The sequence below is a fragment of the Ciconia boyciana genome, chromosome 1, assembly GCF_034638445.1.
Source record: "Ciconia boyciana chromosome 1, ASM3463844v1, whole genome shotgun sequence".
Classification (NCBI taxonomy): Eukaryota; Metazoa; Chordata; class Aves; order Ciconiiformes; family Ciconiidae; genus Ciconia; species Ciconia boyciana.
In genome coordinates this window covers 77,903,452-77,954,296 of record NC_132934.1, presented here as the reverse complement: position 1 = coordinate 77,954,296, position 50,845 = coordinate 77,903,452, and the positions used below count along the sequence as shown (strand labels likewise).

The 50,845-nt window shown below is 40.7% G+C and overlaps 1 protein-coding gene across 2 annotated transcripts; it reads left to right on the top strand.

The window, feature by feature from the left end:
* The first annotated feature begins 19,506 nt into the window (after positions 1-19,506).
* Positions 19,507-49,907, top strand: SULT4A1 (sulfotransferase family 4A member 1). Of its 2 annotated transcripts, XR_012044578.1 has the most exons (8): positions 19,507-19,769; positions 36,726-36,856; positions 38,280-38,360; positions 38,485-38,611; positions 41,995-42,089; positions 43,574-43,712; positions 46,499-46,628; positions 48,258-49,907. XR_012044578.1 is itself a non-coding variant. In XM_072875956.1 (7 exons), the coding sequence occupies exons 1-7, from the start codon at positions 19,601-19,603 to the stop codon at positions 48,368-48,370; spliced, it is 855 nt and encodes a 284-aa protein (XP_072732057.1). In that variant the 5' UTR covers positions 19,507-19,600; the 3' UTR covers positions 48,371-49,907. The 2 variants fall into 2 exon arrangements, 1 of the variants encoding a protein (XP_072732057.1); XM_072875956.1 differs by lacking the exon at positions 46,499-46,628.
* Positions 49,908-50,845: the final 938 nt, after the last annotated feature.

The following is a 50,845-nucleotide window of genomic DNA, read 5'->3' as shown; positions in this document are numbered from 1 at the left end:
CTGCTGTGACAAAAGAGCGACAACAGGGTGGGGGGTTTTTTGCTCCATCCCATCCTCTCCCCCCTCCTCCCCCAAATCTGCTCTCTCTATACCCCAGGTACATATAGATGCCCCCGATGTACTTCCGACATCTGTATGTGTGCCTTCTGAGACCACACTGTTTACATTTTAAACCATCTTAAGTAGTGTACAAAACAGTAATTGTCACCTTCTCATGCCTTAAGTTCTTGTCCATGTGCTGGGAAAGCACGAAATCCCTTCCTTCCCCTCCCTTCCCTAATCCATTCTCATTTACTAATCTAGGCCACTGTGTCACACCACCACCCCATACTCACCACTCCTCCCCTTCTTTCCCAGCTGCCCAATGTTGGCTTGCTGTAGGGAATTTGGCTGTGGAGTGGTATGTCAGTTATGTTATGAAACAACCAGACTGATATTAATTCCCAGCTGGTACATTCAGAGAAACTCAACTTCAACTTTAGCCACAGTGATAGATCTGGCCCTGACTTGTCACATGGAATGAATTATATTACTCCCAAAACAGGAGTAAATACAACGATTGTCCTTTCGCTAACTAAATATTGACTTTGGTCAACCCAAGAAACAAGGTTTGTTTGCTTCAGTCAATTTCAAAAGCAAAGAATAAAGTTTAATCTCACTGGAGTCAAGTTCTGAATAAGAAAATTCCCTATTTCTATCCACCCCTCTTCCAGGGAATGCTGTTGCTGTCTGCCAGCCTGCTGCCCACTGATTTCCCACTCAGCCCTCCTCGGTGTGCACACACACCTGGGCAAAGCACAGTCCCAAAACCCTTATATCTAGCTGAACTGTGCTCCTCGTTTCAGCAAAAGATGATGTTCGGAGTAAGACATTGCAGTCCTGATAGCTAGCAGATCAACCCCTTCTTTGCCACCTCTAAAAGGGGATAATATGTATCTTAGTGCACAAGAGATGAGATTATTCCCAGGAAATACAGCAAGGTCACAGGAAGGACTTAAAGACTGCAACATGTGCCAAGCAAAGGATTCACTCTTCTATAGCAAACTCTTACATTTTTTCTCTGAACACAACAACAGTTTTTTTCCTACCACAGCAAAAGTGTTCCATCATTTCTGGATGCTCCATGGAAGGGGGGAGATAATTCTAGACTAGCTCAGAAGAAACACCACTGCTTTTTTTCCCCCATCCCAGGCATGCAGCAGTATAATAAGTGAAGATTAACTGGAAGACTAGGAGGAAGAAAGAGTACAGGTAGTTGGGATAAGCAATCTTATCTTTAGATGACCTCTTTTAATCTCATTTGTTGCCAAGATCAACATAAGCACAAGTTCTGCATATTCAGAAAACAAAGACAACGCACTTGGTAGCTTTAATCTTTATCTTGCATAAAACTTGCCAAGCAGAACTAGAAGCTTAGCATGATTTCATGGGGGCATTTCAAAGTTCAGCTAGATAATTATGCCTTATGCACAGGAACTTTCAGTGTATCATCAGGGTGAGCTGTTTTTCTGGGATAATATTTTGATATCTCTCTACTCAGAGAAGACTTCCATGTGGCTTTGCCTACCTCCACTGTACCACGAAAAATAATATATATATCTACAGAACAACTAACAGCATAAGCACTGAAATACAATTTTAGGTCTTTCTCTGCATCATAGGTTTATAAACTGAGGTGTTACTCTATGAGAAACTATTAGCATAAATGATTTAACTACATAGATGCATATATGGTTATAGACACACTTTCGAACCTTGGTGTCGGCTTACATTTTTCAGCCTTTTTATGAGTACCAAGAGAATGCTGTTCTGTGTGGGGCCATGGAAATCCTGGCCCCTAAATGCAGGATGCAGTCTCTGGAAATACCAAGATTCCTGTCATGATTAGCTGCCACAAAGGTGAATATAATTTGTCTCAGTCCATGCCCATTGGCTATTACTGGGCTGTTCATTCAATTTTGGCAAATCTCAGACCACAACCTTTGCTGTAGACAAGCATATAGGAGACCACACGGCAGCCTACAGCAAGTGTTTCCATATTCAAAGCTCTATAGGCATCCATGTAATGGCTGCATTTCACAACTAATAGTTACTGAGGTTGAGGTATGTTTAGTAACATAATTAAGATTATAATAGGGAACAACTGAAGTAAAGGTTCCCCTTTCTATTTGCTATCCAGACATGATGAGAGGTTATTTCTTAAAGAGGTACTTGACAACTGTGTGCTCTGAAGTCAGAATGTTAAGACATACTGGTGCGTGTAGGGAGCAAGGAAGCTGGCCTAGGGGCATGTCTAGGTAGACAAAGCTAGACAAGGGACAGGGGGAAGGTCAGAGAGAAAGACAAAAAGATCAGTCTTGGGAGCACTGTTTTGTAGACACTTGGCTCTGCCCTCTAGGCTTAGGAAGCCTGTTGCAACAAAGCAGGGTGACGGCCAGGTAGCTGTACAAGCTTTAGCACCTGCTCAGAAGTCATCAGCTGCTCTTTTTGGTGAGTCATTACAATAACTGCTAGAAGAGAAGGTGATGCCAGCTGGGTTTACATTACCAGGACTACCATCTTCCTGGAATTAGAACTGCTACCACTTGTGCTTCTGCCTGGCCTTGAATGCCCCTCTTCCTTGCCCTTTTCCTTTGCTGGCAGCAGACTCCTTGCTCTGTTGCCGTAACACCAGGCAGCACTCCAGCCTTCCTCCAGCAGGTGCTGCAGCTCTGTCCCCATTAATCTGGCCAAAAGGCTTTTCAAAGTGAAACACTGATAAACATGGGACTTCCTCCTGTTGTCAGGTGCAAGCAATCTATTCTCTTCATAGGAAATATCTACTAGCAATGGGTAAGCTGTGAAAGCCAGCCGTTGACATCAATAACCCAAGGGCTGTCTGCCCCATGGAAAATTAAAAACACAGGAAAAAAAGCTTTTAATGGATGCCTTCTTAAAGAGGCCTTAAGAGGTTTATTGAGTCTACAGCTAAAAATATTTTCATGTAGGTCACCACTGATGGGTCAACTGAGATTAGTTATAATTCTGTAATTCTTTCAGGGAGCATGTAGAGACAAACCACTCTTCCTGGATCAGTTTCTAAGTTGGTGGGGTAGGGGTGTAGCTAGTTTGAAAGGGCCTTTAGACAAGTCTAAGTTACCAGTCACTTTGTAAAACACAATTTCATATAATCTACATTCAAATCCAATGTCCAACAGAAAGAGCATGTGGGAATTTTTTTCCCCCCATGGCTTCATGGGAAGGTCCAGCTAGAAGCTCTTGGCTGTCCAGCTGTTAATCGCTCACTGATGAATCCTAGAAGGACAAAAGGTCCAATGTCAGATGGAGGGTTATTGTACACAGCTTGCCCAGTACATATCCCAAACTGCTCACAAGCACTTTATTCATCCTGAGATGTAGAGACCTCAGTCAGCTCTCAGCCCGACACCTCAAAAAGCCTTTCAAAATGCAACCAACACTGATAAAACACATTCCTACAACTCTTGATCTTGTGAGTTGGCTGTGATGTCCCCTACTGAGGGGATGCATCCATTCCCTTCCTTGTTATCTATTGCTACCTTTAGTGAATCCAAAACTTCTGTCTCAGTCTTCTGCTTACACCACCACCATTATTCCTTTTCCCTTCCTGAGAAATCAAACCAGACCAAAGCTGTCCTCAAAATTTACCAAGTCTCCTGACTGAAGCCATAATATACTGCTTCCTAGCTTTGAAGAAAGTGTGCGTACTTCCAGTTCAGATGCCTAAGAAACATCCACAGAAAATGTGGAAAAAAGAAAGTTGTCCCCACATCTCATTGTGATCTTCCAGTTGCAGCTAAGCAACTAATTCTTCAGATCCCTACATCACCTTTAAAAAGAGCAAGAGATAACTGAATGACCACTTAAGTGTTTTCCAAATAAACCTAAAGAAATTTGTTCAGTATTGCCATCCTGGTCACCATGTACTACCAATTAAATATTAGATTATAAAATCTTTTTGTTTTCCCAGAATGGAATGGACATGAGACTGTTTCCATTTCTGCCAAGATTTCTCTGTTCTCTTTCATGTACTGTGGCCCATCAGTAATGCATAGACTCTAGGTCAAAGAAACAGTGCCCTGCAGTACCAATAGGGAATAGTTCTATGTTGTATTGTTCCTAATACATATATATTTCTGTTTTTCTTTTAAAGAAGAATCTTATTCTGTATGACTCATTCACTGATATTCTGCCAAACAGAAGCCCAACTCCCTAACAGAAAATCATTCTCAGTTAAGCACTTACTGTCAACACCCTCACACCTTTTATTTTCTCCTCCCAATAAAAACTCTGAACTTACAGAAGACTGCAGCTTATCCTCTCTCTCATCATGGTCTATTTTGCAAGGTGAACAAGCAGCCACAGAAGCAGTCAAAATAACACAACTGATAAGCTGGCACAGAAGCAAATCAGCAAGAATGAACAGCTGAGGTTGGGGAAAAGAAGGAGATGGGGAAGTAACTGATCAAGAAAAAGTATGGTGGAAGAGCAGTCTGAAAATGTTCTTTAATACACTAAGCTTTTTGTGGGATCAGGGATATGTGCTGTCATTGCTTCACAACAGGAATGGTTAAATTTAATGCAGAGAAAATAGCTGCTTTGAGTTTAAGAGACAGTCCTAATTCTATTTAAAGATTTTATCTTTTGTTTAAAAACATTCCTGATGTCAAGTAAGCTTGATTAATTTGTAGTTTCCTGGAATGACAAAATAAGTTAGATCCTCAGAGCAATGCTGCAAAGCGTGACAATGCAACCAAGCTTGCCGAATGTTAATTTCACAATTAGAAAAGACTACAAGATAGAGAAAGACTGTATAAAACAACCTTTAAATCTTGAAACAACTCTTAAAACAAAAATATCAGAAAAGAGATTGTAGAGCAGAGGAGAACATTGCATTGCAGTAATGTCATTTTCATAAGTTCTTTGAGGCATATATCTCTAGCATATATCAATCTGCAAGTACAATCTACATAGTAAAAAAAAATAATCCTTGCTGCAGCTCATAAGATCCAGTTAAAATCTCTGAATGTTGTTTGACTTTTAGTCCATTTTTCTGTATTTCAGTAGTTTGATTTTTTTCTATGTAAGAGCAGACTCAAAGGATCACAGAATGTTACCTCCATATTCATTATTATTAGTGCAACATCATGTGTAGAAAATAGAACTCATTTTTCTCATTCTAACTTTTTTGCCTCCCTTTACAGAGAAAGAACAAAAAGCAGATCTAAGACCTAACTGCTCACCCAGTTCTTGCAAACCACAAGGAATCATATATACAAACAGACCTTTTTTGGTTGAGGCTTTGCACTTAAAACTAAGATTTGTTATGATCTAATGGGTAATGTATCACTAGACATTTACAGGAGTAAAAACATAGTGCTCAAGTATTTAGCTGATACAAATTGACATAGAGCAAAAAGTGAATGGTGTCACCGTATTTACAAGTAAATATGTGACAAGTAGTCCAGTAACAATTGTTTTACTTAATCCTACAGCTTTTCCTTTGTAATGCCAACAGCCGTAATCTAGAAAGCAGGTCTAGCACAGATTAGTGCAGTCCTAGTCCCAACACAGATTTTACAGTCTCAGTAGCTGGAAGGCACATACACAGGCAATAGACATCCTGCTTTCTCAGTTCCAAAGCCAGACCTGTTAAGCCAAATTTTCCTTTCTTATTGTTTTCCCCATTTTATTTGTATGTAACAGCATGGAATGTAATGCTGATATAAATGAAGTGAAAGAAAAGCCAGGTACAAGACAAATAGAAATGGATTTAGTCTGTTGTGCAAGAAGGAACACTCCCTTTCAGGTCAGATTTTCATAATCTGGCAGGATTAATTTCTTGCTAAATTCTCACAGCCCCATTTGACACGTGCCTGGCTTTTGCAACTGCAACACTGTAATTAAAGGATAGTTTAAACAAGAGTTACAAAGGTTAGGTCATGCAGTACATAGAACTGGGGAGGAAAACAGACTCCCTATTAGAGCTAAAGTGCCATTCTTTTCTTCTGTTTATTTGCTTTCTCTTTGCATATATTATTTACTTAGGCTATGAGGTGTCCTTTTTTAGCCAAAATCCATTGAAATCCATATTTAAAGCCAACACTGCTTCATACCTGTGACAGAGGAGAGGTGAAAAGCAATGCAGTTTATGCTCAATGTGTCCCTAGCGTTGAGGGATGACATCTGGTAGTCACAGCTGTAGCCCGCAATTGGAAACCACCCCCTTGAAAGAGAAGGAAGCCTCTGAAGGTGCATCAGTCACTGCAGTTTCAGTCTGTGAATGCAAATTGCACTGTCTGAAATTGCAGTGTAGGAAATTGTACACTTTAAAAAAATTTCCTGGAGTTATACTGCTATTAAGTTTATTCTCTAGCACCTTATTAATTTTTACAATAAAAAAGTATTCATTTTGAAACACAGCAATTCTGACCCTGGTAATGACTATTGCAGTGCAAACCAAAAGCAATGGGATCACTGAAGACCAAGAACACACTATTTAATTTGTAAAACATGAGCCTGGCCACAAGTTCATGCTGTAAATCTATGGAGCAGTTGTGTCTTGTTCGTCTCCCTGCTACCCCTTTCTGGTGATCACTGCTCCCACAGCAAAGTTGGTAAAAGCAATGGGAGCATACATTATCCGCTTCAATGTGGAGTCACACATTTTAGTTTAATTTGCTATAGAAATGCAAGGGTGACTGAGCTAGCCTGAATGACCTAGTAGTAAAGCAGATCAGAGGAGTGCTCACACAATGAGCATACATTGCTACCGCAGGACTCTGGCTGAGGAAGCAGGGACACCCATCCAAAACATGGCAACTTCCCATCGCTTGAAAACGAATGCTCTTTCTTCAGGTGATGGTCACATCAGGAATGAGTAAACAGCAGTTCTGGTCAAAGATAGTACTCCATTTGAAAACTAAATTTGACAAGAATAATGCAGGCTACTTGTTCAGCACAGCCTGCAGTGAAAGTAGAGTGGTGCTTTGGAGAACCTCTACAGGCTATCTACAGTTTCAGTGCAATTCACAGTGTAAATACCCAAGTAGTTTAGGAAACACTAATGTTTTTTGAACATATGGCCCTCCATTATGAATAAGAAGTTGAAGCTCAATAATGGATTTGGGCCTATGTGTGAAAGGCAGAGCAGACCTACCCAAAGAGCATTTCCTGCCCAAATATACCACCATAGCTGAAGACTTTACATCCCTTGTTACCAAGGAAAGCCTTACCTTCAGCAGCAACCCAGAATGTCACTCTCAGCTTGAGCTTCTGAGAGGGGGGAGGGGGGGAAATCAAGCTGTACTTTGGAAGACTATAGCTGAGCAAGAGAATAGTAAGGACTTGAACAATTTCACTGTTGTTAAAGTTTGGAGAGTGCCCCTGTGCATTTTCATTTTCCTAGTGACTGTTTCAAAAATCAAACAAACTGTTGTAAAGCATAAGATGCTTGGTACATCAGTGCCAGTTCCACCTCATTACCTAATAGCAAAGTGAAGTTCACAGCTGCAATATGAAAAATTAAGGCACTCTGGCTTGGCATTTAGAGACTTACAGAACACATTTCTCCATAGCATACCAGCTTGAATAGCTGGGATTGAGAAGCTCATTTTATATTCTCCTGTTTCTCGGACAGATTCCTAAGACCACAGGACCCTTTTGCAATTGGACTAAACCTCCCTACAAATCACCTCCACGATGAAAGTACTCCTCCTGCCACAGCCTTTCAGAACACCCATCACTGATTTAGTAACTACTGGCTTGGAGTTAAATTGTCTAGGAGGCTTTTATCTGTACTAATAACAGTTGAAAGCCTTTCATGTTCATCTGCACATAGCTCCTTTAAGGACTGGCTTCTGCCTTACTTCATGTTGATTTCTCATGCATCCAAATAAATCTCCTTGACTACCCATCTTAAAGTAGTGGCAAAGCAATTCAGTGACAGCTGAATTTATCCTGATTTCTATCTGTTATTTAATACTTTGCTGATTACAGCATCTTCAGTTATGTGTAGAACACCTTCAGACATGACCTGAGCTATATTTATTATGACTATTCAGTGCAATTCAAGACAGTTGGTTTGAGGAACTCTCTACCGTGATTTTTAAGAACAAATAGGAGAATGAAAAAATAATACAAATTTAATAAAAAAAAGCATTACCTGTAGGGCCCTAGAGCTGCGTACTAAATCGCAGCCTGCTCACAACTGCATCACTAAGCCAGCCAATGCCCCCAGCACTCTGTTTGCCCAGTACCAGGGGAAAGAGGCCAAAGACTCCGGGGATGCACTGCTGAAGTTTTCCCTCCTCCTGGCCCCAAGACTTTTCTAGTCTGAAGCATCCACAGGAAGCACAGGAGGGAGGAGGACCCTTCATTCTCACCCAGTGTATAACTTGATGGCTAGGCCACAGTCCAAGGAGATGGATGATGGGGATTTGAAGCTTTCTCACATGTGTGTTTTCAGTCTTTGTTTACCCAGGCCCTCATTCACGGTCCTTCAATGTAAACACAAGAAAGGCTCATCTGTGAGAAAATGAGACTTATTTCTGAGGCTTAATGTAGTCAGTTCAGATGGCATCTGAACACAGGCAGACTCCTGTGTTAACAGAAGTTGACAGAAGTTGACTCCTGAGTTAACAGAAGACACCTTGCCTTCTGCTCCTGGAACGGCTTCCTGCACAAGCCACACAAGGTACTGGACATAACCAGAAGAGCTTGCATACTAGGTCAGAAACTCCCAAGCCTGTCAGTGCAGAACTTCTTGGGCAATAGCTCCTTTTTAACCGCCTCTTTCCCTAGCAATTGTCTTCTCTGTGTCAGTGCTTGATACAAACAAATTTCGTTAAACTATTCCCACAGAAGATTTTAATTACGGGCTCATTGCAGCTGCCTCTCAACTAAAAGTAAGTTTCTGCTCAGTTTTCCTAAGTCATAAAGGTAGCTCCCCTGTGCCATAATTTCTCCTATTACTCTGATGCCCCCTTCCTGTCTTATACAAAAGATATTGAATGTGTGGGCATCAGGTGTTCCCTGAGTGGATTTGTACTGTTCATCTCACTAGGTGGTCACACATATGTGTCCTGGTGGCAGAGTTACTAACCTTGCAACAGAAGACAAATAAGAGGAATAAGTTATAATAGTCCTGCAAAGTCATTGTTGCTCTGCTGCGTAACTTAGGGTTGAACAAATATGAAGTATTGTGAGTTGGAGTTTGTGGTGGAAAGAACACAGCAGTGGACATGCAGTAAACACTCTCACATTTAGTTCAGAAGGGGCTGCTATAAGAGAGGAGGCTTTAGTAAATCCATCATAAAGACTCCAAGGCACTAAGACATTCTCTACATTTCATAAGTATGGAAAAAGGAGGTTTAAGAACTTGAGTGGGGACATCAAGTAAATTAGAGCAAAATTGACTTCTGTTTCCCATCTACATGCTTAAACTTCAGAACAATACTATCTCTCCTAGGGTACATCTCATTTCTATTGTTTCTCATTTTAGAGGCTAAGCCTACATCCCTAAATTCATATGATCAGTCCCATAGCAACTAGTGAGAAAAGAGTCAGGATTGAGTATTAAATTGAAGTCTTATGTTTTTGTTGGCTTTTTTTTTAACCCAGCACCTGTACTTTCTTAGCACTCAGTACCTAAACTATGATAATAAAGGTAATTAGGAATAATATCAGGTTACTGTATTCCAAAGGCTCCAAATTATATTTAGCAAATAGGTAGGCTTGCTACTGCAGGTATAACATACAGTGTAAGAAAAACATACAGAGCTATTTGCCAGCCTAATTAATGAGTCTGGTTAACATAAGTCATATTACACCTGAACATATGACATACTCTTGAAAGACTGTGACCTCTATTCTCATTACAGGTCCACCCACAGGAGATGACTGCAGCCATTTGCAGAAGACATGTTACATCTGAACTATTCATGGGTGCTTTCATGATGCAGCTGATGATACATCCAGAATCATCATGATACTGCCATATGCCAGCAGATACTGTACCATAGTCCTTGTGACTGTTTGTCTGAAGAACCGTATTGCTAGCTATATGTATTAGGATCAGCATGGAGCTGGAGGTGGTCTGGAACCAAAAATCTCTTAATTTTGCAATAGTCAACATGTGATTTGGCAGCTGAAAGATGAACTGCTTCATTTCCAAATACTGCAAGTGCCACTAAAAGAGCCTGCTCTTCCATTTGCATATCACTTCAGAACTTGCAGGGCAGAGCGGCCTTGAAGCCTGGCATGTAGTAATGCACAGTAGTAATGTAGTTTGTTAATCTCCATTACAGACACCTGGGCACAATCAGACCACTATGAATTAATACTGCTGTTCTCACAGAACCAGTCACAGTGTCTTACACACAGGGAAGGTTCAGTCAGTTTTGTGTAGTCACTCTTGTGTACCTGAGGGTTGTTCTCCCTGTGTCTTATGCAATCCATGCAGGCGATGCTGTAGGCATTGCTCACATCTCTTCCTGCTCTCTGCTGAACAGACTTTTTGTGGTAAGAATAGAGGAAGAGCCTGGCTCCTCCCTTCCTGCGCCACACAAGCCTTCAGGGAGCGCACTTTGCATGATGAGCAACAGCCAGGATCAGAAAGAAATGTTCTCAAGATTACTACAGTGGCTGCCACCACTCACACAAGAAGCCTTAGCAAAACATGGGGAAAGTCTAGGCTGCAATTTCTCAAGTGCTAACAGCTATTCTGTCTGCACTCCATTTACATAATAAGAAATGTTATTCAAACACTTGTATGAGAAAGTATTTCCCTCCCTTTCAGCAATATATGCCTGCTACTACACCAGTGTCTGGAATAATTGTGAGGGGGATTTACTTTGCCCTGTGTTCACCAAGCAGCAAGATCATGGTCCACACCTACAACTTGTACTCTCTACACTGTGAGCTGTAGGAATGACATTTTGATGCTTTGAGTAATTATCCTCCTCAAGGCATCTGTCACCACACTTCCTTTCACCTTTTCAAGTTCTTTCCAACCACTATGCTTTCCCACTGATGAATATTCTGCTAGAATCTAGCAGCCCCTTTTCCTCAGAGTAGCTGCAGCAGCAGCAATTGGTAGGTTTCCAGGATATTTATCCCACAGAGGCTGTCATCCTGGACTGCCTACAATTACAGAAGAGGAAAGTAACTTAAAATTCCTCTTGCTCTACCACACACCTAGGAATCAAATGAGTGACTAGGAAACAGCTCAGAGGACAAAATTCTGATTCAGACAACAAAAAACACAAAGGTTCCTCTGAAGATTGAAAAGAAGCACTCCAGTTGTATGATAAATCATATATGCTACTACCTACTTTGTCTTGAGAATGTGAGAGATGTTCAGCTGAAGACAGTGTTGGATGGCAGTACTGTTGTAGCTCAAGTTCACAGGTAACATGTATCAGGCACCACCTGCTCTAAAGATGCTGAGCAAAGAGAAGGAAGGAGGATTTTGCACTGATTCTAGTCTGTAAGAATTATGTTCTTATAAATGGGCTGTCTACATGATAGACATTTTGTTGCTATTTAGTGTCTCATATAGAATGAAGGTAGTCCTTCAGTCCAAGAGCTAAAAATAAGAAGCAGGCATATTTGTGAGAACCATGTGAGCCAGTTGCTTAGTGTCCTAGATAAAGGTTTTCTCATCACACTCCTGAGGTGTATGTTTTGAGGCTCAGGTGATGTAACTCACAATACTGGACTGTCTGGGAATGCCTTTGAGAATGAGTCTAACCTTGACAACCGTCATGGGGTATGTGCTCACATGCAGTCAGAATATAAAGTAGAACAACTTGACAGAGGAACTGTCAGCACTGAGATCAACAGCAACTATTTTCTTGATCATCATAGCTTGACTCAAATCTGTTCTGAAGTAGTAGATGACTAGTTAAGTGCATATGCATGTGATACATACATGTGTGAACATACAGAACATTATGTCAGTTGTGTCACTAATGACACTACTACTCTCAGTTCCCACTCCAAGTTTGCACAATTTAACACCTTTATTATTGACACGTGAATGCAATAACGTATTAATGCACATGGTCATTTTATGTTTGTGAATAGCCACATTCATGTTGATGGGTCTCATGTAATTCAAGCCACGTATTCTTCAATGTCTGCATCTTAAGTCCTGGTCAACACTTAGAGTAGTTTAGTATGGATCACATTACTATATAAATCTGCTCTTACCTTCTTTCAGGCCCCTTGTGTGGTCTTCCATTTCCCACCCCCCTCAATTTCTGTGTCTTATGTTTCTGGGACCTTTAATGCTCCTGACTGAAGCAGGCTCAGTGCCAAGGCATCACCCACTCTTGCAAGCAACCTGGCACATTCATTTCAGCATCCAGATCCTTCCACCTCTGTCTGGTAAGCGCTTCTACTCTTCCTAGACTGACTACCTTTACACTGCCTTTCTGTGATCATCCTGCCTCTTCCCTGATATTCTAGCTTGCTCACCTCAGTAGCAGGGATATGTTTCTTTTTTTAATGGTTTCCCCTCAGTCTGTCTAATCCCTTCCTTCTGGCCTTTCCACTCCCAGAAATTCATTAGTAAATGAGGCAGAAAGCTGCCTCACAGCTCTGTGTATCCATTTGGTTTTCTGTGTTGATGCGAGGCAATTTTTGTAGTGAATATGTAGCAGAGACTGTTGTTCTGTACCTTTCTGAAATCATTTAAGAGATTGTCTAGGATGGCATATTTACTACCTTCTGAGGTAAGTAGTCTAGAACCATAATCAACACCTGTTGATGATTAAAGCAACTCTAGACACTCCTCAGAAGCCCAGCTGAGCAGCTCCTTTCTTTGCTATGACCTTTATTGCTGTCTACATCCTCATTGTGAAAATTTCCCTTAACACTTTTTTTTTTTCTCAGATTTCAAGCCTAGAGGCCAGATTTATAGAGCTGTAATTGCCAGGGGATGCTGATCAGGTATCTGAGTGGTTTTACAAAAGTGCCTGAAAGGCAGGCATTGCAAAGCACAGCGCAGCAGAGTCCCTAATCCAATACCATCACAAACCTTTAAATCCACACACAGTTGCTCGGCCTCACACAGAAGGCTGAGCTGCTGTCTGGAAGCAGTGAAGCCTCCCTACATCACTACGCAAACCTGGCCACACCACAGCCTGACTTGTGCAGAGTCAGCTGAGAGTTGTCTTTTCATGTATACATACTCCCAGTTAACTGGACATGACATTCTGCAGCTGTTTGAAAAACAGAAAACTGATACAAAAGCATGTACTTTAAAGTCCATTCAGGAACTCATAGTGTCTTGTGTGGTTTTAAGGCCCATGACTTGAAGATTTATCCATCCTCATACCTCTATGCCCATGTTTAGATAAAAAAATTCTAATATACTTTTAGAAGCATAATATAAATGAAAATTTTCTCACTGCTTCTCATCAGGGACAACTGTATCCGTGCCATTTCTACAGCAACTTGCTTCGAGATAGATAAATTCAGAGGCATTTAGAAGGGAAAATAACTCTCAGCCCATAGCACTAAAGCAGCCACATCCAATTCACTTCCTATTAGGCTTCAGTTTCTATGGTGTTGCAACCATATCACAAAAACTCCTGTAGAACTGATTCAGTTTTGTTGTACCAAATCATCAAGATGTTCAAATCAGGTCCCTCAAAAATAAACCAGTTTTATATGAGATAGCTGCACAACCTGTATTATGCAGAGATAATGAAACTAGCATATCCAAAGGCCACTCAGTTGTCTGCCTCTCCTAACACACTGAAAATTAACAAATAGTTACTGTAAGAATACAGTGAAAGCCACACTAGTTACTGCCTTGAAATGATCATTTGCCTTCAGTGCCCTGATCTTACTCAAGTGACTATTTAAGTTATCCCCAAACCATTTGTCTTCAACTTTAACACAAATAATGAACATAAGACTAATAATTAATAAGCATAATTAATTGATAGCATTGTTATATATCAACATTGAATTGTACTTTCTCCCATGAACACATAAATATGATCAACTGTCTCTGTCCCCCTTTAAAATGAAGGGTGACTGAAGCGAAGGGTGGCAAAGTAACTCACCCAGCTTCACCTATGGAAGCGGCAAGACCTTGCAATGGAATCCAGATACCCTATGTCTCGGGCCAGCACTGTGCCTACAAGGCCACATTGTGAACATTTCCAACAAAACCTAGGGCAGACTAATTTAGAAATTTTCTTTCCTTATGGCTCAGTCCCAGCCATAAACAGTCATGCTACAAAAATTATCCCCAGTTAAAAATTAGCCCTTTTTTTGAATAAAAGTTGCTGTTAAAAATAGCCACAAATTCAAAAGGGAGGATGGAATGGAGACAGAAATGTGCAGATAGGTAAAGCCATCTACAACCCACTGGGAAAATATTTACAGCGTAGCTAGCCGAGTTATGCAAGGTATCCCATACTGTCTTGTCTGGTGGAATTATCATTGAACAATTTGTGGTGGAGGTTTACAAAATTGCAGTTCTGACCTTTCAGGAAAGCAAAGCCATTAATCCACAGTGCTCACTAATTTGCTGCTCATCTTCCTCTCATGTGATCTTCACTTTGGCTCACTGAAAATATTGGTGCACCTCTTGAGTTTTTCCCTTGAAGTGATACCACAGCTTGCTGATTATTTTTGGTTACTTGCCTTTTTATGTTCCTGCCCTCACTTCACGCGTAATGTATATGATGCATCAGCAAAGTGACCACAGGTTTCCTTATGCTGCTTAGGCTGGTGGTAAGGCAAGCTCATCTTGCCTCAAAGTCTCTCCCTACGTGGCCTGCTGGGAAATGTAGTGCTAAGGATAAAGGTGATACGTGACATCTACATGTACTCATGATCCCTGTCTGCTGAATTTGAAATGCTGTAGGGTATAATTTTAGAAGCACTGTAAATTTGTGAAAAATATTATATGGTAAGGACCTGCCTCAGAGTTGACATACTGAGTGATTTGCATTTTTACTGAATTTAAGGTTGAGTGGTCTTCTGCAGCCTGTGACACTGAGCAACTGGCTCTTTTAAGTACCAGTTATGAACGCTTTAGAGAGAATACAAACCCTTGCATTCTGACTGTATTGATCAGGATCACATCAAAGAAATCGTGATTTGCATCAATCTTGCCTCCTAGAAAGACCTTGAATCTTGTGCTTGGGTAATGAGAAGCAAGAGATTTATCTTCAGATAGCCTTGTGAGGTGGATTATAGTACTTGCACTGTTTTGACAGGTGGAAATTAAAGCACAGGGAGACTGAGTTAGTTAAGGTTGCATAGAAATCCTAGCAGAAAAGCAATCAAGATTCCTTAACATCCTGGCTATGAGGCCAGGGCACTCATTCGTGGTTACAAGTACCAGAAACAAAAAACCGATGGTGGGTGCCAAATAACAGCTTGATCCTCAGCCACATTCATTAGAGTTAAATGCTGTGTTAGGATCATGTGCTCAAACCTCTCAGCTATGGCTCATATTTGGGCTGAGTCAGTAAGAAACATTCCTGAAAGTTCATGTGTACTCGCTGAACAAATGTAAACAACTAGCAGACAGCAGTGTTTTATAAACACCAATTTACTGCACAGCTGTTTACTGCATTAATGCAATATCACGTGCTGTTATTGGGGTATCACTACATCGGCTTCATGTAATACTTGTGGTAGCATTTACAGATTTCATGTCTAAAACTAGACTGCATTTGGCACCCCAACATGTGCAGTCTATCTTCCTCTGAACATGCCCCTCCAACCTTGACACAGGTTGCTGTTACAATGATCTAATAAATGGTAAGACAAAACATTGCCAGATTTATCTTTTTTCATCAGATGGATTTTGAAAGCTGAAATTCCATTTTTGTGTGTGCAACAGTATGCACACATATCAAGACAGGGACATTCTTTACAGTATCTTCAGCTAATAAGTAGGCACATCTGACAGCAAAGACAAGCAGACACCATCTGACTCAAAGGTATAGGAGTGCTTTTTGCAGTGACGGACACCAGAAATACAGACATACCAGAACAGCATAGGAACAGACAGTCTGTTTCCAGGGTTAAATCCTACTTTTGCAGATCTTCAAATGACAACATTTTCCTAAGATCAGCATTTCATTCTTTTTTCTAAGATCCTCCTCTTTTCCCAGGTTTTATACAGAGGGGAGTCTAGTGACTTCTGTGAAGTTGGTCCCAGTTTACATCATTGTGAGCGAATCCAACCTGTTTCACCTACATTTCCTCCTGCTACTGAATAGCTATACATTCTGGGATCAGTTACATTACAGAATGGTCTAAGTGTTATAGAAAAGGTTGGGAACACATTCAAATAGACCGAGATACTGTTATTTTTTTTCTTTTAAACAGAAAAAAGCAATCTCCTGAAAATTACTTTGCAGGCTACATATTCTGATTCCCTCCACAACTCCTCTCTAGCTTGAGGGTAAGTGAAACACCCCAGCATGGTTCCTCTGTTACAGCATATTTGATTTTTATTTAGCTCTAATAGTGGATCATCCTCAGCAGCATATACCCTTTGGTAACTGAATGTTGTTCTACCAGCTTCACCATTTTTGTTCTAGACTACCCTGTTTGTGAATGATGCACTGCCTCTGAGCACAATGTACTGACTGTAGTCTTTTTTTACAGGTAATTCCTAAACAAATGGCTTTCATGCATTTTGTAGTTCAGCTGTGTTTGAATTCCCAGCAAATCTGATGTGTCTCAGATATGTTAGATCTGAGTAAGCACTAGGCTGGTGATCTGCACGCATGCAGTAAATCCTGTCTGTTTCATATCCACATGCATACATCAGCTGTGCAATTTATGCACTATAGGTCCAACATCCCTATATTAGGATTTACTGCACCTGTAACACAGGGATGATCTTTCCAAGTGCAATTAATCCAGGGCACCTGGTTTCTCAGCCACATTGGGCTCCAATTGCTCTTTCATTTGAAACATTATAAAGTAAGTGAAAGCATCCATTGCTAAAGAGATAGCTCCAATTATTGTTGTGTCCCTTGTGGTAATGCCTGCCTGGCTTTTTGCTCTACAGAAGCTGATATTCCACCCTGAGATACATTTGTACAACTCCTGTTAACTTAAAGAGAAAACAGAGTTTTTCTATTGTCAATATGGCTCCCTCCACTTGATGTATTGAGCAAAGGCCATATCCATGCCTGAGGACTAAGTTAGGAATTTAAAAAACTAAATTTAAAAAATAGTAATAGAGACTAGAATTCAAGTCTGTCTGTTTTGTTGGACTTTAAAGTTATTTATTACTAGTATAGCTTAATACTTTTAATCATCAGAAAAGCCTAATAAATTTTGCCTCAAAGGTTGGCTAGAAAACCCCACAACTCTACTTTCCACAGAAAATTGCAGTTTTGAATTATTTTGTTAAGCAAGGGAAAGAAGAACTCAGACCATCTAAAACACCATAAGAAAGAAAAGAACAGGCACCAATGCCAGAATGCCAGTTGCTTCCAAGTTTACAATATTATCTTAAAATACAGAATACCAACTACCCAGCTGCCTGTTATTCTTGTCAACCCACTTTTTATCAAAATTTTTTTTTTTAAATTTGAAAAGTTCTTTTAGACCTCAACAGATAATTCTGATTTCAGTGTCTTGAAGAAACAGGCTCAAAACTAAACTTAGTATCACAGGGACTTGAACCTGCATTATCAACTTCTAGGGCAAGTCTTACTAGTCAGCCACTGACTCTGGGATGAATTTTTCTCTCTAAGTTTTTTTTTTTTTTTACCTAACACATTCCTGCAAACCATTTTTATTCAATGAAACAATACTTTTGATGTTAGTTTTTGGTGGACTTTTCCTATCTGCTCTAACCATAGTTTTAATGTCTGCACTTTATTATTAATATGAACAAATGTAAGTAAACTACAGCAAAAGCATTGATTTATGCATGCTGGTAGATGGAACTATAAAGGCCGAAAGCAGTTACTGCCCTCAGCTGTGTTTACACTGTTGCTTTTCCTCAGGTTGCTCCTGTAGAAGGGACAGTTTGACAGGACACACAACCAGCTGGTTGCTGTTCACAATTCAGTAAACTCAATTGAAATTAGCTATAATTTACTCTCCAGTGCTTAGAGACATATTTTCCAAGTCATTGTACCCTCTTCCCTTGATTTACTGCTTCTTTACTTGCTCATTTCGTTTCTTTCAAATGCATGTCTGCTACAGACACTCTGTATCTGAAGCTTTCAAAGAACTTCTATTATATTTTAGCACCATTACAAAAGCATACATAATTAAACACAAAATAAAGCAGCTGTTACAAGGCTAATAAGAGTAAACTAAACCAAAACTCTTCACTGATTTTTCTGGAACTAACAAGAGTCTTAATTTTGTTGAACTACTGCTAGCTTTTCATTAATACCAGACTCAAACAGCCAAAAAATCTTAATTCCTGTAGTACAAACAGAGCTTAATGGAGGTTAGAGTTTTTTATACCTTCCCATCAGGCACCAATAGGCCTTAAATACCCTGAGCAGCAGCACCTGGCCTATCTTGCCCATAAGCCCCACTAGGAGTGCTATTTGAGATCTGCCCTAGGCTTCATTTGTGCTGCCAGGAGCAGTGAGCTGCTGTAATAGGAAGAATGAGGGATGAGCAGACAGTAGCTATGGTGCAGACAGGGCTGTGTTCTCACTAACTAGTCCTCAGTGCTGTTGAGTAGGGTTGGTTTCTGCTGCCTAATGACTGCCAAACAAGGTAAGTTAATAAGTCAGTTCTGATACCAGCCTGGGAAGTCCAGGGAGCAAGTCAGAATTGGCAGGGGATCTGCTGCCTGAGCCCACCTGTAAGATGCCCCATGCTGTAATGAAAGCTGTTACCCTACCTGATACAGGGGTGGCATCCAAGAGATTGGGAAGAGGGAAGCAGGATGAAGGGCTTATTGTGTAAAAAAAACCAGGTATGGGTTTAAATCTGAGCAGTGCAAGGAGCAACTGATCCGTGTTGCTGAAGAAGGTGGGTGCGTGCCCCCTTCCTCACTCTCTTACCCTCCCTACGCATTGTGCTTGGGTTCAGCGCAAGGACAGCCACGAGTCCCTGGTGCACCTGTCTGCTGCTGCCCCTCTTCCGCACCTGTCCCCCGCTGCTATCTGCCCTCTCTGAGGCCGGGCCTTGGCGCTGCCGCAGCACCGCGGAGCCCCGCGCTGAGGGCTGAGCTCTGCGGTGACAGCGAGGGAGGCAGGTCCTCCCTCCGTCCCCTGCCTCTGCGGCCCCCAGGGCGAGTGCGTGAGGCGGCCCGCCGGCAGAGGAGAGGGGCTGAGGGGCGGCAGACCTGCTGGGCAGGGCCGGCCGTTAGCGCCGCGCGCTGCGGCTACCGCGCATGACATCACCGCGCGCGGAGCCCATGCGCCGCCGGGCGGCGCGGCCCCGCCAGCCCTGCGCCCCCTCCCCGTGCGTGCGTGGGGGCGTGCCGGGGGCCGGGGCTGCCGCGCCGCGCCGCGCCGCGCCGTGCCGTGCCGTGCCGTGCCGCGCCCGCCGCCGTTCGCCCGCCGGAGCGCCCGCGGCCCCCGCACCTCGTCCCCCGCGGCCGGCAGGGAAGAGGATGGCGGAGAGCGAGGCCGAGACCCCCAGCACGCCCGGGGAGTTCGAGAGCAAGTACTTCGAGTACAATGGGGTGCGGCTGCCGCCCTTCTGCCGGGGGAAGATGGAGGAGATCGCCAATTTCCCGGTGAGGGACAGCGACGTCTGGATTGTCACCTACCCCAAATCAGGTAGGCGGGCGGGCCCTCCCTCCCCCGCCCGGGCCGGGGCTGCGCCTGAGGGGGTGGTGGGCTGGGTGGTGGGGGCGGCTGCTCCTCCGCCCCCGCTCGCAGGGTAGCCGGCCCTGGGAGGGGCGGGAGGCGCCGCCTCGGCCCCGGGCCCGCGGCGGCCGTCCCCGCCTGGCGGGCGGTGCGCAGCGGCGGCGCCGTGCCCCCGCGGGAGGCCGGGGCGAGGCCTGTGCCCTGCCGGCAGACGCGTGTGCGGAGAGGGGCTGCCCTTCAGGCCGGCGGCCCCTGAAGCCCCTCAGAGTTGAGGGGACTGCCCGCCCCGGGTCCCGGGCACGGGTGGGGCGTCCCCGCCCGCGGGCGTACCCACCGCGTTTAGATACGCGCCAGCGCCAGGTGCCACCGCTGGTGGTCCTCGCCTCGGTGGTCCCGGTGCCTGGCAGCTGAACTGCTCGGGGATAAAGATGCTGCCCCAGGCAAGGGAAATCTCACTCAGCATAGATGTAGCAAAGCGGGAGCGTATATAGCGTGCATACAGATTTCTGATGTGGCATATAGGTTTGCTGTCTGCTCTACAGTCTTCCGTATTGTGCTCCCGAGGCGGCCTGCCGGATCGTTCTGGGAGAACATGTGCTCAAAGTACGTTCTTGCTGCACTGTCTGAATTACCAGAAATATCTCCTGTTAGCAGTATAAGTGTGCATTTCTCCAGTAAACGCATCCTTTAGCTGCTTTATACCGTTCAGGTGTCTGCTTTTAATATTGTATTTCTTGATTTCTTACTCTCTCCATTTCAAAGGAAAAATGTTTAAACAGAATTAGCATGGATATAGTGCTGCCTGCAAAGAGGCAGACAATATGGTAGCTTTGTCACCCACCTGATAAAACCAGATAGACTCTTTCTTATTAAGCGCATTCTTGAGTGACTTTTTTCGTGACAATAAGATGATTTCTTTCTAGAAAATTCAAAGTCCACTGGAGATAACAGATGTTAGTTCTGCAAATACCCATGTAAAATGATGTTTCAGTATTGTAGGTTTCTGGTTTATTTCATTGTTTGTTGTATGAATGGCTAATGCTTTTCAGTTTCTTGGTGTGCTGCTTCAAACATATACACATTTTCTACAATGCAGCATCTATTATATTCTCATTTCTCAAGCAGTTTCAAATATTTGTATTAACATTTTTCTGATATTTCGTTACTAATGATGCTGTTAAAGACTGGCTAGAGCTTGATAGGTGCATACGTTGGATAAGGGATAGTATGTAGACGGATGGCCCCCAAAATGCTAGGATTAGGAGCAGACAGCGACATCTTTATTGTTCTCTTAAACTGTCTTCTTAAAGATTTATAGCATGGAGCAAGAACACTATTTAATTCTTTCAGTTTTAAGATTTCAGTTTTGCAAATCTGGTTTTACAATGTTGCTGTGTTAGTATTACAGCCCAACTTCATGCTGGCGGATCGTTAAATATCCTCAGCTAACCTCAGTTTCCAGCAGCCAGGCACAATATAGCTAAAACATCAGCTGGCAGTAGCTTAGTTTTGATGGCTATACAGTTGGCCGTGGAAAGCCAGCTTGCATAATCGTATTTAATTTGCTATTTTGTGAATATAGCGACATCATAGTAGGTCTCTTGGGGGCCCCAGCAGAGGCCAGTGACAGGGAGCTGTCCACTTACAAAGTTAGTGGCAGTGCTTCCCACAAGAGGATTTACTAACAGTTGCTGTGGAAGAAGGAAAAGGAAGATTGAGAACTGGGGCACCAAAACTGAAGGTACAGTGTTGTGTGGAGGAGCTGGGGGAACAGCCTTGGGATCAAAATAGGTGCCATAGTATTTTACTTGCCAGGAAAGAGAATACATAGGTCTTGAGGAATCTGATGCCCTTGTGATGGGAATAGGCTCCAGACAATAGCAATGTCTGCAAGCTTCACCTTTAGGTAGCCTGAAGCCTGCTGAGACCCTTGGAACTTGTTGTGTCAGCTGATCCTACGTGGCTTACAGCTCGGTGCCTTATTTAGGGCTTCTGAATCAATTATCAAAGGGTCTGCTGACTAGGGACAGGCATGTCAGTAGAAATTAGGCTGCCCTAATATAGTTCCTATTGATTTAGCCAAGGTCATGCAGGAAGTCTACAGCAAAGCCAGAAATGAAATCCAGAACCCCAAGCTCCTCTGCATTACCTTAACTACAACTTCATCTTCCTGTCTGTCAGTAGCATTGACAAAGATTTTTCTGTTTACTGGAGCTAATCAGAATTTTCATAATGTTGCTGTAATCAAAAAAGTAGGTTTACAAAACAGGTTTCATGCACAAAATATAATTACTTGGGGTGAAATACTTTGGCTTTTTTTGGTAATCTTTAAAGGTAAAACATGGTTGGGACCACTTACCTAGTTTCTGTTAATAAATTACATTTGAACAAAATTTCAAGAATATTTTTGACAACAGAATTTTAGGGAAAGAACAATGCACCATGTCAGGTTCAATGGAAAACTTTCTTGTTGTTCTTAAGGAAATCAGTTTTGTTCAGTGTTTCACCAGCTCTCCATCTGCTCAAACTGTGGAAAAGAGACAAACAAGTCTGCTAGATGTGTGAGGGGCCAGAGCTTCTATCTCTTACTAAGCCCTATGCAACAGTCTAACAGCAGAAGGCTCTATCAGTAGCTGTTGACCATATGTTGGTTTATCTGGCAAAGAAAATACACAAGTGGCTTATAGGGTCAGGACAGCTTCAGTAGTCCTAGGGACTGATGAAACAGTATGTATGCCATTTTGAAGACATATTCTGCAAGACTAGATGATACAGCTCTAAATATGTGAGATGGAGCTGGAGCTTGGGAATAGTTACAGATATTGGTAAATTGGGAGTGACCCAGGAAAAAGCTGGTCCAGTAAAGGTAGAAAATTGAATGTACCAGTGGCCTTACTGGGAATAATGTAATAAGCCTAATGGAAAATGACTCTGCTTTAATGTGATTTCCACTGATGGATGGCTAAATAATGATACTCCTTATATTTTTAATTATTCTTAACACCTGTGTCCAATGGTAACAGCTTTTGCGAGCTGCTGGACTAGGAGAAGCTTATGCCTAAAACCCAGAGACTCATTTAGACATGTAAATATGTGAATGTGCATATATGCTTATACATATGCATATGGTAGAACTGTAATTACAGAAAACCTTTTTATCATGATGCATAATTTAAAATCAGGTGTGCTACTGCTCTTGAAGAAATTAAGTCACAAGTTTCATTTTTCATGTAACTTTGTAGCATAGAATGGGCAGGCTGAATGGGATGCACTGAGATTTACAGTAGCTGTGAATGTAAAATGGAATACCATTCTCTATAGTATTAAATAATTGGAGCTCACAACAGATTGCTTCACAGATAAGATACAGATGCAATGTTCATAGGAAACACTGTGCCTCTGTCACAGCTCTCCTTGAACCCTCTGGCTTTTGTACCCTACTTGAAAATTAAAATTCTCCTCTATGAACTTAAACTACAAAATTAATGAATAAGCAAATTCTTTACCATGCCAAGAGCTAGATTAGCTGTCTGTTAAGGTCAATGATTTCTGTGGAATTAAATCAGTCCCTAAAGTATAGTACTGAGTGTGGGTTCACTTAGTATTTTGCTGTGTCTTACAATGCTAACCCCTGACTGTACACGATCTGTCCATTTGCTTTACTCGTAAGTGGTGTACAATATTTCTCTTAATACCATCTTGTATCTGTTCTGAATACATGTGCATTTTGCATTCTTGGGTCAAAGCCCACAAATTAATGCCTTTTGCAAAACTGGTAATTTGAGAAAGTGAGCTATTTACGTTAATAATGAAGCTGTCTCTCCCATGTTGATTATTTTGCCAAATAATTTTCTGGAGTTCTGTGTGGGAAAATGTCAGTTGTTGGGCAAACATCAGCTTCAAGTCCAGCTAGTTCATGAGAACTCTTGCGTTTAGCACCAGACAACAGGTCAGAAGAGCAAGTGCTGGATATGGCCTTTACCTGTCTGGAGGTGGTTTTTTATAGATAGCATTTTGATTTTTTCCTTGCAGCACTGGATTTTTATAACTACCCATTAGCTCGTAGGGAATATTATGGCTGACTCTAGGCCTTTGGCTTAATCAAGTGCCAACAGTGAATTTGCAGATCATTTCAAGGACAGCTTTCCTGTGTGTACATTAATTGAGTTCTCCTCTTTCAAATTCTTTAACACTTACCTCCAGTGTTATATGAAATCAACCAGAGAAAGGTAAATTGACTTGTCCATTATTTTATTGGCTTAAGACATTCTGTATGTACAGAAGAAGGTCATGCTTCTCATTGCATCTGTTGGTAAAGTGCATTGCACACATTGTGGGTTTTCTGTTTCTTCCTGTTCTGCGTGCCTCTCCCATTGCATGCATACCACTATTTTATCATCTTCTGTTTCCAGCACTCCTGAATCCAACACCTCTTCTTGCTGGGACACCAGCATGTCCCAGTCCCTTGCCTGGCTGATGGGAGGAGCTCCGTTCATCCCTGTTCTGTCCTTCCCCTTTCTCTGACACATGTCAGGGGCTCTGCATTCTTCCATGGCCCATTTCCCTTGTACTATAATCATAGAATCATTTAGGTTGGAAAAGACCTAAATGATCAGATCATTGAATCCAACTGTAAACCTAACACTGCCAAGTCCATATCACTCTTCCTTCCCAAAACATGTACCCTGCAGGACTCTCTCCCTGTTAATCTTTCCATGCCAGGGACACTATATGCCCCTGGGTTTTATTCTGTTATGGGGAAACAGTTGTTTGATCCATTGACCATTATAGCAGTGACAATCACAGCTGCTGGGCTGTGAATGAGATATAGAGGGTACAACGTAAACCCCACTTTCCTTGTTTGTCTGATTCTCCACTAAAATTAATAGACTTCTGCTCATCGACAGCTAGAATATTCTTTGATCAGACTCAGCACTCAAAAGTTATTGCACTTAAGGCAAAGGGAGGCTTGAACCATTGAGGATGTAGACATATGTAGTTTTTCTTTGGCTGTGAAATTGGTTTAAGGATTTATTATCTCTGGCCACTTGTTTCTTCCCCTTCACCTTCCAATCAGTCTTAGCTGTCTATGGGACAGTGTTATAAAAACATACTGGCAAAATGTCTTGATTTAAGAAATACACCATAAAGAAAATGTACCAAATGACTATGCCTTGTGTGAAATCTTGCTTTGTTTGTCTTGTGCAATCCTACCCTTTATTTTTTCCTCAGACTATAAAAATCTCTTGGCAGGGATGTTATATTTACTGGCAAGGTTAGTTTCTGGTTCTTTATGCATTATTGTACTGCACAATAATACCCTTACTATTCAATATAAAGAGTATTATTGCATGACTAAGACTATGTGGCTACACATGACCCTTCCAGGGGCGTCCTGCAGTCTGTGGACATCTAACCCAGCAGCTAACATATCTGCAGTTACCTGCCAAAGCAGTCAGTGAGTAGGTGACGGGTCTGCACAGAGCTATGTTGATTGAGTATTATGTCAGGGAATCACTGTGCCTGTGTCCTGTTACCTGCCTGTAAGCGTACCCCAGTTATGGCTTGGTAAGCTGTACTTTTTTGGTGCCCTGGCTTGCTGCCTAACTGACTAACATGTACTAGTAGCCTCTGCATGATGTGACAGACTGATAAGCCTAAGCACAAAGAATCCAATTCTTCCCACCTACACAGATATGCATAGGTCCACTGCTGACGGTCAGTCCTGATTTGCACAGTCATAAATGAGAGGAGAATCAGGCTGAAAGGTTGCCCTAGGATGTGCCCAAGCTGTGGGAGTTTCTAGGCTGGGAGCTGTCAGACACAGTGATGTGAGGCAGCTGTTGTGGATTGCAGAGGTTTACCCTGGTAATGGCAAGTCTGAGATGGCCTCATGCCATTGTAGCTAAGGCTCCCCAGGGAACACGAGCATCCACGTGGATGTTTGTGTGTTAAATTAGTTGACTTGCCTTGACTTCCAGTGTTTTCATATGGAACTCCTCCCAAGAGTTTTGTTGATATTATTTTGCAACTGCAAAACTGTTGTTACAAAAGAGCTAGGTTCTGGTATTCTGGATTTATAGTCCTTTTCTCTTTGCAGGATTTTGGTCCCTTGAGCTTAATCCATTTTCTTTTAAAGAATGAATGCATATGTTACTGGCCCAGAGGCATGCCTCAAGAAATCATGAGGTTGGCATAAAAATCGAGAGATTTTTACACAAAATACATTTGGGATTCTTTTCCTTTGACCTCTGTTTTTTGAGGCAATATTATGCACACTTCCCAGCTCTTCCCTGTGACATGGAACAATAGGAAACCTCTGTTAGTTTCATGAATGTGGATGAACAAGTTAGTTAATGTCTTTAAAATCAGAATATGGTATTTAACTTTTTCTCTTTTACAATAACATCACAGTTACTTGGTTTCTCTATCTTAAGTAATTTATAAAGCTCAGATATCATTCCATTTTAATGCGATATGAATGTGCATCACTTCTCACACCAAATGGCCAGAAAGAATGGGATTCTTACGCAAACAGAGACGGAACAGCAAACTGCATGGAGTGATGGATAAATGTTTTGTGAGGTGTCCTTTTAGGGACTGATGTACAGGGTCCATATTTGAATCTGATTTCATGCTCTTGGTGACTGCAGTCATGTTCCTTCCACCAGTTAGAAGAGTAAATACTCTGCTTAAACTCACTCCAGTGAGGACCACCCAGGTGCAGAAAGTAACACCTGTAGACAAATGTTTGTGGGGGTTAGGGCCACTGAGTTCCTGTGCTCTGAAAGCCCTTCTGAAATTGGTCTATCTTTTGTTTTATTTATGTATAGCTCAAAATACCTTCTGGTATTGACTCAGTCTTAAATACTGCTAGGCAAAGAAATGATAAATAAAAACATCAAATAATAAGTAATTGAAGACAATGTTAAGGTTGTCACTGATGCATTTGACTTGATTTCAGTGGGAGTAGAATTGAATAGGTCCTTATGTGCCTCAAACAGGAAGTAAAGGTGGAGAAGAAAAATCTGTTAAGGAAAACTTGTTTTTGTTATCTAGCTAGCAGTGTTTCTCTCATGAGCCTTTTATCAAACCAGTGAAGAGATGTTACTAGAGACAGAACAAATGGTTTGGAAGAGGAAGAATTCTCTAGCTATCCAATAGGTTTTGCTGGGTCTTTTGCAAATGTAGCATAATTGCTTCCCTGCTGTGAAGTAATGCAAAACTCAAGCAACTTGCTTTTTGAAAGCAGGCTCAGGGAAAAAAAAAAAAAGAAAAAAGGTTTTCTGTGTAAAAAAGTGTATTCTGGATGTGTGAAATCACTATTGACTGGATTAGATGATAATGACCTCAAAGACTAAAGAATTAGAAAATGATGTAAATCAGCCAAACCCAACAGGCAGTCATTCCAATTTCACGTTAATGTTCATCCTTCATAGTGAAGATATTAATGAAAGGAAGAAAAATGCTTGAACACTGGACTGAATTAGATTAAGCGCACATCATTTTTCATTCTCATTATGCAGTCTTTTATTAAACGAAGACTTTTCTCTTGGGTACAGTAGGGATTCATACACCCTATGCTGAGGGGAAGGAACTACCCACTGTATTGTCCCATCAGTGCTGCTTTAGAAGTGATGCTAGGTTTGGTACACTGGGCATGTGACATGACTTTTTGGCTAGAGATTCTGTGACCTTGGATAAGTCATATAATCTTTTTGTCTACATTTTCCACTGGAGGCATGTGGATCTATTTCTTCTCTACCAGAATTTTTCGTGTATAATGACAAGAAATTCTCCTGGACAAAGGGTGTCACCTACCATCTATATTTTTATAGAGAAACTAGCAAATTATGGCTCAAATTGAATTAAGCATCTAGGTATTAAAGCTGAGCACATAATAATGCTAGTATGTAGGAATGTGTTTTTCCCCTGAGTGGGAGGGAGCAATGAACAGAGGATTAATAATGTGAAGCACCCAGCGTCTCATCGCTGACTCTATCCAGAGTTTTCTCTACCACCTTGGAGAAGCCAGGAAGGTGGGGCACAAGAGCTGAAATAATTATGGTTCTGTATACCAAAGTCTTTTACAGACTCTTAAAAAAGAGATAAACTATCTGTCATGTGTTAATCCTGTAATACATTGCAGATTCATAAGCAAGTGACGTGTTTTGCTGTGTGTGTGCGTGCAGACAAGACAACATGGGAGAGGAAGCGGTCCATCATTATAGCATCTCAGCCAAATTGGGCTGTAGTCTTAAAGCCACTGTGAAGGGGTAGTGAGGAACGTCAGGAAGCAAGCATATCACGGGGCTGAAAGTGCGTAGGGGAGGTTTAGCTAGTTAAGTCTGAGGCAGTGGCTGAGATCGTAAAGGATAAAAGGTAAAAGGAAGAGCACTGGAGAAACAACTGAGGAGGGATTTTTGTCATTAAATGCCAAAATCCATCTATAATTTTAAAAATGCAAGCTGATTTCCTATGCTTTTACCCACCTGCTTTTGTGCAGGATGTGAAGGCCATCATCCCTTATAAGGCTGCAAGTTCTAGATGATGTATTAGATCACCGTATGGGATATAGACAATGGTGCTGAATTAGCCCTTCACTGTGTTCACTGCATGAGTAATAAATTCATCTAAGCCAACAAAATAAGAGAAGCGTGAAGCAGGTGAGATGAGAATCATGTTTAGAAGACACACTGACTATACATGCAGCAGTCCAGATTTGGCAGTACATTGGCTGCTTTGCAGTGTCCTGTTGATGCGAGGCAACCATAAACCCTGGTTAACCATCCCGTTAAAAGCCTGTTTACTGCTGGTCAGCGTTGCCAAAGTAGCACAGAACAGCTACAGGCATTGCTACAATTGGATTGCTCTATGAATATATAGCTGAAGCGCACATTAATAATGTGAAATAGTGTGTTCTCTTCAAGGATTTTGCTGCAATACTGAGAAAACCCATGATGATATAGATTGGCTGATCCCCTTTTGTACTCCCAATTAGATCTATTTCCATTTCTAATTCTGAAGAGCAGCAATAGAAATAGAGTAGAAATGGCTGTAGTTTGCCTAAAACTGCAATTCAGTAGACAGAGGGAATGACTGTGTGCTAAATATGAGTGGGGGCATAGGTACTTTGCAAAGAATGGTTTTGCTTAGGGCAGCTGTAATTTGAGGGGGATTCTGTTTGAGACAAAATGCTTTACTCCCGGACCTTAGATAACCAATAGCTGACTAAACAGGCTGTGTAGTTTCATGCATCCTGAAATTCTGAAATAAAAATGTGCTGCTTTTTTTTTTTTGCATGTGTAACTCTTACCTGCAATGGTTTCGCACTATACTATTGATGTGCTGCCTTCTTGCAATTTAACCACCTAATATATGCAAATGCACATTAATGTGTAGGCAGGTTTTGCCTAACAATTTTCCTGTAACCATTACGTGTGAGAGCCCTGCTTTTCTGGAGATGGCTGAACACCTGCCTGCCCATGGGAAGCAGTGAATGAATTCCTTGTTTTGCTTTGCTTGCATGCGTAGCTTTTGCTTTACCTGTTAAACTGTCTTTATCTCAACCCATGAGTTCTCTCACTCTTACCCTTCTGATTCTCTCCCCCCGGGAGGGAGTGAGGGAGCAGCTGTGTGGGGCTTAGTTGCTGGCTGGGGTTTGACCGTGACACTCTTAAAGAACCACCTCAGGAGTATTTTGTGTGAATGCATTCTAGTTTGTCCCAGGCAAAATTTGCTAGGTGTGTTGATGCCAAAAATAGAAACTCCTTAAACTATTTTGGCTGATTTAAGTGAATTGGAGTAACTTCATGCAAACTGCTCCATTGGTGATGACATCTGGTGCAGACATGATAGTGCATCCATAGACATGGACGTATTTTACCAGCCCAGCTAAAGCTTAAAGAGGAGAGTAAAATACTTTTCCCTTTGAATATCGGATACCAAGAAGTATCAGCTACCAACCAGTATCAGCTGTCAGTGAAGGACTTGTAACAAAATCCGGGACACCTAGATATAATGAAAACATGGATGTGGAGACAAGCATGAAGACACAAATCATGACTTATCAATCGGAAGGCAAATAAAGACAAACTGGTGGTTTGTTGGTTTTAATCCCTAGATTTTGAGCAATCTGTGGACCTGACTCGGTGCTTAGGACCATTAGTATACTACTTACACAGTCCTTGCTGCAGTGCATGTGAGGGTGTTGTGGCTTATTAAGAGGGATAGAAAAGAAACACTTTTTGCCCCAGCTGTCCTCAACAAGAGGCCTTTGCCTTGTGGACCCCTGCCTGCTGGGACAGATTGGGGTAGCCATGGGTTAGATGCAATGGTTAAAGAGTATGTGACTCTTGAGCTATTTTTCTTCTGATTTTATAAAGTCTAAAGTAGGCAATCCAGTTATCTGCTTCACCAGTAAACGTAACTGTGACAGAGGCTCCGACAGGCTGTCATCCATGCTATTTCCTTGCCAGCAGTTCCCTGACAGTTTTGCTGTCCCCCAGACAGTGTGCTCCCCAGCATGGTGTGGGAGATAGCTGGAGCCAGGGACTGTTCCCGGGAAGCCATGGATGAAGCTGCCTTGCTTTGGGAAATTGATCTCTGTGGATGTGGGTTCGGCTGTCCCACGTGTCCTCCCAGAGAACAGGCCCTGGTGTGTTTTATTTACTAGTGTTGCTCCAGCATTAGGATCCAGCATGCTCCAAAGTGTCAGTAGGCCTTTTTCTCCAAGCTGCTTCTGTTGGTGTTAGGTGTGAAACATACTGCATTGCCTGCCGTGCTGTATGGAAGTGGAGATGCCTCAACAGTTGGTGCCTGGTCTGAGATGCACTGTGGTCGATTCTGCACTTTTCATCCTGTCCTCTATTAAGTAGTTAGTGTGCTAATATAAAGGAGAATTAGGACTCAGGCCATTTTTTAAAAATAGTGCTAATGCATTAGCTGAAAATAACACTGTTTTGTAACCAGTTTATTAAAGCAGTGCTTTAGGGTACTGTATTATACATAGTAGCAATAATGCTATGGGTAATACATGTGTGTAAACACTTCAGTGACAGCTTTTTTATCAAATAGAAGGTACATTTTAGTCCTAAATAGAATATGGTTTTCATAGGTTGCTGCTTATAGCCTCTGGTGAAACACATTCGAAACACAGGTCAGACCTAATGGACCGGTTTCTGTGTTCTCTTATGTAAGACTAGTGAAAGACAAGCAGAATATAGCCTATGTTTTAAAAGCCAGTAGCTGCAAGAGAAAAATAAACTGATTGATCAGTCTAAAAAGCCAAGACCCTGCTTACTGAATGTTACTGGAAATCATGCAGTTAACACTTCTTTTAAATCTGATCTTATTTAAGCCTTGCCTTCAGTTTCAGAAGATCTGGATTCAGTTTCCGCATGTTCCACAGACTCCCTTGGCTGGTCACTATTGAACTTAGGGGCATTCAGGCCATGTAAAAGGGGCATTAATCTTAGAGGATGAGTATTCAGTCCTTTCTGAAAATTGGGCCCTCTAATACATATTTAATTGGGCAGTCAAATATATTGGCAATATAATATCACAGTTTCAGCCTTTATTCTGAATCCTGAGTTTTATCTAGCAACAGAAGAATTGGAAAATATAGTATCAAGCTGTATACATTATTTTTATTATTAAAACCCTAATTGATAATGAAAATCCCTATTCTTAAGCCAGTTGGAATTCCAAGATGTAGGAGACCTAGAACATACAGACCTCAAGAGGAGATATTTTTATGGTTTGGAAATTGTTTTCTTCTAATGAAAAAACCTAATTTTCCTTCCACTATTGCAGGGTGAAGATGAGTCTGTCATACTTACCTGCAGATATACACTGAAATTGGTGAAAGGGGAATAAGCTTGCAGCAATTAGACGAACCATGTGGAAATCACTTTACAGCACTTGCTAGGCCAATCTGACAGCTTTAGCAGCCCTCATTTTTAATGAGCACTTACATCTACCGATGCTATAAAAAAGTTATGAATCATAATGGGTCCGTTGCATTGTATTAGCTGAAACTTGATCAAGCATTGGTAGATCAAACAAAGTGCAACTAATTGGGAGTGCTAGAAGACTGTTAATACTAATATTAGTATTTCTTTATTTTATTTTATTGTTTCCAAACAAGGGGTGAATAAAAGGAGTATAGCAAAGACCTTTGCATCCTTGAGCTGCAGGTTTTCCCCATGTTAGCTGATACGGAGGGGAGAAAGTTGAAATAAACTACATTAGATTCCATGCAGGGAAGCAAAATTTCCCAGGAAATTTTATGTTTTTGTATCTGCCACTTCACTTTGAACAAATCTGTGAGGTTCAGTGGCTGCATGGGAGTGTGCCAGTGGCCAGAAAGTAGTGAGAGGAGCCAGAGAACAGCTGCACTAAAGAATATTTCTCCCTCCTACAGAGACTTAAATTTGATGTCAAAAGGCATCTAATGCATAGAAACAGAAAGGAGTATCTGTGGTGTTTAAAAGTTTTGGCTGTCTTGCTATGCCGTCTGGTTGCTGCTGTAGCAGTTACACTTACTGATAAGCAGAGGCAGTATGGCCATGAACTGACTTTGTTATTGTTGCTGAGGCATTGGCCATGAAAAAGGGTACAAATGAAGGGTTGCCGTTCATCATAAGGGCTGCTGTAGGGGTGATAGGATTCTTATTGAGTCCTGATTTCTGTGCATTGTTAGGCACCACAGAAAAGGACAGTGCAGCCCAGCTAGCACACTTTCAGACTGCTGTGATTTGGGCTGCTTTTGTGCATGCCCTTATGCAGAGTAGAAATGCAGGTTCACAGATACTTTAAAAGGCTCTCCTAAAAACCTGCAAATTCTGGCAGTAGCTTATCAATGCTGTTTCCCATCCCATCTCTTTCCAGATATTGTGTGATAAACTGGAACACACTGTTTTCTCCTGAGGCATTGTATTGACGTAACAGAAGAGCATTTCTCAGGTACAGTGCACTGAAGTTCCTCAGATGTTGACTGGCTCCATTTTAGTTGGAATTGGATAAATATAAATGAATTCCACATCTGTTTTGGCAATATGACCTTGGAGGTAGCAGGGCCAGGCAGTCTTCCTCCAGGATGAAATGTGGATCTGCTGCAGCTGGAAGAAGGAAGTGTAGAATTGCTGCGTACTTAATGTTGCATCTGGTGCCTCATGCCCAAAGGCTGACAGATTAATCTTGTTTGTCAGTGACTATTTACTCTTTCTGTACCATCCCAAGTGAGGCATGCACATATATGTGCATGCATTCAGCAACACAAGGAGAAAATGATGGACAATACTAGAGATACACAAGATCCACTGATTGTCTCCAAGAAAAACCTTGGCTTCATATGCATACATGCTAGCTTTACCACTTTGTGACCTAATCCTTTAATTTCACTTAAAAAGTGAGTAACCCTCAAGTGACAATAAATAATTGTTGGCAGCCAGGACAGAAATCTAGGGAGTATAAAGGTTAAGCTCTGCACCTTCTTTTTTTTTTTTTTTTTTTCCTTTAGCTTCCTTCATATTTTTCTTCTCTCCAACAAGTATCATCATTGTCCCTTTTACTAAGAAAGTTTCTGTGGCTTTTAGATCTGGCCAAATTTTGTGATAGACTGGGATTATCAGAGATTATTCCCATAATCTCCTTTGAAAATCTCAGTTTCAGCAATTTACTGTAGCTTTCACCCATAAAATTATGGTTCTCGCACATCTCCACAGACATCAGTTTAAGATAGTTGGTTCAAATGGCCAATTTCTGTATGCTTTATATGCAGATTGGGAATCAGGGGCTACAGCAGAAGACTCACGTTCACCTCCCACAGTGGCAAATTTAATAAATTCTGCTAGCCCCAGTCTATGCCTGGGTGTCTCATCACATGCATAGGTACAGTACCCCGCTTTGTTTGGCTTTCCAGCCAGCTGGTGTTCCCAGGGGCAAGAGAATCTTACCTTAGCAGCTAGGTGTGGAATCTGGGCTGCCATTTGTCTGTTGCTAGGTTAAGCCATAATTTCTAAACTAAAAGAACATTCAACTCTGATATCTGTAATTTAATTTGAGTTGTTTTTAATCCTAGTAGAGATGTGAGGAGGTTATGTATATCTAATTACATATATAAAGGCTTTTAGCTATTTTTTTTTCTTTTTAAACAAATAAGCATGTGGTGGTTTAGATTTTTTTTAAAATGGGAGATCAGGTCGATGATAATTTTTTATATGGGGCTCTTAAGAATGTGTGTGTGTGAAAGAAATGATAATTGATTAAGGGTGACAAGTTAAAAAATCACAGTTCCCTCAAAAGTTAAATCTCTAGTTTTCATTTGCATTAAGACCCTGAAAATCCTAAGAGTAACTTGAGTGCTAATGTGGAAGAAAATCAGGCCAATATAGTGGATGACAAAAGTGAAAACTAGCACAGAGATCGTGGATGGGAGAATTCAGGATCAGTGGTCCTACTGCAGGTGTTGGTAGGAGAAATTCTAACCTGCTGGATGGCCAGAAGCCAGACATCTAAACTATCAGCTTGCAGTCCTCCCCTTTGTAGAAGAGATTGCAGAAATACTGATTGCTGTGTAAATTGGAATAGGATGCTGGAATATGCGCAGCACTGCATACATAACTACAGTAATTTGTGTATGTGCATGCTAATAATTAGCACTGAGGTTCAGAGATTTAAAGCACTGTTTTAAAGAACCTGTACTTGGAGACTTTTAATTTTCTGCCTTGAGTACCTGCCATGTGCCCAGCATTACTCTTTCAATGAATCACTGTTTTTGATGGAAGCACATTTAGATGAAGACTTCTGAGCTTCCAAAGGCCCACTTCCTTCTGAATTGGAACCCTTCTTCCCCATGCCTCCTACATTAATATGTCATTTCCTATCTCTGCAGTGCTCCATGGATCTGCTAGCAATCAAGCCAAGTCTAGCGCATGGCCACGGGTCTGAGGAGAACTAGGTAAGGCCATGGGGGCTGTGCTCCCTGGCCCTCACCTCCTACTTATCTGGTGGACTTTGTGGAGAGCTGGTAGGGAACGTGCTGTTCTCCTGAAGTTTCAGCGTAGTTCTGCTTCAGCTCTGCGGCCCTTCTGTATTCAGAGGCACAATGGAGATGGCTTCTTTTTGCCTAGAGAGCAGCTGAGTAACAAAAAATTAGAAAGTCCTGGTGGTGGTGTTTATCCCCATGCAGTCATTCCTTTTCCTTTCATGGAACAAGGTTGCTTTAATAGCATTTTTCTTTGCAGGCAGAATTGGAAATACAGAAATAAATTATGGAGAACCAGGGTGTCTCCTGTCAGAATAAATATTTAATGAGAAACAAGGGTTGTGCTCATTCAGAGTCACAAGGACTGATACTGAAGTACCATATGTATGTTAATTTTAATGTATAAAATATATGCTTGGACTTAAAAATGCAGAGCGAACAGCCTTAAGGGCAAGTGTGTATTAAGTCTGTGACAGCTGTCTCTGTGGGTGATGATAATGTAAAAGTTTCTGTTTTTCCAAGCCATTTTAATTTACCCACCAATCCGTCAGGAAACAGAGGAATCTTAAAGTACTGACTCTCCAAAGCAATTCTTGGAGGCGTGTGTTCTTTCATGTTGCATCCCGACTGTGTTCACTCTAACGAGCCTCTAAAGTACATCAGCTGTTTTAACTCGTCCTAGCTCAGATTAAAAAAAAAAATCTGATTAATGATACACTGGTTTTCTTAGTGTTGGAACAACATACAGAATTTGTACAAAACATGTCTGTTAGCGTGTACGGTCATGCTAGTTAACATGAATTAACTGGTGACTGTTACAAGTTACTTGCAACTTACAAGTTATTTTCAGGTTAAAAAGGGAATGAAAGGCATGATCTCAGTTTGCAGCTCATCTTTCCAAGGACATGGGATGTTGAGGCAGGCTTGGGCTTTGTAAAGAGTTCTGGAACAATTGCTTGTTCCTTTAGGCAACACGAGAGAGAGAGTAAATCCCAGTCTCATCTTCCTTACCCCTCACAACTCTTAAATAATTGGTCAATCTGTCACAGTATCCAGGATGTCCCATGCCTGTGTGACTTCTCATCTAAACTGTGGGGTCCCTTCCCTGCTAGCTCACTTTGATCCCTCCTCATTCTGTTCCTCCATCTCACCAAAAGCCTGTGCCTTTCTCTTCATAAGCCTCTGTCAAATATCTCTGAACCTTTGTTTGCCTGTTTTGAGGGTTTCCTACCTGCCTGAAGGTAAAGTCATTTGAAATAGTTTCCCTGTTCAAACTTCTGTTTGGAATACCTATTAATTTTCCAAAGCACAGTCATTAAGGCTATAATATCTAATGGTTGTTTTGTAAATGTCCTCAGACTGGAGAGAGATACGTAATTGGGGCCTCTAAAGCATATGACTAACTCGCTATGCATTGATGCATTCAGTGGTTTATCCAGTCCATAACGTGGAGGTATAAATAGACTCTCAAATCATTGCATAACAGTAGAATTGCCTACAATTTAGAACAGAGGACACTGGCAGTCTCCCAGTACAGCCGCTAATGCATTTTGCAAACTTGGATGATCTCTGTCTGCCTCATTTTTTTTCATTGCTAAAATGGAAATAGTAGTATTTGCCTAGGTAATGTTCACAGTGGAAAAACTTTTTTAAATGCTTTCCAATTAACAGGTAAAATGATTGGGAGACAGAAATGTATTTAAATTATTACTGAAGAAAAATCTCAGGTCTTACATGACAGGAGATCTTCACGTGCTTAAAATAATACTAAGGGAGCAGACATCCTACGTTAAAGCAGCAGTTACAGACTTAGTTCACAGCAGACTGTTAAGGACAAAAGTTACCATTATTTCTACATCTAAGTCTCCCTTCATATGCTTCTGTTTAGATAAGAACTGTAATACAATCTGTTCTCTTTCATTGTTTGGTTTATGCAGGCACAGGCTTGCTACAGGAAGTGGTATATCTAGTGAGTCAGGGAGCTGATCCAGATGAGATTGGACTAATGAATATAGATGAACAACTTCCAGTCCTAGAGTACCCTCAGCCTGGTCTGGACATCATCAAGGTACAATTTATTGCAAAGAAAGTCTTTCAGCATTTGGATATCTTTTTCCTCGGTTCCATATTTATCACTTTATTTCATCCTGTGTCCTTGTCCTTTTCATCACTGGACTTGCTCAGTTTGTTGGAATGATTCAGAGTATTATTAGGTTATTTTAAAATTGCTTTTATTATACTCTATTTAATGCTTTAGATATTTCTCCATGTCCTAAATATCTTGGCAGTGGGTTTTCTGAATAAAAGTTCCAGGCCTCCCTTGCCTATGTAAACAGAAGCTGCCCAAATAAGGCAAATTTGCTTTGATCCCTTCCCTGAATTTGCAAAAGAGGAACTACAAATACAGAGATCTATGGATCTGTAGACCCACTGCTCTGTATTTACACATCTAAATCCTTAGATACCCAGGATCTGTGGATCTATAGACTCTGTTGGTGTATTTTGAGGAGTTTGGAATATTCTGCATGAAATGACTTCCACACTATTAAGAATCACTCAGAAACTAGTGGCATGGCATATAAGTGTGATCTTGTCATTGCTGTAACTACTTCTGATATAGGCATATCTTGGAATGATTAGGCAAAATACTGGGCTCCATCCTATAACAGCTACAGTGCTTGTTGAATTGAGCTAGCTAAGGCTGGCACGGATAGATTTAAGCTGCTTCTGGTCAATGACAAGTGCAGCATCAGCCTACCTTAGGCTGAGAGTATTTAGGGGTCAGAGGTTGCTTTTCTTTTTCATCTGTGTGACGCCTAGTCCGATGAGACCTCAGTGCTACCTTGATTCAAATAAGCGGTGGCAATAGTGAGAGGTTTAGTTTGAGATTACACGTTGTTACCTATACTATGTGCTAGCAACTTGATCCAATATGGATTTATGCAGTTTTTAACTACTGGAAGATGATTTGTGTCATAAGACAATTTTGTCTCAAATTATAGAAAAATACTCTGTTTGAAAGATGTTCACACACTCAGATAAACCTTTGGATTGTCTGGGCCTAATTCTGAGGATAAAATAAATTGCAAGAGTAAAAAGAGTGAAGAAGTTAGGGGTAGGGTTTTCAGAGCTTCTAATACTTTTTCAAGGAATCTTAGTGGAAGCATCACTCAACAAAGTTAGCTTGATACTAAGAATCTTCAACTGTTACACTCTCTTCCTGAGAAGGTCCTACAAATGGAAGTACTTTGAAAACAAAGGGTGGAAAAAACCCAACAAAAATCCCCAACGCATTATCCAGCCTTTCGATATTTAAAAAACAGATGTAACTCCCGGACCTAATTTCTAGACCCAGACCCCTATTAATTTAAGAAGTGAATTTGTGAATGTGACTCAGTATAGTAAAGGGCTTCAAGTATGATAGTTCAGGACAGCTCAGGATGTGCCAAAAACTAATGCACAATAAGAAATGTTTGTCTGCTTTATTTTAGGAACTGACATCTCCTCGCCTCATAAAAAGCCATCTACCATATCGGTTTTTGCCTTCGGACCTCCATAATGGCAATTCAAAGGTAAAAATGAAATGAAATCATGTTTGTTTAACTATATTGGCAGCAGTTGTTTAAGTGCTTTGGGAAACGGGGTGGGGAAAAAGCTTTCATTAAGAGGATTTTTTTTCCCCCCCCCTCGTCATAGGTAATATACATGGCTCGCAACCCCAAAGACCTGGTGGTGTCTTATTACCAGTTTCACCGCTCCCTAAGGACCATGAGCTACAGAGGAACATTTCAGGAGTTCTGCAGAAGGTTTATGAATGACAAGTGTAAGGAGCTGTTCTCTCTGCACACGCTGTTACACATTTATTTTCATCTCTGCATTCCTTCTGCAAGTACAGAAATGAACTGGATAAAGGTGCATTTGTTTTGCATATACAGCAAGGAGGTTGCTACAGATAGTGCTGCGTGGACTTAGATTTGTCCATGCAAACTATGGCCATGCCTTGTAAATAATTGCCTTACAATCTTTGACCCCATGGGCTCAGCAGTGTTCCACTTAGCTCAGGCAAAACTCTGGTCTACTCTGCTAAAATTCAGTTTGCAAGGTACCAGGTACCTTGTGAAAAGTGGTAAATACTCCCAGCATCACTTGATTTCAGTTGTACCTCACTGTTAGCTACTTCTCAGGAGTCTTTTTGTTCCTCAAGGTTTTTTTTCCTGGTAATTCCTTTAATATTTTTATTTCATCTAAAAACTTAAGGTTTGTCCCTTGTGAAATACCAGTTAACACACAAAAATCTCTAGTTTGCATGAGACTGAAGTGGAGTACATCAGTAAGTCTAAGTGATCCCCTGTAAGAAGGCAGTTGCAGGCTGCTACTGTCTGAAAAATACACCTTTATAATGAGAATATAATAACCTGCTTTACAACAACTCATCAGCTGCTCACCCAGTAACTCCTTTGAGCAAGGGCTGTTTCATGACACACCCACCCACTGTGTTCCCACTCAGGCTGCATTGCCTTAAGTAGCTCCATTGCACTAGCTCAGTAAACTTACAGGGAGGACGAGCCCGATGTTCTCACATAACTGGCTGCCACTGGGCTTTTTGCCAATGGATTGCCACATTTCTAGCTAGGAAGAGAAATTTTTTACCACCTTCTATTTCTCTACAAAATCTTCTCTATGATACCTTAATGTGAGACTAAGAATTCACCAGGTACCTTGTGCTCCGAGAGCACGATCTCCTCTAGATCCAGCGCAGCAAACTTTCCTTCAACCTAGAATTTGGAGGAGTTGATGGTAAAGGAGCTGTATAATACTAAAGGGAAGAAAAAAGTAAAAGCCTACCAGTGGAGGTTATTTAACAGGCCTTTAAAAACCTTTCCTACTTTCTCCTGCAAGTTTGTGCAGGGAGGGTAAATGCTCTCCTTCCATTCCAGCCCACCTTCAGCTTTTTCTTTTGCATTCCCTGAGAATAGGATGTTTGTCTGTAGCCCATGATCAGGAACTTGTAGACTGGAGACGTATGAAAGACACCTCAGACAGTCTTCTAAGATAGGAGGAAGGTTCTGTATTCTTCTTCATATAAGTATCCCAAGAGTTATTTATATCTTCATCTTGTAGCAGCTAGCTGATTTATCACAACCTCCCAGAGTCAGTAAAACATCGCAGCATGTTCTGTGTCTATAATTGTGTGAATGGAGTGTTTTGTAATACAGGAAATTTAGCATTTAGCTAAATGTTTGCATCTCATGGAAGCAATGCAGCAGCAAAAAAACGCTTTGTGAGAAGTCAAAGTACTGCTAGAAGGAGAAGCACTGAGCCCAAATGACACAATCCCACTCTTTTTACCCCTCCTTATACCTGACCATCTTGAAATAAATTCAGTGCATGTTAGCTATATTGTTTGAAAGCATACACTTGAATAGGGATTAGTCTTGAATGTGCTAGTTCTTTGGCATTATCCTCTAAAGCTTAAGGGAGTTTCTTACATAAAGCATAGGTAAACTCTGCTAACATAATCTTAATAGATTCTTGCCCTGTACCATTAAGAGCAGCTAGGAATGCTTTTTGCTTGACTGCTGTGTTAGTTTCATGCATGAATTTCTTTAGGGCTGTATGGAGTGGGAATAACAAAAATCGAATTTTTCCAATACCTTTATAAAAATTGAAAATGAGTCAGCTGATTAAGATAATTTTCCTATGAAACTGACCTCTTTGTCCACTGAAAATGTTCCAGTTACCAAAATTAAACAATTATTTTTTCAAAGGGAAAAGGTGGCTTCAAAATACAAAACTAAGAAGTTTCATATTTTTCTATAGCTGCTTTGCTGAAAAGATAAAATTGACCAAAAAAAAATTGGGAAAGAATGTGAAAATGGCTGACCATATTTGCTTAACTCCTGCCTTGATTATCTAAAGTACTTTGGGGGAACTTATCACTGGTAACAAAGAAATATGCAGAATGCATTTCTCTTTGGATTGTCTTTCTGGTAATATTGGCAGCAAAAGACATTCTCTAGATAATAAATAGCGGTGTCTGAACCTCTGCTAGACACACATAAATTGACTGAAATCAGTGCACTGAAATCAGTGAAAATGTGGACTTTGTTGGAGAAGTGAAAAATGAAGGAGGAAAGTTTTGGGTGGAGGGTTAAGACTTCCAGTAACCACTGCCTCAGCAGTATTGGGAGCACAGGCCCTCCCAGTGTAGCACCTCAGCTTCTCTTCAAGTCCTAAACCCCACACAGCAGATATGGGGAACTGAAGACAAGCTGCTGGTGGCATGCAGGAGGTAGGAGGCATAAGCTGTTCATCACTGGTAACCCTGCACGCTGGGCCTGCTCAGAACTTGTGATATATGGGAAGTACCCCATCACTTCACTGTAAGCTTTTGAGAGCACTCAGCGCCTCATGAGCATCTGTTTGTAGTCTGGATTTATTGTGTAATTGAGATAACTGATAACAGTATAACTGAAACTGTGTTCTGGTATATCTACAGAAGTTGTGTGGAGGTGTTCAGAAAATAACAATAGAAGAGAATAGGTCTTAGATTTTAGCGCGGGGGGCAAAAGATGTAATGATAAATAGAATATTCTTTTAGTACATCTTACATTTTTGGAAATGACCATGAAGCATCTTTATAGGTCTGTTTCCTCAATACTTGTTTAATTAAGAAAGGACAATGGTTGTTAGCAATTCTTTGTCCATAATAGAGGTTGCTCTGTGGAACCTTCCACGAATGCTGTATCTAGCTTCTAAGTGAAGGAAGCTGCAGTGTGATATGTTAATTGCAGGAATTCACACAGGTTGGAGCCACTGGAAATTTACCTTCTGCAAAGCTATCCATGTAACTTTTATTTTGGCTCATTTGGCTCATTCAAGGCCATTTATAAATGGCTTTGAATACTCAGGCGTTATTAATACTGAGCTCCAAGAGATCCATCATGAAATATGGTGGCATTTTCAGTTGAACATTTTATCTTTATGGTAAGTTAGTTCTTTTGAATATTCCAAACTGATAAAAAACCCTCTTTTTTAATTACGTTCCTTGCTGTGCATGGCAATGGGTCAAAACCAGACACTGTTCTCCTGGGGCTATGAACCACTCCAGTTAATTTAATTAATTCTTCTCCGTTTTTTCCTTTTGGAAACAGCTTAATAACAAAAGTTTTCTTTTTCCTCACGCCAATCATAATGTCTTTGTAGTAGGATATGGTTCGTGGTTTGAACATGTGCAAGAGTTTTGGGAACATCACATGGATGCCAATGTACTTTTTCTCAAGTATGAAGATATGCATAAGGTAGGTTAGATGTAGCAAAAAGGTATTTTAATTATGTTTAGCATCGTAGTGTTTAAAATACATAAAGTACAAAATTTGCTTCTTATATCCATATTGGGCTCCCTAATGTCTGATACCGTTTTTAAAGCACTGACGTTCAATAGTTTCTATGGACTTTAAGCACTTTCATAAACCTAGTAATTTACTTGGAAATCTGCCTGCATCCATAGGCACTAAACTACTCACAGAGAAGGCAGAGATGTGTAACTGTTCAGTGCTTGCTACACTCAGCCCTGGGCATTCATTTAAAAGAAATGTCTTGCTGTGTGTGCTGTATCAATGAGGAAAAAAAGTATATCATCAGTGTTTTGTCCTATATATTTGGCATTTATTCTGATCATTTGGTTGTTCTTACTGTCTTCTGTGAAACAATGTTGAAAACAATTAGTGATGATCATGTAGCATAAGGTGAACATAATTTTTGGGTCCTTACAGTATGCTGGCTAATAAAACCTAAAAAATCTATTTGTAATCAGATATTTAGTGGAAATACTACATAGAACATTGGTTTCCATTTCCTCTTGCAATAACATATTTTTGAGAATTAAGGAAAATACTTCAAAATGTTTATTTGACTGGAAAAGGAAACATAGGAAACATAGCAAACATAAGAAAAACCCAGCTCCTATCTCTAAACCTACAAAAAGGCAAAATCAGGGTAGAACTCAATAAAGCTGAGTAAATTATAATTTCAGCTTTACTGAGCCGTCCGATGGAGTGGGGTGCCAAAAGAAGATGTAATACTATCAGAATAGTTTTAAAAGTTTAGTAGAAATTATTTCAGACCCATGGTTTTGAATAATGATATATTCCTAGCTGTGCTCACTGATGGATGTTGCTGAAAGCTGGTGGCCTCACAGTATCTTTCTGCTTCCTGATAAACATTGCTGTTTTGTTCTTGCAACTCCAGAAGTCTTACTCATACTGAGGAACCCTGGAGTTCTGGATATGTAAATCAATCACTGCTTATTCTCAGAGGCCACCTCACTAGATTCTTTCCATCTACATGAATGCAGTCTCAGAAGCTAACAATGAAGGAAGGGCTGTTCTAACATTTGTAGTCATTTATTTCACCAAGATCAAAATCAAAGTAACTTTTAATTCCTCCAAAATATACTTGTATTCCAAAGTGATCAGTTAAGGATGTGGTGGTGTCTCAGGTGGGAAGCATCACAATTACTTTGCAGTTCCCCATTCTAATATTTGAAGAGGCGAGCTTACATGACCATGTTCTCTGCTGACCTGTCTTACCCTAATTGCTTGGAATGTGTTTATTTTCAGCAAATTGGAAGGTGGCAAAATTTTAAGACAAGGGTGTTTCTACAACTTCTGCATTTGTATTTTTCCCACTCATCAGGATATAACTATTTTGAAATATTTAAACTCATTAAAAAAGGTCATTTAAAATATTGTGAAATAAACTATTTTAAAATATTCTCTTACAGGACCTAGCAACAATGGTTGAGCAACTGGTGAGGTTCTTAGGAGTTTCTTATGACAAAGCACAGTTGGAATCCATGATGGAACACTGCCATCAACTCATTGATCAGTGCTGTAATGCAGAAGCACTTCCCGTTGGCAGGGGTATGTTTAAAACCCACAGTAACACTCTTATTGTGGAAGTTGCAAGAAGCAACTGACAACTTAGTAACCTCCAGGATGTGTTAAGATGTTGGCAAAATATTGCTGTGTAAATGATGGGAGGAAACTGACTGTTGGTGCAATTTTGGGGTTGGTTTGTTTTGAAATAGTTAGGTAGAAGTGATTATGGATGTTTCCATCCTTTTTAGTCAACAGTGTATATTCAACACCATGCAAACCACTCTGTACAGAGTCTTTGGCTTACTTCAATGGATTGAGCTATGAATGCTGAGAAGACTGCATCACTTCTGACCTTTGGCATGTCAAAGCCCACACAATTTCTTGCAGTTTATCCTGGCCTAAGCCCTTGTGTTTAAATATATCAGATTTTCTAGAATAGCAGATAATTCTAATTTGAAGGCACCAAATGACAAGGAGCTGTAGTTTTCCTTTGAGCTTTTTCTTGTCATTGTCTACCTCAGCTGTTTAAAATGTCTTTAGCTTCTAGATGTTTATTCTGGTGAGGTCTTTCTCTCGGAACCTGAAGTGCCCTTTAAACTGCTGATACATCTGCCCTTTGATAATGTCAAGAAATGAAGTCCTTTCTCAGTCTTCCTTCTGATAAGCATAAAAGAGTGACCTCAGTAAGTCTCCCTCAAATTATTTTCTGTAGGCTGCTTTACAGCACTTAACAGTTCTTTTTTAAAAATGAGAGCATAAGATCAAGATGGAGAATTCCTGTGTCAGCCTCACAAATGCCTTCTCCAGACATAAAATCACTTGATCCACTGATTTAATCCAGTTTTAACTGGAACTTTCTCTCCCCATCTCCCTTGTTTGTCCATCTGTGGCCACATTAGCACTTTTTGCTACAGCATCATACATGAAGCATGCGTCGTTTATCATGACCACAAAGTCTTTTCAGAGGAACTAATTTGCAGGTTCTTGTCCCTTTCTCAGGGAGCATGACCTGAATACTTTGTTCTTACATTTCTGTGTAGGAGCTCTTTCCATACTACCTCTCTCAGCCAACCTTCTTGTTATCTGCAGATTTTATCAGCTGTAATTTTTATAATTATTTTCAAATCTCTGATAAAAATACCAAATATCGTCAGTCCTTGACTACTAATTTTGTTAGCCAGTTGTTTATTCATTTATCATGCATTTTGTTGACATTTTATAGTTCTAATAAAAAACACTAAAATCACATGCCTTAAAGTCTATTGTATCTTTGCATTCACCATTAATCAGTCAAACCGTAATCTTACCAACACTCAGTCAGGTTTGTTTGAGAGCAAGTTTGCTTTCCCATGAAAGCAGGTTCACTGGTATTCTATACTGCCTTTGTGTCTTCCTTGGCAGAGCCTTATGCAAGTTTTCCATTACTCAGCTCAGACTATCGTCAGAGTAACTGACCCAGGATAACTTGTCCTGTTTGTACGTTGGCACAAACATTTCAGAATGTCATACTTGGAAAAAAGCCATTGCTCACACCTCCTTGCTTTTATCTGTGACTTTGCACACCTGGTATGGAAGGGCTCTTAGTACGTTATGGAGGAGCTATAGACTCCAGTTACTACAGTAGGACCTGGAAACCAGATTCCTATGGGCAGTTCTCCATCATAACTGTGGTACGGCACCTCTTTTTGCCCCAGTTCACTTATGGTAAATGATGACTTCTTGAAATAAATATCTCAAGTTTGCTGGCTTAAGGTAAAATTCTGGTGAAGACAAAGGAGTTTGTAGTTTATGGTACAGTCTCCGCTGAATGGTGTGTTTTCCTGCTCTTAGTTATCTTGCTTTCCAGGTCCCATCCTACCTTCCCCTTACTACTTCAAACTGAAAATTCAGCATGTAATACAACTTGTATCTTGTGTGAAAACAACAGACCATCTCATTTGCAGTAGGATTTTATGGCATGTTGCCTAACTGATTACCAACCCACTTCTCTGCTATGAAGACAAGATCACAAAATAATGAGTTTGGTAAGACATCCTGATGGCCTTGATTAAAGTGTTCTATGTCAGTGCAAGGTTTTACAAACAACAGAGCTGTGTTCTCCTCCATTGACTTGCATGAAGTAACACAAAACCCTAGGTTTGTTCCTAACCTCCACGATCTGGAGATCTGTGGAGCAGCAGCACTGATACATGGCTTTGCACAGCCTAAATCTCCCCTCCTTGTCCAGTGAAAGCCAGAAAGGTGGTTGTGAAAGAAAGGTGAGGTTGTAATACAAGAGAAGAGAACAGAGCTGCTGGTGAGACCTTCCACAGGCAGAAAGGTCAACTACTGTCTCTGCTGGCCAGTTCACCTCCATCCAGATAAACAGGGTGATGCCCACTTGTGCTGCATGCACTGTTCTGTACATGGTGTTAGTGTTCATTGTTCTGTAGTGGAGCCTGCAAACCCCCAGTCAAGGGTCAGAGCCTCTTATTTATACTGTCTACAAATCTTTCAAAAAGAAGCCTCTATTTTGTAATAGCGAAGGAAGGGAGCTACAGCAGTTAATGTAATATTTTGTCATTTGTTCACTGTGTGCTTTTTATTAAAAATATCCTTATTTTGAATTTCTTTTGTTTGCTGTCTCTGGCTTTTACAATATTTTGTTACTTCAGAATGCAGCTTCATTAACAGTGCTTTGTTCCTTCTCTGTTTGTTTCTGTGACAAAGAATGGTGGCAATAACATGACAGCTTATTGTAATTTGTTTCAAATATTTTTTAATTTGTCATTAGTTACATTTACTTTATTATTTTGCTTTATTTTGGTTCTTCATTTTTTTTCTTTTAGCACATTGATCTTTACTCTGAAGATAACCCTGAGCTGCTGTGAAAGCAGAACAATGATTAGATATGTTACTTATATTTGACCCTTATCACATCATAATTTACACAGTTGCATGATTCAAATCATAAACCAGGTGGGTGACTTTTTGACAAGCTATCAATTCATATGGTAAAAAAAAAAAGTTACAGATAATCCACTGCATATGTCCTTTATAAAACTTGTCATTTGTCCACACATATTGTTAGGGAGATTCAGAAATAAAAGGATTATTTTTCCCATGCAGAGGAAGAAAATGTTTTATCATTGTTATTGAAAGGGAAATTCAGGCTTTTATGTTTCATGCTGTACTTTATGCAATTATAGTTGCCAGAGCAAAATTGAAATCAGTATCAGATGTTTTCTTAATGTTTTTTTTGATACAGGAGAAATTTGGTGAAAACAATAAATGATGCATTTTCAGTCAGTTTCAGGTTCTTTTGATCTTTGGATCCTGCAAACAAACCAGAACACTATCATACTTTCAGGAGTTATAGGAAAATCCTGATTTCATAAAACAGCCCTTGCCACACATACTACACCATCATGTTCATATGTAATTTGTAGATGTTTCAGACAGTTTTGTCTTTGGACTCAATTATAGAGTTGCTGCATAAAAGCAATGGTAATTAAATTAAATGGGTATTCTTCTTATGCATCAAATGCATAATTAAGCTCCCTGCATGTAGTTTTGTTCTTGCTGTTATGATTAAACTCTCTAGTAGCACAGTCCCAATTCTCCTTTCATTTATTCTAGTTGAACAAGCCTGGATTTTGTCTTTATTTATATCCAATATAAATGAGAAGAGAATGGGGCCTCTCAGTCTGGTTACTCCATGGGGCTTATTCACCAACAAGTAACCCTGGCTGACTTTTGAGTTAAATAACGTTGGGACTGCAGTGAAACAGTGGTTAAGGGGGGCTGCAGCCTTTGACTGGTGGGTTCAGCAGTGTCATCAGGTTATGTTACTAGTTGGGTTCAGTAGGGCAGAAGAATACTCCATACAAGGAAAAAGTGTTCGGTATCCATATTGCATCCACCAAAAGCTTCCTATTCCTTGTGTACAAGATTACAATTTAAATGGCACAAACTGGGTACATGGCACTTGTTCTCTTCTATAGATATAATCTAGGCACTCATATTTAACAAATAATTATCTCCATATTGAGAAACATAAATTCATCTGTTGAACTTATCTTCAAACAAAAATAATATAAATTAGTAATGATAATATTACATCTCAATAATCAGAATTCTGTAATCACTTCAATACTCTGCATTCCATGTACCTTTTGGCTCGTTCTCTAGCCAGTGTATGCTGAAGTAATTTTGAAGTGTATTGTTGTTAGCTGTTGGAATTATTAAACAGCCATAGTTTGCACTGAAACCAGAAATCCACTTTTAAATGAACACCCAAAACAAAATCTGTATTCATTTCTGATTAAGGCTAGGGCAAAATCTCACAAAAACCTGAATTATTCCTGTATAATACTCGCCTGGTGCAGATGACAAGGTGTATGGTACTTATTTTAAGGCTTTGCAAGGGTTGTAGCAGGGGAATTGGGTAAGACAGTGAACGGCCTTAGATCTTGTTGAGCTTTCAATGAAAGCTAAGACTGATTAGCGTCTCACAGATGATACTTCGTGCCCTGCACAATTAGACTGTAGATATTTGGTGTCCTGTTATGTCTGCTCTCTGACTTGTGTTCCTTCTCTGTGTTTCAGGACGAGTTGGGCTATGGAAAGACATCTTCACTGTTTCAATGAATGAGAAATTTGATTTAGTTTATAAACAGAAGATGGGAAAATGTGACCTCACATTTGATTTTTATTTATAAAAAATGCATGCATATGATATCCAAATATAGCTAGAAGTGCTTTATGCATTCATTTATTACCTGCTGGACAAACTACTGTAGCTATTATGTGTAACAAGATTTAAAGAAAGAAAAACAATCTAAGTAAACCATATCAGATACAGTTATCTTTGATCCTAAACAGCTGTTTATCTTCTAGTATTTTAATCCTTTGTCCACATACAAGAACTTCCTAGACAATACTAGAATATTCAGCTGTTACGGAATGTATTATACACATATAAGGTATGTATCATATATGCAACTAGAATGTACACCTTTTCAGCCCCACATTGATTATTTAATGTGTTTTATAAAAGCTTTTCACTAGAACCTAAATAAACGTCCGTAAACCAAATAAAAAATTATTTCAGAGGGAAACAAGTAACAGGCCAAAACTGTATGCTAGAATGATCTCAGGGGTTAATCGTCACATTTATTTTTATAGCAGGTATATCAAGTATAAATAAATCCCATTCCAAAATAGTAACTGATCAAAGTGGGGTTCACATTAGGTTCTGCACACCCTTATCTGTATAACTTGAGTAGGTTCTGTGCACTGGCATACTCTGCAGGACAGGCCTTGTTATGAAATACAGCTGTGATTGTCACTCTAATCCCAAAACCCACCCATGCTTTCATCGATGACAGCACACAGCTGTTTTCCTGATGGATGAAGTTCAGCTCCATGCTGGAGGTCAGCAAACAGAAGCATCTTAAGCCCCCAACTCTAATTCAGTCCCTCAAAATGAGGCTTAAAAGCAAGGCATCTGGTGCAGGGTCTTTCTTGAGCAATCAGTCTCTGACCCATATCACTTTCCTGAGTAGATGTGAATTCCACCCATTAGATGCAGTAAGAGAAGATAAGGTGCTGGATATCCTCTAGTTCCACTAAAAGTTAAGGGCACTCAGCACTGTTTACGGTTTGTGCTACTGGACTCCAGACCTAAGTGGAAGATAAATATACAGGCAGAGGAAACAGCAGCACTGAAGGAAGAGAGTTTAAAAATACACCACCAGGTGGGAGTATTGCACAAATATTCATGCAGAATACAGTTTCAGTAACTGTTAGCTATGACTGGTCTGGATTATAATCAGGATTCAAGTTTATTTCTGTATCTTTTTTTTATTCTCTATGACAGGTACACGATCAGCCTGAAGCAGGCTACTATCACTATAAAACTCTCCAGGATAATTTTATTGTTCCGTTAGCTAATGACATATATGCTTTTTAGGTTTGCAGCTGCAGGAGGCCCATTTTTGCTAGTCAAATATTCAGCTCACCAAAAGCCGTGAGAAAGGACTAGCAGATTTTTAGTGTTTCAGTTCTGTTGGGAAACTAACTGTCAGTTCAGCAACTGGCAAGTGGTGTAGCATGATGTGGCTTGACAGCACTTTTCCTTGTATATTTGTGAGTGAAAATGCTTTCAGTGAAATTTTATTTCTATTTTTATATTTTTAGTACTGTATGAATATTAAGCACTATACATTATACTTCTGTGCTTGCTTGCTTATTGAATAAAAGATGTGTTCCATGCATTGTGGTTTGCTCATTTTCTAGACCTCCTACTCAGGCCAGGTAGTCTTAGTACAAGCCAGAGATCCTCTCCCCTACCACACCTCCTAACTTTAAGACAGAAGAACCAGAGAAAGATGGCATCAACTCAAACCACCATCTGACCCAATCCGCTGTCTCTGACAGCAGCCCATAAGGAATGCCTGTGCAAGAGTACAATAGAGAGCACAGGACTCTCCGAGCATCGTTGTGTTTAATAGCCCTCCACAGCGTTTTCTTCCCCTCATGCTGGTATTGACAGCATCCCATGGCAATTGGTTCTTCATCTAAATGCACACTGTATGAAAAAGGACTCGCTTGCTTAGAGACTGCTACCAGATAGTGTAATTTGGTGTTCCTTTGTTCTTGCACTATGACAGGTGATACACAGTCACTGTTTAATCCACACAAGATTTTACATGCTTTTATCTTACACCTCTCGGGCAACTCCATGCTGAGGAGTCCTACTAGCCTCTGTCATACAGGAGACCAAAACCCACAAACTACAACAAGCTGCAAGAAGACAGGAGTAGGAGAATTCCTTCTTGCTACAGAGGAAGACAAAATCTCCCCACAGTTCCTGCAGATTAGAGTCAGAAGAAAATTTAATTGGCACCACAAATCTACTTAAGTCATTTAATCCCAAGGACGTATGAGCAATACATCCTTACCGGCTGCCTAAAAGGCTTCTCGCATTTCTGAAGACACCAGGGAATCCTACTCCCATTCCCAGGCAAGCCTGTCTCCTTTGCTACACAAGATAACCACCCCCCAAAGCCAAAAATGTTCTAAGGCCACATTTTTAACAACCAGGTGTACACACGTGCCATTGCCAAACAGCCTGTGCAGAGGGCCACCAGCTTCCAGGCTGGAGGAGGAACAGCTAGTTTGGCCAAAAAATC

Excerpts from the sequence above, each read along its gene's own strand:
- SULT4A1 (XM_072875956.1), top strand. The coding sequence starts at position 19,601 with ATGGCGGAGAGCGAGGCCGAGACCCCCAGCACGCCCGGGGAGTTCGAG. Across the intron at positions 36,857-38,279 it reads CTGGTCTGGACATCATCAAG|GAACTGACATCTCCTCGCCT; the intron begins GTACAATTTATT and ends GCTTTATTTTAG. Across the intron at positions 42,090-43,573 it reads AGTATGAAGATATGCATAAG|GACCTAGCAACAATGGTTGA; the intron begins GTAGGTTAGATG and ends ATTCTCTTACAG.